Raw genomic sequence first — 72,089 nt, forward strand, 5'->3', positions numbered from 1 at the left:
TAGTCAAAGTATAAGACACAAGTTTCAGTTAAGCGAAGTGTCGCTATTCCAGGACTATTTGCAAACAGAGAGCGATAAACGGACACAGAAAAGGATAGCGTGCAGGCCGCAGATAGCTAGAACAGACCCAAATTGTAAATGTTGATAAAAAGTCTCGCACAAAAAACCTTTACGGGCTGCGCGAAGAAGTTTTACGGGCCGCGCAAAGATGTTTTTGTCTCGCACAAAGGTCAGTAGCAGTTTTTAATTTCGCGCGAGAATGTTTTCTGGATTGCGCGAAGATGCGCAATAGAATTTTAATTTCGTGCGAGAACAAAATGTCTTCGTGCGAGAGGCAAATGATTTCACATGAAAGGACAGAACAATTTCACAACAGCGACTGATTTTGAAAAAAAATTTGATCGTTCCAATAACTAGGCAGATAAACAGGCACGTAAAACAGCAAGCAAGTGATTTCAAGCACATCTGAAAACAATGAGCAAGGGCAAAAGCAACCTTGCGCATGAACAATCAAGTGACTTAGTTTGTGCTAATCCCTAAGAGAGTTATTTGTGTACGTTTTCAAAAGGTTTTGCAATCATTGCACACATTCCTCAAAAATAAAAGTTGGCTTCTCTAAGGTATTTAGTAATGGTTTGACTTTGCAACTTTTATGACTCATAGGGGTGACCTCCAATCCCGGCGCACCGAGGTTTTGACATAGTCTAAGAACTTAATCTTCAAGAGCTGCTAGGGAGATCTGACAACCCACAATGAACCACACCCGTGGAGATTTCTTCCATAAGGACATTTATATAGCGGTTGTCACTACCATGGCAAAAATGGTTATTACCGCTTGAGGTTCTGTCATCACAGTTTTCCCTGTAGAGGGATTGTCTGCTACGGTTAACTCTCTCTAAAGGTGACCGACTCACAATAGTATACCACAAGGGGACTTAGCTTCCAGATTCAAGGTTTTGACACCTTTTCACCTTTAGCCCAATCAAAACAAATAGATTAATCCGACACGCTAGACTAAGATTATCTCTTAAAGATCTATGATATCATCTTCCTGTGATCTATCAACCTCTCTGGAGAAAGGATGCCTTAATCAACAAGTCAGAGATTCATCTACCTATGAGACGCTCAAAGTATCCTCCCCACCCATAAGGAATCTGTCTTAGAGAGGAGTTTCACTAGGAACCCACTCCCTCAAGATCCACAAATAGTGTTCATGGGGGCTTAATTACTATGTGTGTACAAATGTTAATTCCTGAAAACAAATCTATCTAAAAGCAGTCAAAAAGCACAAGGTGGTACACTTAACGCTTTAACTAATGTGAGGTGAGTCCAAAGATGTGGAACATTTAACCCCTCACACAAGCCAAAACGAGTCCAAAACTCAGAAATTAGTGAGTTCTAGAAAGCACAAAAGAGTTGCCTTGTGGAACATTTAATGCTTATGTCCTGTAGACCCCTCCCCTATCTAACGTGGTGCTGAGCTTGCAATCACAGGGTGGAACGATGGGCTGACAGATTAGCGAGTCCAATAACCCAAGATAGCCAATTAGACCTATCACTAAAGACTAAGCCTGCTAAATGAATACTAATAGAGATCACACCCTAGTATCGATTTATGCATGTGTTGTAAAATGAAAAATACAGAAGGAAACACACAAGCTCAACACAAAAGATGTTTGTTTTAGATCCAAATGAAGTGTTATCAGCTGAGGAAGATTACCTGGTGATCCTCTGCAACGTGCTTAGTAGGATTTTACCTGTTTCTGGCAACTTTAGCACGCTTTTCCCATTGTTCCACAAATCGTTGCTACGTTGTTCAAAAAAAATCAGAAAACACAGAAACACTAGAAATCGCGAATAGTCAGCAGAAAAATCAGAAAACACGCAAATTAATGCAAAAAAAATGCCTCTGTTAGAAGAGTTTCGCGTGAAATTAAATTCATCTCGCGCAAAGAAGTTTTATGGCCCGCACGAAATAGAATTTCGCTCGCGCGAAATCAAATTCGGCTTGTGTGAAATCAAATTCGGCTCGCGTGAAATCAAATTCGGCTCGCGCGAAATGAAAATCAGCGCGCGCGAAGAAACAGGTCTCTCGCGAAGTTTCGTGCGTCAAAGAACTTTCTCGCGCGATGCGGAAAGAATATTCGCGCGAAGATTCTATATCCTCGCACGAAAATGAACAATTTTTCGCGAAGATTCTCAAATCTATACGGAACAGTACTGAAAGAGAACAAAAAAAAGACTTAAAAAATACAGAGAGGCCAGAAAAATTGATTTTCGGGCTCCACAGTGGGTGCTAGAAATGTATATGTGAAAATGCGGCCTATGCTAACACACACACTTCAACACGGTCATTGCATGCGGATTCATCTCGGAATGAACATTGGATTGTTCATCCAAAATTTGCCCTGCAAAGCGACCTGTTGCCTTCTATCTAAAGGGATTTTGCCTGTTAATATCCTCAAAATCAAGGTGCAGGCAACCAAACCCTCTAAGAACGAAGGATTTGACAATGAAATTAAGCTAAGAACGAGAATGCAAATTAATCTAAAATGAAAGATGCAATGTAATCTAAGAACAAATAAAGCAAACTAGATTAAGCATATGCATGATTAAACTAAAATGAGATTAAACTAAGAATGAGAATGTATGCAAGAAATGTAAGCAAGCGTGAGCATGAATTTCAACAGCGATTTGATGCAAATTCTCCAAATTCATCCTCCAAAATGAGGAGATGAGGGTCTCTTAAATAGACTCTCCTGAAATCCATCAATGGTTGAGATCGATTCAGATCAACGGTCAGGATTGAAGATGAGGTTCAGTCATAAAAGGAGATTCTCAAATTAAAGGGAGTTAACAGACTTAATTTGAGTAAAATAAGGAGTTAACTGTTTTAATTTGAGTAGAAAAAAGAGTTAACTCATTTAACTCATTTTTTATCAATAATGAACTGGAAATTTCCCTTTTTGAACTAAAGAGAGATTTTGTTGAGATATTTAATTTCATAAAATGAGATATGCTCTCATAATTACTTTTTCTATTTAATTAAATAATCTTTAATTAATTAGAGACACTTTTATTTAATTAAATAACTTCATTTAATTAATTAGGAATGGCTTCCCATTTAATTAAATAACTTTGTTTAATTATTTAGAAGTAAGTACTCCATTTAATTAAATAATTTCTTTTAATTAATTAGAATTACCTTTCTCATTTAATTAAATAATTACATTTAATTAATTAAAATAGGCATATTTATTAAATTAAATAAATTTAATTCCATAGTACATTAGCCTTAGGATATAATTTAATTTAATTAAAGTATAAATACTTAATAATTAAATTAAATATTAATCAATAGGTTTAATGTGACTAATATGAGTAAATACTATAGGAATTGAATAATAAGTATGATGAATGTAGATTTAAGTTTTCTACATCTAACAATTAAGTCAAGTAGCGAATAGTTGAATGAGAATTGCCTATTAGAATAGGACTTTAAGATTGATCAGAAATAGACCAAAATTGGTTGAGATGGCAATGAGCCAATTTTGGGGTATTACATAGGGTACCCTAAAATTCAGCTGTAGGAAGCTTGATGTATGTTATGGTATGTACAAGGCCAAATACTGCACATGCAGTGGGAGTTGTTAGTAGGTATATAAGTCATCCTGGAATTTAACATTTTAATGCAATTAAATAGATTCTTAGATATTTGAGAAGAACATCTAGTAAGTGTTTACACTTTGGGGGCTCTACGACTACTTTATAGGGTTATTTTGACTTTGATTTGGCAGGCGATATTGATACTAGGGTGGACTACTATAAGTTATTTATTTACTATTGGTGGGGCAACAATGAGCTGGGTTTCTAGGTTATAGAAGGTTAATGCTTTATCCACTACAAAGTTAGAGTATGTTTCTGCTAGAGATTCAACCAAGGAGATGATGTAGCTTCAATTCTTCTTGGAAGAATTGGAACACCATCATAGGGATAATTATTTGTTTACAGATAGTTAGAGTGCCTTTCATCTTGCAAAGAATTCTAGTTTACATTTAAAGATAAAACACATATAGTTGTTGCACCATTTTATTCGATCAGTTTTGGATGATGGACAATTAAAGCTGGCTAAGATACATACATATAACAATCTAGTGGATATGTCTACAAAGGTAGTGACAAGGGAGAAGTTGAATTCCTCTTCAGTTTTAGTTGGTCTTCTAGACTGAATAGGAATAAAAGAACAAAAAAGTCCAGGGTGGTTTGATCTAGTGGGAACCCCATGTGGTAGCAGTATTGCTACAGGATCAATCTCCAAGTGGGAGATTTTTGTCTAGTGCAGAGTCTGATTAGTCCCCAAGTGGGAGATTGTTAGTTTGTTGTGACTGATCAGGAAAGTACTGTACACATACACCATAAATTATTTGGGATTTTTTTTGGGCTATTATTTGCCAGTGGCTAATATTAGCCAATTGGCTATTATTTATTTGCCAATTTATGGCCAACATGTTGTAACTAATTTTAACCCTAAAGCAACAAAAATACTTGTTTAAAAGGGATTAGGGTTAGGGATTGTTTCATAAGGTGTGATGCAAAAATTGGTTCTTGCAATGATATTGAGCTATAAGGGATTACATATGGTAATTAGGTTGTAATCATTGGATCATAATAATATTAGACTTGCTATTTGGTGGATGTAGCCCAGGGATTGGGTGAACCACATTAAATCTTGGTGTCTTGTGTTCTTTTCTATGTGACTTATTATGTTTTGATATTGTTTATATTTGCATGTAATTGTTATTTTTGTTTGTGGTAAATCCTAACACCGGGTAATTAGCTCCATACGTTGTGTGAATGCACTCTTGTCATGAAAAATCAAAATAGTAAAGACCTCAACCAGCTTGTCCCAAACATTGAACTCACTCCTTTTGGGTATGCAGAGATCATTGTCAATATTCCCTAAGACATCATCTAGTTTGTAGAGAAAAGGAGCCTTAAACATAGACATACAAAATTCCTTGAGAGCCATAAGGTCCCTATCCACATGCAGGATGGTAGCTATGAACATAACTACAATGTCAGAGTTATGTTTAGGCCTATCAGTGAGAACAAAAAATTCCTCACCTAGAATGATCTTTATGACATGATGGACTAGTGGGTCCTTAGATTTGACTATCTTGTTAATCCAAAGGATGGATATATCCCCCCAAAATTCCATTTCTTTGAGATCAAGTTTCATCCTGATTGACATGTCCATCCTAAAACTAAAGCATAAAAACACACAAAGACCACAAAAAATGTCTAACAACACACTAAACTTTAAGTAATGAGTTCGTAGAGAACCCTATACAATACTTAAATAGGCAAAACCTCATCGTGAAATGATACCTGCTCTTAGGGAGTTTGTGCCTGAAGTTCTAGAAAATCTTGACACAAGATTTCCTTAATTAATCCCTACATCAAAGCTACCTTTACCAAATGTGTTGTCCATCATCCAAGAGCTCACAGAAGATGGGGTGCATAAATCTAAAAAAGTAGAAATCTAAGGAGCGTGTGAAAGGATAACGACAAATTATGAATAGGAAGCTGCAAATTTCCATGATTAAGTGCTTCCTAACTTAAATGCCAAGAAGTCTGAATTGGTGATTATAATGTATTAATAGTGTTTATCCTAACTAGTCAATTCATCTGCATTAATCCTATCTAATAGATTTTAAGAATGTCATGCCCAAAAATTCTACGAGGCAAAAACAAAACTATTTTTTTTTTTGAATTGTAGGAACAGAAGGCAAAACTACATTAAGATGTTAAGGATGTGAACCCTTAATCTTCTGCACCCAATATGAGACACCCTGATATGCAAGTGAGATTCAATTTGTGTTATTGTAGTGCTAAAAGTTCTAAGGCTGTAATGAGAAGGTGCTTTATCAGATAATCATTTTATTTCTATTAATATTAGGATTACCTTTATTTTTAATATTTTCATTATTATTATAAATTTTTTTTTGAAAACATCTATACCTTCTAATTTAATATACATCTTTTATTTTTGTTGCTAACATTATTATTGTTTAATACTAAACTAAAATTATTACATTTACAAATAATGCCCGATTAATTATCAGGTAAAAACTACCATCTAATCCTATACTATCTTTACCAATAATCTAAATAATCTATATATATATATATATATATATATATATATATATATATATATATATATATATATATATATATATATATATATATATATATATATAATCCTTTTAAATTTAACTAATATACTATAATCAAGATATAATTAAACAACTATGATCATGATTATACAAATCCCTAAATTTGAATTATAATGAATCTAAACCGAAATATATACAAATCCCTTTTTATATTTTATTTTATTTTTATTTTAAAACAAATAAAATACACTAACCTTTACACTTAAAACAAAATAAATTACACAAATCCTAATTAAGAATTCCATTGGATTATTAAAACTTACTAAATCATTTTCAACACCTTTCTACCAACCTAATCCTCTAACCCCTATGTCTCTCTAGTCTAACATCTACCTCACCACACATTTAATTCCTAGTGGGCATAATACTTTCCATACCATGCATGGGACGCCGAGGAGGGTCTAGTTTGACTTCCTTGTCAGGCGTGAGCACTGGAATTAGTTTCCAATCAGTTTTAATTGAAAGGGAGTTGGTAGGGTCTAAACTATCTTGTGCTTTAATGCCTTTATTTAATCACAAAACAAATTCAAAACTCCACCCTCTAGTGCCTAGGAAGGAGAGTTCCACTTGGGATGGAGGCAAATTATTCCATAGCTCCTGATCCAAGGAGGAAATCAACATGGAGTTTTGGAGCTGCTTTTTTTTAATGATGTTTTTTATTAATGATGTTTGACTTTTAAATAGGACTTTCCCTTCCTTTTGTAATTCAATAGGTAGGGGGTGGGTAAGGATGTGACCCATCCCCTACTCACAATATAATGTATTTGTTTAAAAAAAACATGAAACCTGTTAGCAATTAAATGCCTTGGTTGCCTTCTTATGGAAGGGTATTATAATATATATTATTTGTTACTCCTTAAGGTTTCTATCATAAACATGATAGTGACTTATGCATATTATATTGCATTTGAAGAAATAAGGTTATTCTATATTGATTTTTAAAAATATTTTAATGACTATATCTTGGAAGAGATTTTTTTTTGTTTGCTCATACATTTACTAGAGGATTTTTATGCTTCTATAGGTCTCTTTTTTTTTAAGCTTAACTTCTTGCCTAGATCTTTTCATGTAATCTCTAAAGTTGTTTAGATTTGAGTTGATGACCATTTAACATTGCATCATGCATCATAATTTATATTCTATTTAGCAAATCTAATGTAAAAAAACAACTATCATATTACTAACAAAAGCTATTTGCAAGATACACCAACATGGGACTTAAATAAAATTCTTGATTCTAATTTCACGAACATCAAATATTCCATATGCATTATTGACATACAATTTCATAATTTAAACTATCTGCAAATCTATCAGCTATCATTTGCATGCTCTACAACTAAATGAGAAACATTACTGAACATCAATGTAATAAAATTATTTTTATGAAATCTTGAGGAGATAAGAATAACAAATGATAATATCCTATCCATTCTTCCAATGTATATCATAATACAAATTTCTTTTCTTTGACACATTCTAATTTCAAGTAATGATAAAGCAACATCAAAACAATGAAATTTTTCCTTCAAGTTCCTCTCAAAATTTGCTTTCAACACAATATCAAGCAAGCATTAGGGTGGTGAAATCATCATATCCAGATACACAAGGGAAGGACCTTTACAAGCAAGATAATTCACAATCTCTCTAATGGCATATGTATGAAAACAATAACATCATTTCTTCAATACAATAAGTTCACATAACAAAAATGCTATTGTCCTCCATTGCAATACAATAGAAATAGTGTTCTCTTCTTCTATGCAAAGGTAAGACTTCTCAACTTCCAAATGTCCAAGAATTCAAGCACATACTTGCAACCAAAAGACAAAATGAAGAGCTATGGAGGCTCACCTCCCAACCTAGGCCTCAAGGAGGCCACCCACCAAGCTTGGGGAAACAAAGCACAAATGGTTGCATGCTACACATTCAAACAAGATTATACACAATACATTACAAGACAACCCAACCCAAGGCTTACACAAAGATTCCACAATTGAATCAAGTTATAGGGTGAAGGTGGGCTCTCTCCATGAGGAGGAATTCCAAACTATGATTCAAAAATATGCACATATTCTCATTATCAACTTGCCCTTTCAAGGCTTACAATAACTTCCCTCTTCACACACCTCCTTATACCTCCCAAAATGCAAGTAAACAAGAAGTTCCATATTCCATTGAACACATAAAAATCATCTCCACACATGGGAGAGTTCCTCAACTACATGAGTGAGCCCAACTAACCCCTTCACCCAAGCATCTCTTCCCTCCCAAGGGTGAATGATGCTTCACACCCATTACACAACCACACAACATGAAACAAAACAAGATCCAAGAAAGATATCACATAAACTTCTCACATGAAACACTCAAAACAAAAATATCTTCTTTCACAAACCACATCTACAATACAAAAGAAGACCACCATGGATTATGGGTACCAACCTCACTCCAAGCAATGGCAATGAAAATTTATAGTAGAGCTCCTTATCCTCTTCCTCCAAACCCTAGTTGTCTCTAAAGATAGAGAGTGGACAAGTGAATTTCCAATTTGGCCATGCCTCTATATATCACTCTCATTTTCGGATCCAATAAAAAATGCATTCTTTTTTGGGTCTTCTAGGTCTTCTAGGCACCCTAGTGGTCATTATTAACCCCCTAACTTAAAGTATTAACATGGGTAGGGTTTATTTTTATCACAAATTCACCTTAGAGCTACTTTATGACCCTCATAAGGCTAGGTACGTTCAAATTCCAAATTTTCTATGGTGGTAACCTTGTCTTCTTTACTAATTTAAGGCAATAAGTCAAATTTCTCAATTACGATATTTAACTCGGGATAAGGTGGCCACATGATCCAACATCAAAGAACATGTCATTTTTACATAACGAGTACAAGTGTCAAGTGACACACACAAAATTCACTATACATTACACATGACATGTTCATAATCTACACATGAAACACATACTTTACACATACATCTCACATTTACAAAATAAACACTTCACAACAAGATTTATGAATCTTTTAAAGATTCACCTTGGTAGAGTCATATTAACATGTGTTTATACCTTGTTTCCCCATTATGTTTCCATGGTTCCTTTCCTACACACTAAACTCAAGCATTAGTAGTCCAATGAAAAGCCACATATAAAATACATATGAAAGTAAAAGTACATGATAACTTTGTTATTCTACAATTTGCATATAACACATTTCATAATCAACTCTCTATTTCTATCATTTACATATAATCATTTAATCATTAGCCTTCAAGAACTATACTTTACTAACTTCCTTAACACGATCACATTAAGCATTAGAATCGCATTAAAACTCATTTCTAACATGATAATAAAGTACTGAATAAATATCCATTAATTCATCCACTATGTCAATTACATCCTAATGCATACCATAATGAAAGATCACAAGGTAAATATCATCGGATGAGTAGCAAAATTTATTGTCCATCAAGTATCAAAAAATATATATGCCAAGATATCCAGTCCTAAGTAACAAAATGGAAATACAATATCTATGCTATGATGGGTTGGGGTGAGGCCTCACATCCTCCCCCCCTAGGCATGAACTTCCTCTTGGAGTTCATAAAAAAGATAGGGGTACTATGCTCTCATCTATGTTGCATCCTCCCATGACGTCGTGACCTCATCATAACACTATCACTAGACTCTAACTTGGTACAACTCTCTGCCCCAAAGTGAGAGGGTCCGTCGAGCTAATATACAAATAGGCTCCAAGGCTATCTGTTCGTCTGACTCCACCTATAATGCATCCCAATCTATGAGGTGAGACTCATCATAAATATACTTCCTCAATACAGAAACATCAAATACATCATGGATACATGACAGGCTAGGTGGTAGGGCTAGACGATAGGTGACTAGTCCTATCTGCTCCAAAATCTTGAAGGGTCCAACAAAATGAGGTGCTAACTTAGAGCCCTTCCCATAACAGATTGGACTCTAATGTGGTCGCACTCTTAGGAATACTCTATCACCCGCCATATACTCTCTATCTGCCCTCTTGGCATCTACATACTTCTTATATCTATCTTGGGCCTCTCTTAGTTGTTGCCTAATCTATGTCACTTGTTGTTCCATGTCTTTGACCAACTGTGGTCCAATGGATACTCTATCCTTCATCCTATCCCAACTCAAGGGTGTCTTGCAAGTTCTACCATACAAGGCTTGGTAAGGTGGCATACCAATGGAGGAATGATGCCCATTATTGTAGGCAAACTCGGCAAGATGCAAGTATTCCTCCCACTTAGCCTGGTTATCCATCACATACATCTACAACATATGCTCCAAAATCTGATTAACCCTCTCTATCTGCCCATCTATCTGAGGATGATAAGTGGTGTTGAAGTTGAGTTTAGTGCCTAATGCTATCTATAATTCCCTCCAAAAGGATGATGTAAACAAGGAATCTCTATTTGAGATGATCTTATGAGGAATGCCATGAAGTCTGACAATGTCTTGCAAGAACATTTGTACAATTGCAAGGGCAGTGAAGCTAGTCTAAACTAGTGAAAAATAGGCAACTTTGGTCAAGGTGTCAACCGTCACCATGATGGCATCGTGGCGACGAGAAGACATCAGAAGATCAACAATGAAATCCATGGAAATAGTGTCCCACTTCCACTTCGGTATCTCATGGGGCTGCAAGAGTCCACCTGGATGTCCATGTTCTAATTCAAATTTCAAATTTCCTCTGGCGGTAACCTTTTCCTCTTTACTAATTTAAGGCAATAAGTCAAAATTTTCAATTAAGGTATTTAACTTAGGATAAGGTGGCCACATGATCCAACATCAAAAAACATGTTATTTTCACATAACGAGTACAAGTGTCAAGTGACACGCACAAAATTCACTATACATTACACATGACACATTTAGAATCTACACATGAAACACTTACTTCACACATGCATCTCACATTTACAAAATAAAAACTTCACAATGAGGTTTACGAATCTTTTAAAGATTCACCTTGGTAGAGTCATATTAACATATGTTTATACCTTGTTTCCCCATTATATTTCCATGGTTCCTTTCTTACACACTAAACTCAGGCATCAGTAGTCAAATGAAAAGCCACATATAAAATACATATGAAATTAAAAGTACATGATAACTTTGTTATTCTAAAATTTGCATATAACACATTTCATAATCAACTCTCTATTTCTATCATTTACATATAATCATTTAATCATTAGCCTTCAAGAACTATACTTTACTAACTTCCTTGACAAGATCACATTAAGCATTAGAATCACATTAAAACTCATTTCTAACATGATAATGGAGTATTGAATAAATATCCATTAATTCATGCACTATGTCAATTATGTCCTGATGCATACCATAATGAAAGATCACAAGGTAAATATCATCAAATGAGTGACAAATTTAATATCCATCAAGTATCAAAAAATATATATGCTGAGATATCCAGTCCTAAGTAACAAAATGGAAATACAATATCTATGCTATGATGGGTCGGGGTGAGGCCTCACAAAGAACTGAGTGAGATTGCACAAGTTCAGTTAAGGCACAGGTGGTGAATCTATAAAATTATAAATCGTGTAATTTTGCATATTAGCACCTGAGTTTGTTAAATGATTTACTATATTATTGCCTTCCCTATATATGTATGTCTATGTGTACACACACACACACACACACACATTGAAATCTAGTCTCTTCAAATTTGTCTACCATGTTTAAGACTATTTCAAGTTTTGAGTTTAGACAATAATTTGGAGTACCTCTTTTTTTATACAAAATTAATAATGATTTTTGAATCTCCTTCTATTATTAGTTTGGTAATTCCTAATTCTAAGGTAAGTCTATGCTCTTTTGAGAGTGCTTCCAATTCAGGTAGGTTATTAGTTAATCTCCCTAGTGCTTTAGCCCATTTAAGGATCCACTTGTGTGAGACGGTGATGTAGCAACCTAGGCTAGCAATCCTTGGATTGCCCCTAAACACACCATCAAAATTTACCTTAACCTAGCCTGTTGGTGGGGGAAGCCATTCACACTTCTCTTGGGCTAGTTTGCTAGTTTTGGTATAAACCTTGGTGGGGTTGATTGGATTTTTCCAATTCCTTTTCATAAGTGCATCCCATTTTGAGAACACTCCTTCTTCCTTGATGTCATTTCTTAGGTAATTATTCATAACTTTTGTGATACTAGATTCTACTTTGTTTAGGAAAGAGTTAAGCTACATATCCTCATTATTGAAGGTTCTCTTATTTCTTTCCTTCCAGATCTCCCATAAGAGAATATATGGTGAGGCTTTCTAGAAGTTGTTATATATTTTAGATTGTCCATCTTTTGGCCAACCTGTCATGTGTTCCTAGAGGTTGGATTGGGGAGCAAAGCACTAATTAAGTTTCTTGGAAAGCCAGTTCCAACATGATTTAGCAAAGCTACATTGATAGAGAAGATGATCTACCATCTTTGAAGCATTTTTCTAGAGGAGGCATCTTGAGGGTCCTTCAAAACCCATTTTGGTGAACTGATCTGCTGTGAGGATTTTGTTTTGGTATGTTTCCCACAAGAATATTCCTGCTTTGGGAAGGCATGTGAGATCCCAGCAGAGAGCAAGAGGGATTTCTATTTGTTTCCATCTTTGTGAATTTATGATCAGCTCATAACCTAGCTTAACCTTGTATGTTCCTTCCTTCGAGGCCCCCCATATTAACTTATTGCAATGATCTATGTGTTTGACCGATCTTTGATCAATATACTATTTAACTATATTTTTTCTTGATTCGTAAGTTTAGTATTTTCCACTATCTTCCACTTCCATATTTCTGTTTGATTAATAATTTCTCTGTATTTGTAGTCTTTAACAAACTTTCTCCGCTGATTAATCAATTTAAGTTTAATGATCTTAGGGAGAGTGTCAAAGCTGAGCTTGAGAACTCCTTCCCAAGAATCTTCCTAGAATAATGCTTCTTCCCCTCTACTAGTATCCCATGTTAAGAAATCATTGATAAGAGGTCTACATCGTGACATGAAGTTCCAAGTGTTTGATCCTTGCGGTGGATTGATTATGGGAAAAAGAAATGTGGGGTTGTTGGTGTTGAGATATTTATTATATACATTTTTTGCCCATTTATCATCCTTATTTGTGTACATTCTCCATATTATTTTGGCTCTAAAAGCTTCATTCTACCAACTACAATTTTTCATTCCTAAGCCTCCTAGATTCTTAGGTTTACATATATTGTCCCATTTGATTAATGCTTGTTTTTTCTTTTCTTCTATCCCTTTCCACAAAAAATCTATAAATTTCTTATCTATTTTATTCTTAACACCATTCAGAAGTGGGAGACATGAAATTTGGTATCAAGGAATTGCTGATAATAGAGATTCGATCTTGGTTACCTGTCCAATTTTAGTGAGCCCTTTACTTTTCTAGTTATTAGTTTTCTTATCAAGTTTTTCTAAAATAGACTCCCAGGTTTTCCCATTCCGAGATCCTTTATCTATCGATATTCCTAAATATTTGCAAGGGAAGTTGCCTTTCTTATATCCCATTGTATAGGAAATGCTATTTTATGTACTTGTTTTAGTGTTTAAGAAGAAAATTTCAGATTTGTCCTTATTTACCTTTTGTCCTGAGGCTCTCATATATGTAGCTATGATTTCATTATACTTTCTAGCTTCATCTAGGGTACTAACCCCTGTTGTTATTGTATCATCAACGAATTGTTGGTGTGTTACATTGTTGACCTCTTCTATAATGGATATTCCTGAAATCTCATTTTCTATTTGGGCCTTTTTTTTTTATGGCCCTTACAAAGGATTTTGCCATAATGATGAATAGAAAAGGTGAAATGGGGTCCCCTTGTCCTATTCGTCTAGATGAACTGAAGAATCCCTCTGGGGTTCCTTTGATTAAAATATAAAATTTTGGTGTTGATATGTAGTTACTGATTAGATTAATCATTGCAAAGAGAAACCAAAGGCTTCTAATGTTTTGCATAGGAATCTCCAGTCTACTTTATCATAGGCTTTCTATATGTCTAGCTTCATGAGCATGAAAGCCGATTTACGGGTTTGAACTAAGTGTATTAATTCTTCAATGATAATAATTCTGTCCAAAATGGATCTATTAGGGATAAATCTAGATTTCTCCTCACTAATTAATTTTGGAAGTACTAGCTTAATCCTATATTTTAAAGTTTTGGATAGAATTTTGCAGATGGTATTACATAAAGTGATAGGGAAGAAGTCTCCAAGTTCCAAATGTTTAGATTTCTTGGGATAAGTGTAATAAAAGTGTTATTAATCTCTGACAATAGCAAGCCTGAGTTTCTAGTTGATTCTATGGTAGCATATAAGTCCTCTCCTAATACATGCTAGAATTTTTGATAAAAGAATGCTTGAAAGCTGTTAGGTCCGGGGGACTTATCATGATTCATACTGAATAATGCATTTTTTATTACTTATTTTCTAAATTCTTTGTTTAACATCTTATTGTCCTCTTTAGTAATCAGTTTTGGTATTGATTCTAACGATACCTTTTGAGCTATGAGATTTGAGTGTTCATAGTTGTTTAAAATGTCTGTGTAGTAATTTACAAATTTTTCCGCTATTTGTGATGGTTCTTCAATTATAGTTCCTATATTATTCTTGCATTCCAGTATTTTGTTGACAATTCTATTACCTAATGTACTATAATGGAAGAATTTTGTGTTATGATCTCCTTCTTGAAGCCATGTTTCTCAAGATTTTTGTCTCCAAAATATTTCTTATTATTAAGAATGTCTTCATGTTTATGTGTTATTACTTTTTATTTTTCAAATTTATCATTATCCATTCCTTGTTGGATGACATCTTTATTTAGATTTTCTAATTCTTCTTCTATTTATAATTTTTCTTTAAATATATTTTTGAAGTGTTTATTGTTCCATTTTAGGATATATTGTTTAAGAATTTAAAGTTTGGAGAGAAAACATAACATTTTAGATCCTTCTGCTTCTATTTCCAACCACCATTTTTTAATGTTTTCCATGAAATTTTCATCTTTGAACCACATTTTTCACATTTGAATGGATTTCTATTTGGTTTATTGGGTTTAGAGATTTCAAGACTCACAAGAAAGTGATTAGAGCCGACATAGGATAGAATTGAAAATTGAATTGCAAAGTTGAAGGTCTGAATGTTTCCTTTAAATATAAATCTATCTAGTCTTTCAGTTATTTGACAAAAAGTGTTTTCTCCTGTTAAACCAAGTGAATTGACTATTCGTAGAGGGGATGCCTATGCGATTATCTTGTTGAATCCATTCTTTGAAAACCACCATAGTTTGTGTTATTTATTGTGAGCCTCCTCTTTTTTCTTTTAAGTCTAAAATGACATTGAAATCTCCTCCTACCCATATATTCTCTTCTTAATTGTGGTTGATGAAGTTACTGATTTCATTCCATAGCAATTTTTTCTTTGTCATTTACACTGGCCCATAAAAATTTATGATTATGAATTGAATGTCCACTTTATGGATTTTGACTCTTCCCCCAATCCAATTTTTGTTTATTGACATATCTTCCACTTCTATCTTCCGCGGATCCCAAATCAAACCTATTCCCCCTAAGGCTCCCTCTGATTCTTTGAGTAGAGTCTTCCAGGAGTTAAGTTTTTTATTTAGTTTTTTGCCTCTTGTTTGTTCAATTTGGTTTCTTGTATCAATATTAGTTCTAAATTCAATAAGGTGAGATTATGCTTTACTAAGCACTTCTTGTTAGGGGTATTTAGTCCCCTAACATTCCACATTGTTATCTTTATTATTCATAGGGAAGGGTCTTCCTCTTCTCGCCTTTCAATGTGTCCTGTATTTTTCTCTAATTTTCTGCTTTCCCAATTTTTTCCCTTAACTCTGCTAGTGATTTTTTCCTTTTTTTTTTCTTGGTCCCCACATCTTGGTTCAGAGATCCCATCTATAGTTTGGGCTATCCCTAGTTTTCCTTTATTTATTTTTACTTGTAAACTTGCATGTTCACCCATTTCTTCCTTGTTTTCTAGCTCTTCCATTCTAACTTCTTCTCGTAATCCTTCATGAATAACTCTCACCTCTTCTTCCATTGTTGATTCTTCCTCAGTCATTTTCGTATTCCCATTTTCTATTTTAGAATTTTGTCCTTTTAATTGATCCAATACTTTGAATTCTTCCCAAAATTCATTTGTAAATATATCTGAGTTTTTTGTATTTCCAAAGTTGTCCATCCACACCTCGTTTAGCAAGGTTGCTACTTCTCCAGGTACCTTATTAAGTCTCTTTTGCTAAATGTTTACTGAAACACTTTCTGACTTAGTAGTTATTGTGCCTAGCAGCAAAGAGAACTTAGAGCTTGATGCGACTAGTGTAGTTAGAAGATTTTTCCATGTTGTTGAAAATATGTTCCATCCATTCTTCAGAGTCTTCCATAATTTTATTTTTTTCTTGTTGTGATTACTGAGTTTCTCTTTTATATATTTTTCGCTTGTCTGCAATGTGTTTATCCTTTTTGATTCTTTGATCTCGTGTTCACTATTAATTTTCTAATCTATGGATGTTTTTCCTTCCATAGTGTATGGTTTCTTATTTACCACCAAAGTGGGGGCTCTGATGATTGGACTTTTGAATGTCTCATTCTTCTTGATGTGTATTAACTAATCTTTGCTAGTTTCCATGACAATTTCGTTACTTGTTTCTTTCTTTTGGTTCCCGTTCATTGTTCTTTCTTGGAGTATGCACAAAGGCTATCAATTATTTTGAGATAAATGGTTGTTACAGTTTACTCATTCCTTTGTTTTATCCCCTTTTAATTTTTTTCCTTTTTCCAAATCTTCCCTATTAACTTCTTGATGAAGTGTGTGTGCCTATTCCCAGATTTTTGTCCGGTCCACAATATCATTGTGAGTCAAGATGAAATCATTTATAAGCTGATTGTATATTCGTAGGTTCTCTCTTATGTCATCAATTGATATGTTATGTTTTGCACACTTATCACAAATCTGAATCTTTTTGAAATCTTCCTCGTGCTTATGGCCTATAAGCCTTAATCTCATCTCCAAATTTGGATCCATAACTTCAGCTCTACTGTCAACATTGTCTTTAATTCCTTTTCCTTGGTTCCGTGTGTTAAGAGTGTTTGTGGAAAGCTCTAATTTCCTGATTTTTTTCACTATCTTGAATTTCTCCTTCTTCTATGTGCTCACTATCTAAATCTTGAATGATCATACTTTGTATTCTGGATTCCTTTCTAATGCATTGGCCCAAATGATCAACTTCCATGTGATGGCTTTGAGAACTTTCTTAGCATTTGCTGCACTCTACTTGTTGATTAATTTGTAAAGATTTGTAGTTCTTTATATGGATTTCAATTCAAGATTTGATGGATATGTTGATGATGAATTATTGACTAGCTATATGTCTCTGATTGGTCCTTCATATTCTTCATATTGTAAGTTATAAATAGATCTGTTTGTTATAATTTTAAAGCTTCCCTTTACTTCATTTTTTGAATTTAACTTAACTAGTATTTTTCTTCTACTATAGTTTTTTTGTCCACCTCTATTCCTATGAGATTTCCTAGATTCAATCCTATTCTACTTAGAGTTTGAGAATCTAATATTTCTATTGGAATGTTTTTAATGATTAAACATTTCAGAAATTTGAACTGCTCAATTGATTCCTTAGTAATATTAGGTAACCATTTGATACAATTAAGCAAAAAGCCTTTAAAAATACATAGTGCAATAGACAAAATTTCTCTTCTAATTACTTCAGACTTACAATGGATGTAAATTAATCTGTCAGAAAGAGGAAATATACTTACCTATTCCAGATTGAACGATTAAAACCAGTCCACTAGACTTTCTCCTATGTCTCCTAGGGTATCCAAAAATGCATATAACCATTTCAATTGGCTTTCATGCCATTTTACTAATAGGGTTTCATTATGAGTATTAATTGTGGATTTTCAATTCTAGTTTGTTTGCACTATAAGTTTGATGGCTTGGGTTAAGGTGGGTTAGGGGAAAAAAATTTCTATGTGGGGGACAAATATGACTTAGGGGATGTATGTGGGGGTTTAAGCTGGTTTGAGGTTACCACGCCATTGGGTTTTTGACAAAAACTGGTGTTCTGGTGGAAATTAGGTGATGCTATCCTTGTAGCAAACTTCTGATATGGAGGAGGCAGTTTAGGGTTTCCTATGGCTGTGCTATTGGCAACTGAAATAACTATTGGTTTTAAGTGTTCCGAATTAGGCTTCCCATTAGATCTATTTCCTAGATAATTTTCCTGATCTTTGGATAAGAATGAGGAAAACCTAGTTTGTACATGGTTCTTATTACCTTGATTAACCTAGGTTGGATTCTTTGGACCAGATCCGCTTTTCCTTAGCTGTATTTGTGTCCTATTTCTACCAGCTCTGTTCCAATGCTTCTGTCAAAATTTTTCTCTATTTGAGATCTTCGAGTTTCGACTCTTGTCTAGCCTACGCTTCTTATTTTTCACCGTTTTCCATCCAATGTTCTGTTCTCTAGTTGTATTGGTAGTGGATTCTCTTGAATTTTGCCTTAAAATTTCCTTGCTCCTTTCCTCATGCAGTTTAAGAAATGTGGAAAATCTGTTGGTGTTCTCTTTTGGGACTGGTTTGAATGGTTTTATTTCTGGCCGATAATCAACGATTTGGGTGTTTCGTAATACATCAAGACAATTTGCGGTGTGAATTGAAAATTGGGGTTTAGAAGACAAATGATTAATTTCTACTTGTTTGCAATATCTAATTTTTTAAGTAAAGCCATTTTTAATATTTTTTTTAATATGAGGAGTTACTATTTTTTAATATATATTTCTCAAATTAATATAATTTTTCATAATAGATTTTTTAATGAAGATTTAATTTTTATTTTATTTTATTCATATATATTTAAGTCGATAAAATTTAAATTAGTTTAGTTCTTAGTTTTTAAATTTGTTTTTTGCAGAAGCCAAGATTCATTATTATTATGTGTTGTGATTAATTCTTATTATTTATTGAGCTTGTGTAGAGTCAAATCGAAGACCTCTTGAATAAAAGGCTCACAATTTACCTTTGTGTTGTAGGCTCTTACCTCTATTTTAGTTTTTTTTTGCTCTTTATTGTATAATTCTATTTTTTTCATATTATTTTCCTATATATATATTTTTTTTTATTAAAAAATTATAATAAAATTTTACTTAAATTAAAGACTAATTTTAATTTAATTAAATTTATGCACTTCAAATTATAGTTTTAAAAACATTTTTCAACACTATCGATTGGTGATTGGAAGCACAAAAGCTTACTATTGCTATTTTTAAGTGTTTTTAAAGTGTGTTAACTTTCAATAAGATGAAGAAAAAAGAGTGATGAGAAGTCACTTAGTAGTTCTTTATAAAAAAAAATTAAAAATTTAATTGTATGAAATAAAAAAGTTGGAAGAAGGTGGAGATCAAAAATCCCACAAAATAAAGTCATTTCGCTATTGACATAAATATAACTAGTACAGATATCTTAAATAAATCTATTTAAAGAAATGCAGATAGATATCCACTACAAAATAATTATAATTTATATTACTACATTTAAAATTATTTATATTTCTTTTATCTCCATTTATTTAGTTTTTTACTAATTTAAGCTTTTAATTTTAATTTCTTAAAAAATAGATGATTTATATTTGCAAATATTATTTTAAACAGATATTTTATATTCTATTTATTAAATTATTTTTAAAAGTATATTTTATTTATAATAAGATTTAAACTTTTGACATGTAGATAGTTGTGAAATTTAACCTAGAAGAATGAAAGTTAACATTAACACATTCACACCGTCCCACTCCCCCAATGCCTATCAGCATTAAATATAAATATTAATATTAAAACAATAATAACTAGAAAATGAGAACAATGCTTATTAAAAATAAAATAAAACATATATATAACCTCAGTCCTCGGAAATTGCACCGTATCTCATAAATCTTTTGTAGTTTACTTTTCTATGTTAGCTCCTGTTTTAAGAGTAGGGAGGAGGAGTCGATTCAAAATCAATAACATACAAAACTTTGGAAGCATTGGTGCTGAAAACAATGGAGGCAAAATTTATTCGTGGATTGGAAGCAGAGAGAATGCAGTGGGGCCTGTCTGAAATGCCTCGGCATTTAAAGAATTATATATTTGCAAAGCTTCCAATGCATTCAGCCGTCGTCTCTCGTCTTGTTTGCAAAGAATGGAATTCTATTTTGTCCTCTGGGAGTTTGGTGTCCTCATTGTCTAAATCTAATCCATGGCTCCTTCTCTGTGCTACAGACTATTGTATGGCTTATTGCTTTTTCACAAACAAATGGATGAAGTTATCTCTCTCTTTCCTCCCAACTCCTGTTGCAAAGAATTTTAGTGTTTACAGGTATTCAAGTGCAGAGCTAGGGCTTCTTTTACTAAAAAACCCAGATTTCAAGTTCTGTGTTTGCAATCCGCTTACGAAAGGTTATCTGCAGATAGGAAGTGTTGTGAAAGGGGCGGTGATCGGGATTGTACAAGGAGAAAGCCGCGATGAGCCCTATTTAATAACCAGGTTGGGGTCTGTTTATGATTCTCAATATTTCTCCATACGAGTATATAGTTTTTTTCAAGATTCGTGGAAGATGAAGTTTGAGTATGGAGTGAGAGAGGATTTTGAAATATATCCACTTACAATGGTTGCATGCAATGGCGTTCTTTTCTTTGGGGCACAAGAGTCCATAACTATTGTGGGGTACAACACTCGAGGTGCTTCCGTTCTACCTGTGAGAATTGATACATTACCCCGCCACATTCTTGAAAATGATAATGTGTATAAGATATTCATGGGCGCATATGGGCTGTCAGTTCTACTGGTGGTAATGATGAAGGGTTCGTCAAAGGGTATGATTATATTGCAGTTTTTTCAGGATGACGAAGATCCGTTGTTTTGGAGGTGGAGAGAGTTTGCAACGTCTGTACCTCGCTGTTATGAGATAAGTGCTGATGATAACTTTGTTGTTGTGGGAGATTATTTGAGTTTTATCAGGCGAAATGGCAAAGTTCTAGGAGGAATAGCATATAATTTAAAGGAAGAATTTTGGCAATTTCTTACTTCATGTACGGATATAAAGTTTTTCGGGATTATGTCATTTCATCCTAAACCTTTGGCGAAAACGTGGCAGTCAAGCCTCTGCTTCAATTTTAATTAATGTTGTTTGATGTATTTTTCAAATGGCATAAGATTTTTAATTGAAAGAAACGGATGGATTACTGTAATGATAAAACACATTGAATATATACGTTTGTATGTTTTTGAAAAAATCTATAAACTGCATCTGAGCTGCTATATATGTATTAGTCTATGATAAAGTTTACAATCTGGATACTTGATCTTTTGTCTTTGATCTATAAACTGCATTGCTATTATTGTATTAAATTATTAATACATGATGACTTCTTAAAACGAGTAGGTAAGACAAACAGTTACAGCATGTCAGCACAAAAAATAATGTGAAGAGATATTCAAGCAAAAACTAACAATTATAAAAGCTAGATGATTAGGTCTTCGGGGGAAGGCTGCTCCTCTTCATACTGTTCCTTCGCCACCAGATGCATAAGACATTCATCCACTCGGGTGGGTTTAATCTTGGTAGTTTTCTACAGAAGGAAGCATCCTTCAGCCATTGATTGACGGTGTTGGAACAAGGTGGATGGGCTTGAAGCTGGCCAAAAATGTGAACCAAATCACCGTTTCTCCATTATGGAGAGAACAGGGGATGTCAAAATTATTTGGGAATACCCACTTCTAAATGAGTAGCGGCTACCGCCTTCTTTAAATCCCCAAGGAACTATCTTTACCATTTCATGTGCCAGTACCAACACAACGGTCTCCGACTCACCCAGGTCCAGCAATAAGGCAACAAATCTCAACAATATATTTGGGTTAATGCAGTAACACTTTCTCACAGTCATGAGTTTCTTCCTTAGCACCATCTTGTTAGTTTTAACCATTAAGCCATCGGAAGTTGGAAACACCACTTTGAGGTACTGATGACTGATGAGACAGGGAAAGTCATAACCATAGTTACACCAGCCTGGGGGATGGGGGGACAACTTTCCGGTATAGGGGGATAGAGGGGCCTCAATTTGGGGACGATAGGGGGATGGCGATGGGGAACGGGAGGGGGTGACAGGGTTTATATTGTATATACTATACATATGATACTTAAAATGCTAATTATGAAAAGATGTGTAACAATATAAGACATAAATATGAAGTATAAGTTCATCAAGACCGCTATTGCTAGTTTAGTTTTAGACTTCTAGTATTTACATTACATTGAATATTAAAAAATGAACAATGAAAGAGATCTAAGTTCTAAGTTATAACTTCTATCAAATAACTTAGATTAAAATAATCAAAGATTGAAGATTCAAATGGCATCAAAGTATGAGTATCATTATCTCATCAATCATTCAATGACATCATAAACTTAATTTCATTAAATAGCAACAACCATGATATGATCACAATGTTCAATGTTCAATGTTTCAAACTTCAAATGACAAATATAATATCATAATAACCAAGTCTCAAGTACAAACTACAAAAATCAAAAGACCAAATGTCAAGTACTAAAGACCCAAGGGCCGCCAAAATGCAGTAGAGGCTGCTTAGAGGCCTCTAATCATCCATGTCAACCTGAGGCTCAGGCTCAACAAGCTCATCCTCCGAATCTCGGCCTCTTCAAAGGTAAGAGCCGTGAGAGGAATACCAATCAAGCCCGCATCAGAAGTATTTGCATCCCCATCAACCTGTGAGGGCTCATCTGGCTCTACATCCCATCATGTTGCAAGGCTCTCCTTGTACACACATGTTTTGCGATCTTTAATACGCAAGGCACAATGTACAACCATTAGCTTCTCTGTTTTCTCAAAGGTAAGTCCATTCCTCTTAAGAGAGTGGATGAAGCTATAAGTAGACCAGTTCCTCTTAGAAGCTGAAGAACACCTAAGATAACATCATAACAATCAAATGACTAGTATGAGAATCAGAAAATTGAAATTGGAATTCATGACTAAAAAGCTAAAGTAAAAGTGAAATTGGAATTTGAAAGTGAAATGTAAAGGTGTTAAAGTAGGAGAACATGAAACCTGAGATAGGAGACGGATGGCTAGTGTGGTAATTGTTGATTTGGGTCCATGACAATTCCACCACCAAATAGGATCCTCTTGTACCATTGTTTTATGTCAGCCTTTGCTCTAGCTGGATAGCCCCTAAGAGTAGCACATTTGGTCCACTCTAGGCAAACCTTCCTTGCTGTCTCAATGTCATACATCCTATCAATGCACTTGAAGAATCCTTCCTTCACCTTAATTTCAAATTTTAAAATTATTAAATTAACAAATTAAATATTTGTATTTTAAAATTAGTAAATTAACAAATTAAATATTCGTAAGTGCAAGTGTGCTAAATTCGAAATTGATAATAGATTACCTCATCACTAGTCAATGGTGTAACTCTCCCAGGCCTAGGCACATACCATTTCGGATTGAATGCATAAGCAGCCATATGTAAGGGATTGTTGAGGCTGTCACATCTATGCTGAATAATAGGCCAAATGTGCTCAGTGTAAAATGCTAAACTCGGGTCCCTCTCTCGCACAATTGCCCTCATCTAGCCAAGCATAGCATCAATGCACTCGTACACCTCTCCAAGAGTAGCTGCATCCGCATCCCCATATTTGATGACCCATCCCACCTATTCCACTCATCATCATAACCATGAGTTGCAATGGTTCCTGCAACTCAATCATTCTCTCCAAAAAAATGAAGTAGGGTACGTATCGGGTCTCAACTGGTTTCATGAACTCCTTCCTTGAGAAGCTCTTGAAAAGGGCATGTGATGTGTGGTGATTGCAGATAAACATTTGCACATCTCTAGCATCGCTCACTACTCTCTTAATCTAGGGAATCTTCCCCATGTCTTTTAGTGCATTGTTCATGGCATGCACACAACATGGAGTCCTATGTCTGTAAGTTGTTTCAACGAGTCTCCCTGTAGCTCTACACATAGGTGCCCCATCTATCACTACTTGGACCATATTTTGTGGCCCAACCTCCTCAATAGCATCCCAAAGTATATGAAACTGAAAATCAGCATCCTTTCGATGCCCTGAACAATCAATAGCCTTGAGGAAAAAATTGCCCCTTTGTGCATGTAATGATTGATGAGTGGACAGTTCCTAATGTCCATCCACCCATCCATGATGATGTTGCAATCATACTCCTCCCAAACAGGCCTCAAGTTCTCCTTCTCTAAAGCAATCTTGGTGTACTCTTTATCCAAGATTGTAGTCCGCAATTTGTGCTCACTTGGTGCCACAAATGATGGTCCTCCTCCCCTTGCCACCAGCTGCATCATCTCCTTATAATAAGGAGATCGGGTCACATAAAGAGGTATGCCATTGGAAAAAAGAAATCTACCAATGCCCTCCCCTATCTCATCTCTCAAGCAAGCATTAAATAAATCAGCAATGGGGTTACTTTCAGATGACTCCTTTCTTTTCCCCTTGTTGGACTGTGCTTTAGGCATAGCACTAGATGAAGAAGAAGGACCCGAGGTTGCCCCTGCAAATGATGTAGCTGTATGTCTTTGTTGTGGTCTACCCCTAGGACTAGGAGTAGAATAACGTGGCTGCCTCTGCTCATAAGCTTGCTGAAGGCTCTGAACTTGTTGCCTACCACTTAAGGTGGTAGGTACCTCAACTCCCAAGTCATCTGGAACACCTCAAAGATTGGTAAACTCAATTCTGTATTTTTTGATTTTGTCAAAAACTTGCATGGACCCACACCTTTTCCTGTCCAACAGAGGAAATCTGCATTCACTCTAGTGATGCTCCCAAACCATTTAGTCTTACAAATGCTACATTTCCACTTCCTTGTACCACCATCTATAAATCTCCGTACAATTATTCTTGTTGCAAATAGTCTGAGAGGAGATTTAGGGTCAGAACTACCCCTAGCCCACTTTGCCAAAAGAGTGGAGGGGGAATCTGTAGCTGGGGACCAGGTGGACAATTATCTGTTGATTCTAAATCAGTTTCTTCATTCTCTTCATCATGCCCAGCCTCAGGGTTATAATATACTTGGCTGCTATCACTATGAGAATGGGCCTCTAAATGCATCTCATCATCACTGTGATTTGACACACTTGAGTCATGACTGTGGGAGCTCATTTTGACACTGTATTTCACAAAATAAAAAATTATAAAATAAATACATGCTTTCAGCCTATACCCTTCTTCAAAATCATAATTTTTTGAAGTAAAATTAAAGCAACAAAAATTTGGAAATGAAACAAGAAACATGTACTAAAATCTAGAAATGAAACTCAACTAAGAACTAAAAGCTACAAACTAGAAACAAAAAACAATGACCTTGACTTGCACAATAGAAAAAATTAAAAGCCAAGAAAAACCCTACCTTTTGCTTGACAAATCTCTCGAACAAGCTGAAAAATCTTGCATCTCCTTTTTTTCTTGCTCCTTCTTACTCCTCTTTGCTTTCCACACACTCTCTTCACTCAAATAATCGCCCTACTATGAGCTCTTCACTCTTCTTCTTCCTGCTGTTGCAAAAATTAGAAAACCATGAAATGAATAAAAATGAGAAAACATAGAGATTTAATGAGGCTTTCAACTTCTAAATGGGCCCCACATACCCTAGGGTTAGCAACAACAAAAAACAAAATATAAAATCCTTTTAAAAGTTTTTTTTTTTGCATTTTTCAAAGTGTCATAAAGGGGGATGGCTGGCTGTCCTCTACTTGGTCGAGGGACGTGTCCCCATCCCCATGTTCCCAAATGGGGATGCGGGGACATCCCCCTCCCGGCAGCGAGTTGGTGGCGCCGCTGGAGACGCGGGAACACTGTCCCACTGTCCTAGGTGCGTCCCCATCTCGGTGTCGTGCCCAACGACAATGGTGATGTGTCCCCGTGTTACTATGGTCATAACATTTGGCTTACAGGACTCACAAACCAAATCAGGGTGCGCAAACTTTTTGATGCCACGACACTTTTGGCACAGGTCATTTATAATCGAATTCGCCTGCATTTTTCATGTGCAGAGCAAGCTAGGCATACTTGACAGAGTGAGAATTAATGAAAACCATTGCTGAAGCATGCTGTTATATTGAGGCTGTACATGCTTTATACAGATTTTAAAACCTTTTTCATGTAGTGAGATTGCTATGATGGAAGATTTACAAATACAGGAGTTGATTTGTAGGGCAACTTCCTCTTCCACGTGGCTATTCTGGGCAACCACTGCTCTGAAAATGGATATGCCAACCTGAGGCAAGATAGGGATTGATTTGAATGTGTCTTGAAAGGAGTGTACACCCTCCCATGGGTGGTGTAATCTAGATATTTTGTAGCCCTCACTATCATTAAGGACTGCCTTTGCACAAGTACTGTGCCAGCTTTACCTGCCACCTCAATGAGGCCTTGTCAGAAGACTACACTCCATCAGTAGCTATATCTGATAGAACATCGGCCTCCGCATTAGCTTCTTGATACATGTGTTGGTGATAGTATTAGGTATTCCCTCTAGGATTTTAATGCTTTGTAAAGTAGGGCTTGGAGCCACCAACTAGGAGTAGATTTTTGTCAAATTGCATTGATAACTATCAAGGTGTCCCCACCTATTTCCATATTAGATAGATACCTTACTTGGCTGAGTTTTAGTTGACACACGAGAGCCTGGAGTTTGGCTTCATTATTAGTTTCATTCTCCAGAGTGAGAGAGGATTTGAAGAGAGTTTGCCCTTGTGAATTGCACAAGATACTGATAACTCCTGAACAGTATGTATTGTCACCGGAGGATTAAAATTCAGTTTTATGTCATCTAGTTTGGGAAGGTTGCCAGGTTACCAGAGAATGCTGAAGTTGGGAATCAACTCCTACTGCTCCACTTATGGGGTGGAAAAAAGTGTCAAACCAATCTCCAGCGAATGAGATTAAAGTTTAAACTTGGTAGAAGACATGAAAAATCCTCTATTCTCAAAACTTGAATATTGATAGCCATCTTCCATCGTCTTGAGCTTGACCATTCTTAGTTTATCCTTTTTCCTTTTCTTTTAACACAATGCATAGTTTTACAACAAAAACTAGTAATAAATACAAAATAATGGAAGGGAATGCAAACATGGGGAAGATATTGTATGCCTTCATTGTATGGTGGTATTGCCCTGTTCAGTCTGCACAGAGATTCAATTGGAAACACAGTTAAAGCAAATGATATATAATAAATATAAATAATGCACTTTTGCATTGTGATATTGAACATAGGGTGGGTTATCTAAAGGGCCTGTTGCTTGTAATGGCCTTTTCAGCACTGCAAGGTATATTAATTTATTTTACTAAATGCAAAAGATATTGTAAATTAGTAACTAATGGAAGGAATTGTATTTAGGGACAAGAATACTGCATACCTGTATTGTACCATAGATTGCAACAAGTTCAGACATAATTTACTCATTTAAGATGTAACGAATAAAGACTAAGGAATCTTTGAAATTTGGAATTGAATGTTGAACAATAGTAGTTTACAAGACCCATTGTGTTGCAAATTGCTCTCACGTTTCATCTCATTTGACTGGTCTTTCATTGAATGGTATATTACCATCGATCACTTATCCATGTCTATGCCTTGCTGAGTCTCATGTATAGGGTTGAACTCAGTACAATACAATCTGTTGGCATGAAAAAGCTTTAGATTTATAGGAACAACTTGATCAACGATTTCCATGCCCTAGGGGATGATCTACCACAAGAACATTGCTAAGTTGTATTGCTACTTCACCAATGGCAACTCATATATGCTTTTTCTATGAGAATATTTGCTACTCTTGTGTATCTTAATTAATGGTAATAGAATTTTGAACTCTTCAATGAATAGCTTAATCATTATAAAAATTTGAACCCTTCTGTGAATAGCTTAATCTTAATGTATATTAAACTCTTCACGACCACAGTTTACAATGAATCCAGTTACAATTTGGGCCTCAAGCCCAAATGTGTTCAACTCAGTCATGGAAAGCCTTCATGAAATTGCATGTATTAAAAATAATGTAGCTCACAGTATTTCGATGATCATATTTTCAGTTGAGTCTAAAATTAGACCTGAACCCCTACTTTTCATCAGCTGAGTTCTAGTGCCTATCCACAATTTGCTTGTCAATTCATATTGCCAAACACTTTTAGGCCGTTTTTCATGTGTGCGTTGGTAATTTCATTGATGTTTGAGGATATTGATGTATGACATTACATTGTGATTTGATATATATCACAAGTCATTAGATAGTGTGTGATATCTTGTATCAGTGTATGAGATGATGTTTATGTACTTTGACTATTATCTCACACACAACGACTTGTGCAGTGGATGTGGAGTCTTTAAATATTTGGATATTGTTTCAGTTGTATTTGGTTCCTCATATGTGATGATATTCTTGATCATTCATTTACATTATGTGGAGTTTTATATTATGGTTGTAATTAGTGGATTTATTATTGTACGTGCTTCTACGTTATGGAACCCTTGTGAGTTGAAATCTATGTTTGGAGGTTTATACATGTGCATGTGTTATCTTATGTTACATTGCTTCAGTATCATTGATACATTATTGTTTAGAAATTCATAAGGAAAAAAATATTTTGTAAGATTGGTAGCATGTTTTAGGTTATTTTCTCTTGGGTTCCCTAGCGGGGCGTTACACTTGATGTCAGAGCACTGGCTCTACACTAGGTACTTTGGGATTATTGTATGCCCACTAGATGTCTTCAGAGCACTGGCTCTACACTAGGTACTTTGGGATTATTGTATGCCCACTAGATGTCTAAACAGTTAAACTTGAAAACACAACTTAGACATTTAAAACTTCTGTATTTCAGACATTGTTTTATGACTATGCATGATGGTTTTAAAAAAATTTCTCACTGGTTTTGATATATTGTTTTGCATCCTTTTCTTCCTATTGGAAGAATGCCTTCTGAGACTAGATATAGGTCGTGGTAGAAGATGTGGAAGGGTTAGGCAACCCAGCCCTTCTGCGGGTCATATGAATAAGAGTGTGCATGTGGAAAACAAGGAAGAGCGTGGTGTGGAGCAGGAAGCTGAGTTAGAAGAGCCTTCTACTAGACAAGTAATACAGGCCCTTCTAGACGATTGACCTAAGTGTAATAGGGGTGGACAAGATTAAGATTAGACCCATTATTTTGATAGTTAGGAGAGACAAAGGGACAGTGGTACCAAAACGATGGACATTGCAGCACATCCAAGAACCTCTATGGCAAATCAGATTAGAGGCCTCATCAGGACACAACCTATTCCTTTTGATGATCTTGGTATTGGTTTCGAGGCAGAGCCATGGCTCACTGCATTGGATTGATGTTATGATATGTAGTAGTTTGATGCCGACATCAAGGTGAGGTGTGCAATTGTGCACCTTGAAAGTTTTGCAGGTACGTGGTGGAAAATTGAGGAGCAAAAAACACGAGCTTAGCATGGAGGACTAGAGATGTTTCTCGAGAACTTTCAGAAATGGTTTTTATCTGATCAATGGCAACAACAATGCGTAGATGATTTTCACTGGTCTTTGTCCTCAATTAATTCTTCAATTGCATTTAACCGATCCTTCAATTCTATATTCTTCATAAAGAAAGATACACCAGGCTCTCCTTTAGCCATCTTAGTATGTAGAAGTTGATGTCTCAAAGCTAGAGCTCTGCTAGTGTTGTTGAATTCATACAAGTTCTTCAGTTTCAAACATTTCTTTAGTAGAATTCAACTTTGATATGATAGGTATCAGATGATTCTTAACAGAAGCAATCAAAACTTTATTGCCATGATGTTGTTCTTCCTCCATTGAGCTTTTTTAGTGTCATCTGTTGGCTTAGCTACATTAGTAGACACATATACAGAAAGTCATTTTCTTCAAGAGCAACAAGGACCCTAAATTGCCATGAAGTAAAATTGGATGCACCATCCAGCCTGGCTTCGAGTCCATTCACCATTCTTGGAAGCTGAAAGCAAACAACTGAAATTAGAGCAAAGAATAATTCAAAGCTCAAAATTTTGGTTCTGGATCATTTCCTTAGATCCGCTCTGATATCATGCTAAACTTAAAGAACCAGAATAACATAGCAGATCACAGATAAATTAAGAACACAAATACACCAGAGATTACCATAGATTGCAGTGTTAAGACTGCAAACAAGTTCAGACATAATTTAAGCATTTATGATGTAATGAATAAAGACGAAGGAATCTTTGAAATTTGGAATTGAATGTTGAACAATAGTAGTTTACAAGACCCATTTTGTTGCAAATTGCTCTCACGTTTCGTCTCATTTGACCGGTCTTTCATTGAATGGTATATTGCCATTGATCACTTATCCATGTCTATGCCTTGTTGAGTCTCATGTATAGGGTTGAGCTCAGTACAATACAATCTGTTGGCATGAAAAAGCTTTATATTTATAGGAACAACTTGATCAACAATTTCCATGGCCTAGGGGATGATCTACCACAAGAACATTGCTAAGTATTATTCCTACTTCACCAATGGCAACTCAAATATGCTTTTCTATGAGGATATTTACTACTTGTATCTTAATTAATTTTAATATAATTTTAAACTCTTCAATGAATAGCTTAATCTTTATAGAAATTTGAACCCTTCTGTGAATAGCTTAATCTTAATGTATATTAAACTCTTCACAACCACAGTTTAAAATGAATCCAATTACAATGTTCAACTCAGTCATGGAAAGCCATCATGAAATTCATGTATTAAAAATAATGTAGCTCATAGAATTTTGATGATCATATTTTCAGTTGAGTCCAAATTGGACCTGAACCCCTATTTTTCATCAGCTCAGTTGTAGTGCCTATCCACAATTTGCTTTTCAATTCATATTGCCAAACACTTTTAGGCCGCTTTTCATGTGTGTGTTGGTAATTTCAGTGATGTTTGAGGATATTGATGTCTGCCATTACATTGTGATTTGATATATATCACGAGTCATTGGATATTGTGTGATATCTTGTATCAGTGTATTGGTTATGATGTCCCTATGAGATGTTGTTTATGTAATTTGTCCTTTGATTATTATCTCATACACCGCTTTTTGTGCAGTGGATGTGGAGTCTTTAAATATTTGGATATTGTTTCAGTTGTATTTGGTTCATCATATGTGATGATATTCTTGATCATTCATTTACATTTTGTGGAGTTTTGTATTATGGTTGTACTTAGTGGATTTATTATTGTACGTGCTTCTACGTTATGGAGCCCTTGTGAGTTGAAATCTATGTTTGGAGGTTTATACATGTGCACATGTTATCTTATGTTACATTGCTTCAGTATTGTTGATACATTATTGTTTAGAAACTCATAAGGAAAAAAATATTTTGTAAGCTTGGTAGCATTTTTTAGGTTAATTTCTCTTGGGTTCCCTAAGGGGGCATCGCACTTGATGTCAGAGCACTGGCTCTACACTAGATACTTTGGGAGTATTGTATGCCCACTAGATGTCTAAACAGTTAATCCTGAAAACACAACTTAGACATTTAAAAGTTCTTATTTCAGACATTGTTTTATGACTATGCATGAAGTTTTTTAAATATTTCTGACTGGTTTTGATTTATTGTTTTGGATCGTTTTCTTCTTGTAGGAAGAATGCCTTCTAAGACTAGATGTAGGTCGTGGTAGAAGATGTGGAAGGGTTAGGCAACCCAGCCCTTCTGCGGTTAATATAAATAAGAGTCTGCATGTGGAAAACAAGGAAGAGCGTGGTGTGGAGCAGGAAGCTGAGTTAGAAGAGCCTTGTACTAGACAAGTAATCCAGGGCCTTCTAGACGGTTTACCTAAGTGTAATAGGGTTGGACAAGATTAGACCCATTATTTTGATAGTTAGGAGAGACAAAGGGACAGTAGTACCAAAACGATGGACATTGCAGCACATCCAAGAACCTCTATGGCAAATCAGATTAGAGGCCTCATCAGGACACAACCCACTCCTTTTGATGATCTTGGTATTGGTTTTGAGGCAGTGACATGGCTCGCTGCATTGGATCGATGTTATGCTATGTAGTAGTTTGATGCCAACATAAGGGCGAGGTGTGCCATTATGCACCTTGAAAGTTTTGCAGCTACTTGGTGGAACATTGATTAGCAAAAAACATGAGCTTAGCATGGAGACTAGAGATGTTTCTCGAGAACTTTCAAAAATGCTTTTTATCTGATCAATGGCAACAACAATGCGTAGATGATTTCACTGGTCTTTGTCCTCAATTGATTCTTCAATTGCATTTAGCTGATCCGTCAATTCTATATACTTCATAAAAAAAGATACACCAGGTTCTCCTTTAGCCATCTTAGTATGTAGAAGTTGACGTCTCAAAGCTAGAGTTCTGCTAGTGTTGTTGAATTCATACAAGTCCTTCAGTCTCAACATTTCTTTAGTAGAATTCAACTTTGATATGATAGGTACCAGATGATTCTTAACAGAAGCAATCAAAACTTTCTTGCCATGATGTTGTTCTTCCTCCATTGAGCTTTTTTAGTGTCACCTGTTGGCTTAGGTACATTAGTAGACACATAATACAGAAAGTCATTTTCTTCAAGAGCAACAAAGACCCTAAATTGCCATGAAGTAAAATTGGATGCATCATCCAGCCTGGCTTCGATTCCATTCACCATTCGTGGAAGCTGAAAGCAAACAACTGAAATTAGAGCAAAGAATAAATCAGAGCTCAAAAATTTGGTTCTCGATCATTTCCTTAGACCCGCTCTGATATCATGCTAAACTTAAAGAACCAGAATAACATAGCAGATCACAGATAAATTAAGAACACAAATATACCAGAGATTACCATGGGAAACCCTCGATCTGAGGGTGAAAAAAACCCAGCCTTACAAAAATAGATCCTTTATTGAGTGCTCATATCGTACACAATATTCTGATGCTTAAGATTGTTAACTTATACAAATCAATCAATAAGCCTTGATCACTTTTTGTATGCAATTGCAGGATATGTAAACTACAAGTATCTCGTAGATACTTTTAGTAGAGATAATGTCCTACAAACAAAATTCAATAATTCATTGATCGAACATAAAATGATCCTCACACTGAAATGATCATACACAGATCACATGCAGAATAGATCTGTTGCAGACATAGAGTTTGTTATCATAGACATGCTATCCTTTAACAGTCACAGAATCTACAATTTTTCACCTTAGCCGAAGAGACACACAATTTGTCTTAAGAAAAATCATACAGGTCACATCTATGATTGAAGAATAGGCACATGCACTCAGAATATCTTCAGAAGTTCAGCTGCGTGACACATGATACATATCTCAAATTACTTTCATCATAACTTGCATGAATATTTCATTAGCTGAAACAAAGGCCTGGTGAATGACCAAAATCGACATCAGTTACCATTGTCATTTTCAATTCCATCTCAAAATGAAGAGTCACACGGTGTTTGAAATAGAATTATTTATTGACTAACCACATCAGAATAACCAAACACGTATTCTTGCAAATTCCAATACCCATGAGTCTTAATGCCAGCATGTGAATACTGACAAAAATGAACTAATAGCCTTTTCCCAAGAATACATGGTGGCAACTGAAGTTACTTAATGAACCAATGACAGTTTAGGATGACAGACACAATGAATCATCCATGTGGTCACGATGCTATGCAGTCATGATGGCACACAATCACAAAGCCATGAGGTCCACACGGATTAATGATTACAACTGAGTACATTGATTGATATTACTTGCATACTAAGTCTGGGTGGTGACCGTTGAGGAGGCGAAGTTGATTCATCTTCACAACATTCAAAGAGTTACGTATATTGACCAAGAGATGAATCACGAACGTATTGAGCTGCCAGTGATGAGCAAGCTAGGCTCCACAATAGACCAATGAAGACAGCATGTCCATCGCAGGTAGAAATGATTTTTCCTGCAGCTATAAAAGATTAACAGATGGCCTCTTGAGCAATGATTTTGCTGCATCTAGGATTAGCTTGTTGGGGACAAGTCTAGTTTGTTCCTCTGGAATAATGGATGTCAGAAGCCAGTTGGCCATTACTTTAGCCATGATCTTATATAGCGTGTTGCAAAGAGAGACTGGCCAAAATTCATCCAGCAAACTCAATACAGCAATATTGAAATTTCTTTCTTGAGAATCAAAGCGATGAATGCATTGTTGACCTCTTGAAGAAGGGTTGATTCTTCCTACAATTCTCAATAGGAGAAACAACATCCTACCCAATACATATAAATCTATTCAGTTTTTCTGGAATGTTAATAATTTTTTAACCTTCTATTGGTCCAAGTATTGATGCCATTTTTCAGCTGAAGGTCTGAATCAACATAATAAAATTGAGCTCCTAAACGATAATGAGAATAAATATGGTATTAGATATGTCTATTTTCAAAACTTAGTTTTGATAGCTATCTTCCATCTTCTTGAGCTTGACCATTCTTAGTTCATCCTTTTTCCTTTACTTCGAACACAGTGCATAGTTTTACAAAAAGAAGCAAGAAATACAAAATAATGGAAGGAAATGCATCCATAGGGATATTATTGTATGCCTCCATCCTATGGTAGAATTGACCTGTTCAGTCTGCAAAAGACTCAATAGAAAACACAATCATAGCAAATGATATATAATAAATATAAATAGTAAACTTTTACATTTTGATATCAAACATTGGATAGGTGATCTAGTGGGCTTGTGGCTGTGATGGCCTTTTCGGTGCTGCAAAGTAGATTATATATTTTACTAATTGCAAAAGATATGGAAAATTAGTAACTAATGGAATAAATTGTATATAGGGACAAGAAAGCTACATGCCTCTCTTTTATCATGGTATTACCTATTCAAACTGCAAGCAAGTGCAGACATAATTCAAGCATTTAGGATGTAATGAATAAAGATTGAGGAATCTTTGAACTTTGTAACTGAATGTTGAACAATAGTAGTTTACAAGACCCTTTGTGTTGCAAATCGCTTTCACATTTCTTCTCATTTGACTGGTCTTTCATTGAATGATGTATTGACATCAATCACTTATGCATGCCTATGCCTTGCTGAGTCTCATGTATAGGATTGAGCTCCGTAACATACAATGTGTGGGTCTTCTAGAGGGCGTGTGGCTTGTGATGGCCTTTTCAGTGCTGCAAAGTAGATGATTTATTTTACTAAATGCAAAAGATATGGAAAATTAGTGACTAATGGAAGAAATTGTATATAGGGACAAGAATGCTGCATGCCTCTCTTGTACCATGGTATTGGCTATTCAGACTACAAACAAGTGCAGACATAATTTAAGCATTTAAGATGTAATGAATAAAGATTGAGGAATCTTTGAACTTTAAAACTGGAACGTTGAACAATAGTAGTTTACAAGATCCCTTGTTGCAATTTCCTCTCACATTTCTTCTCATTTGACTGTTATTTCATTGAATGGTGTATTGCTATTAATCACTTATCCATGCCCATGCCTCGCTGAGTCTCATGCACAGGATTGAGCTCACTAACATACAATCTGTTGGCATGAAAAAGCCTTAGAGTTGCAAGAACAACCCAGTTGACGATTTCCACCACCTAGGGGATAATTCACCACAAGAACATTGCCCAGCTGTATTGCTACAGTCTACTTCAGCAATGGCAACTCCAACATGTTTTTCAACCAGGATATTTGCTTCCACTTTCTAGCTTAATGTTAACATTTTTGAACTGTCCAATGAATAGCTTAATCTTAATGGAATTTTGAACCCTTATGTGAATAGCTTAATCTTAATATACATTTGAACTCTTCGTGACCATAAATTGAGATTAATCCAATTTCAATTTGGGCGTGATCCCCAAATTGTGTTCAGCTCAGTCATGGAAAGCCTTCATGAATACACATGTAAAACAAATAACAATGTCGTATCTTATGGAATTGTAATGGTCATATTTTCCATTGAGTCCAAAATTGGGTCCGAACCCCAAGCTTTCATCAGCTTGGTCATGGTAAGTCTTCGTGAATACGTATTTATTAAAATTAATAATGCCATAACTCATTGACTTTCAATGATCATATTTTAAATATGAAATAACTAGCTGATGTTAGATCTCAATACTTTCTCAGATTGGCCTTCTAAGCCTGGTTTTATATCTTATACAACTTAACATTCAACTTTGGGCTCTATGTTTTATTAGCTTTTAGATCTCTGGAGGTTAAAATGAAACACAATTATCTATTTGTTAGTGAACGGATTCATCTTTCCACAAATTCAACCAAATGACCCTGGAGTGCCCAAAACGTAAGACGAGACTTGTGACCAATAGTTGGGTAAGTGTTTATCAATCACTTCCCTCTGAATTTTTTAGAGATACAACTCCCTCAAAAGATATTCAAGGAACAAGATTAATGATATGCCTTTGATCGGAAGGCACCAAGGTGAGCCACCATCTATCCATAGGTATGGGATATATGAGTGAGTTTACTAATGAGTAAATGCAAACAGAAACTCAAAGGTTCTCAGTCAAACATTCACAATCAATAGTGTGAGGGGAAAGATCAAAATAATCTATTTTAGTCTGTAATACATGCGACTCAAAGTTGGACACAATTTCATGAATGGAAGAGTTTATCAGAGATAATCAAATTGATGCTAAGATCAACAATATCTCAAATGAATATATTTAAACACACAAAGATATAAAATATATTGCATTTGTCACCTGATAACATGTAACAATACAAAAACTATTATTCTTGTCCATATAGAGAATGTAATCTAAAAGTAAAAAATAAAATATATTCCCCTCTCTAACATTATTACAAAACTAAACAAGAACCTCCCCTTTTCCTGTAACCCACTGACCTCTGAAGAAGTAGCAGAATTGGAACCCCTTGTCTGTCAAGCATTTTACAATATATAATTTCATATAGATCCTATTCGGTTTTCATAAACAACTCTTGAAATTCTTTGTAATCTTTTCTTTTACTTTCTTATCTCTCAATGATATTTCAAGGTTTACAAAGATTTTGTTTTAAGATTGAAACAATATAAACCTCTGATGTTTACAATCACATTTAGATAGGTGGTGGCATTCCTATTTCTTCAAGATAATGCTTTGTTACCTTGGCAAGCTTTCATCTCTGTAGATGGTTTATAAAATTGAAGATACCTATATATCCCCAAAATCATTTTTTATCATGTGTAGGGAGGTGGCATTTGAAATAGTGCCATGTGTCACCATACGCACTTCCAAGTGTCACTTCACCCAATGCAACTTTAGGATTTGAACAATTGCATGATTTTTGCTTGCAAATCATAGATCTTTACCTAGATCACCATCAAATTGATATGAACAGTCGTCTTGGAGTTCGTGGGTTCTCCCCCTTTGTCAACATCCAATCAAGCCTAGGTCTTGATATCTACACAATGTTGAAGTATCTGTCTTCAAATTATTGTCTTTAAAGGTGATTTCGAAGCATGGACTCGATCATGGTGATCATTCACGCATTATGTCAGACACCTCAACTTATGCAATCCATCTTGGATCTATTACAATCCATCTTGGATCTATTATCGTTGGGCGTGAGTATCCCCCACTGCTTGGTATGCATTGTATTGATTTTATCCACACAAATGTTGATTGTGAGCATGTCCTTTCCACTAGTGTATCCTACCCCATTAACATTCACAATAGGGCCCAGTCTCCTCCACCTATCTATAGCACCTCAAAGTTTGTTGACGAGGATAACATATCACTTGAGACTAGATGTATTTTGTATTGCAAAGACTTTCCATCGGGCATTGGTGTCACTGATATAAACTCTAGCATAGAATCATGCTTCGAAATATGGGCACAAGTATAGTTTTGAGCCAAAGAAGGGTACTTATACACCTTGTTCTAACCGATCCATGAAGCTCCTCCATTTATTTGTCTTGGACTCGAACCCCGCATGCTTCAATCATTTATGTGGTAAGGTTCCTCTATATGCCTATCAAGCTTGAGCATTTTATCAAACAATTTGGAACCATACCTCCCACAAACATTATTTCTGCACACGCCTCGAATGATTGATCACAATATGAGGTTGATCAAGGGCAAAGGGTTTGACTAGGTGTCACTGGCAAATATCAAACACGATCTATGCTTGATTTTGGAGTATGTTATTGGTCCCTTACATAGTAGACTGATAAGGCATGGTCTCTTTGCTGTAATCCTGCTTGATGCCATTCTTTTGTTTAGGCTAAAGGTCGATCTATATCACTATATTCTTTTCGAGCTTGAGGCAATAACTTATGAATATTTCATATGTTAGATTGAATGTTCTGCTTTTGAAGTATTAAGTATTGAAGGAGTATTGCCAAGAAGACTATAGGATCGTTCCGACGAATTGTGATTTGAAATGCCTTGGAACCACCATTGCCTTTTGTTTGCATTAGCGCACTCAAAAGAAGTCATGTATTCTCTATGGATGCACCACCATTCTTGCATAGTTCTCTATTTAAGAGGAGTCACTTCTCTAAGGGCCCGTTTGGTTGCTAGAATACTACGGGAATAGGTATTGAAAATTAGAAAATGTTTTTAATTCTTTGTTTGGTTGACAAAATTGGAATGGATAATAGGATTACATATTCCCATTATAGCCCAAAATGAGCTTTTATCTAATCCCAAAAATACTTGTAATTTGAATGCCCCTTCCTATTCTCAATCCCACTTAATCAAATTTTACTATTCTGTCGGGTCCAAGGTAGACACGGGTATGTTTTTGGGTCGACTCCCGCTCATTATTGAAGGTGCTTCCACAAGAAAAACCCATTTTTTACATGGATCAATGGTCAACACAACACCACCTAGAGCGTAATTCTCACTCAACTATAGCCACAAGGAAATAGAATATAGATTTCACATACAGGACACATGAAAAGAAGCGACAACAAAGGTGAGGAAAATCAAAATCAGACTGTCATGGCATGTGATAGCTTGTCTTGACCATTGGAAGAAACCCCCAATTCTTTTCATAAATATAATAGAGCTATAAAGAGCATCCCAAGATCTAGTCTTCTCATTCAAAGGTGTACTCTACTTTTAGAAGGAGGTTGAGGTTAGAGGTTCAAGTCCCTTTCAATCTATATCATTCACATTGCTTTGTGTTACCGAGAGCAATTTCATATAGTCCGCCATTTCTTTGTTGCTCGGTAATGATTTCCCGCTGGTACATGGTCAATCTTTTTGTTTTTCCTATTCAATCTGCGGTTGTTAATCTTTGCCTTATTATCTCTACCCTATTCTCAAACAAATTCCAGGTGAACTAAACGAGATTGGAATACATATTTTCCATTCCCTTTCCTATACCCATTCTCATTTTTAATTCTAAAACTCAATTTCTGTGCTTGCAACCAAACGTGCCCTTATAGCTTTTGCAAAAACCAGATTTGGAAAATTTTATGTTTTCCCAAAATTTCAAAATAGAATTAGAAATATAGAAATCTAATTTTACCTCAAAATCAAGATATCAGACTTCTCACTAGCTACTAGGAATTGAATATAAAAACTTGGTTACACTTTTTTGAGGAGTGTAAAAAATCACATTTTAATAATTTTCCATGTCCTTTTAGAGTTTTCAAACTGGCAACATCAAAGTTTTATAATTGATTTTCCTTTTCCTTGATTTAGGAAGGACGAGTTTGGGATTCAACTTGAGTCTACTGTATTTCAGCTCTGTAAAAGCACCATTGCACTGAGCACCTAAACAAAGGATAAAGGGATAAAAAATGATGGAAGTCGTCGTAGTGTTGCCGAAGGATATCTAGATGCCATAACACGAAGTGTGGCTCTCGTCAATACTAGGACAAAGGTGGAATGACACAAACAAAATGAGAGCTGGAGATCACACAATCTCTGCAATACATGGTGATATGGATTAGAAAACCAGAGAAATCATTATGAAAATTCAGATCTAGTTCTTCTAGAGTTCTGATTATAACCAACATTTTGATTCAAGTTATAGATGTTCAACAAGTTTGTCTTGTTATCAATTATGACTTTCCAACACAATGAGAAATTTATCCCCTTCGTATATGTCTTATAGGCAATTTGGTAGGAATGGTGTGGCTATTAACTTTGCTTACCAGGATGATGAGATAATGCATTTGGATATCCTTCAACAGTTTTGCACTTCTATTTTATTTTTCTATGTGCACCAAGTTGCTCTTTGCATGGAGAAATCAAACTGTCTGGTACCATAGTAGTTGGTTCCTCTACCTGGTGCAAAATCAAAATCTTAATTCCAATTCTAATTTGAAGAACCAAACACATAAATAGAATTTTCAGACTCATCTTCCAGGTGAACCAAACGGTACTACTAAAATTGCAAAAATAATTTTCAAGATTTGCAAAATCTTGATTTGGCTAAATTGAGATTTGTAGAAATCTCAATTTTTACAATTCCACGAAACCAAAAGACCCTAAACATTTTTCGCAAATGGAGAGAATGCGTTGTTCGAAACAATGCTTCACATTGTTTCACAATAGCATGGGCTGTAAGTTTTAGAGTACTCCTTAGGCTCATGATCCTATATGCATCAATGATATCATTATTGTGTGATTTGTGCTTATATTAGAGGTTATGTTGGGTGAGTGTATGCTCCTGATCTCTCGAGGCACTTTCTATCTTTGAATCTATATATTTGTTAATTGATCAACACAACAACCATATTTGACATTCTATTTGAAATAGTCCATATGCATCCCTCGTTTCTTAGTATGTACGATGTTCTCAAAAGTTTCTCATTTGACCTTATTGCAAAGATCTCATTTAACTCTTCTTGCATCACAAAGAGTTGTTGAGATAAAAGTCCCTTAGCCGACTCACAAAGTGGCCAATGACTTGGTTAATATGCATTTGGTCAAACCATTTGCCTGGGCTGAAAGAGCTTCCTTTTGATACAGAGAGTTTTGAGCCATGAGGATTACCATCAATAATCTCTCTCTCTCTCTCTCTCTCTCTCAATAAATTGTAAAATTGAATGTGGTACATTTTTTAAAATGAAGATTAAATTGTACATTTTTACCCCATTTCTTTTTTATTTACTATTAGAAGGTAAAAATGAGTAAACTTTTTAATTAATTATTAATATATTTTAATACAACTATATAAAAATATGTATTCAAAATCAAAAATTTTTGATTTTAAAATTTATCATAATTTTTATCAAATAGATTATTAGTCGAAGTATAACATTTTGTTTGTATGATTGTTTGTATTTCCTTTCCTTTCATTATTTTTTGTGAGAATATTTGAATTACCGTGACAAATTTCTTAAACAAATGTTATTTACCTTATGTACTTCACCTCAACATCATTAATTCAGTAACATTCACTTTTAGCAAACAAAATTCTTTATCATTCGAGTTTCAGTCTATGACTGGTTGATTAGTTTCACCATTTTGAACCCTATTCTCTTTTCGTAAAAACAATCATAATATTATCAATAATAATTTATCGTTTATTCAAATACCAATCTTACTCTTTGTAGACTCTCCATTTGAACCCAAAAGAAACTCAATCAAATTTAGGACAACCAAATTTGAATTCCTTAAAAAACAATATTAAAATATGAAAATAGTCTGCTTGCAACATTTTTCAGCTTCCCAAGTTGTTAGATTTTACTTATATTCAGTTTTTATTCTCACAAGAAAATAGCCAATAATTCATTTCCAAAGCGGGCTTTCATTCATAGACTCAATACCATACGATTTGGAAATTTAAGAATAAAACAAATAAATAAAATCTTGGTCTATACAACCAATAACTATTATTAAAAATTATGCTGAGTTTCTATAAACTATTATCAATCTTCAAATGCAGAAATTCAATTTCTCATACAAAAGACCAAACCCATTATTGAAGACATGCGATTCCATTTTGAATCTACTTTATAGATTCATCACTGAGTTGGTTCCAACTTCGTAACAACAATTCAAGTCAAGCATTAGATAGACACATGGAATCACTATGATAGCCAATGACTTTAAACCATAATGTACTTCAGAGATTCATCACAAAATTGGTTCCACAGGCACTAGATAAACACATGGAATCACTATGATTAACCAATGACTTTAAATCATAATATAAAAATTTGGATAAATTTTGTGATTACGGTTTCTTGGTTGAGATTCCAATATGAATAATAACAAAAACTTATTAAAATCTTTCCTACATTAGGATTGCATGCTTAACATTGAGTCTCCGTCTATAAAATCTATAATAAATGTCTTGACAAAATACTTAAGCAAAAATGAAATAGAATAGAATCGGTTCTATAACCGACATTGATCAGTCTCCATAAAAGCAGAAGATTCTACACTTGAAAATCAGAAATCAAGAAGAATATTTTTCATTCTTGTATTCACATAAAACTGTACAAGTACATGTATAGCTATGTTCCATATGCATAAAGCTACAGGAAAGGAAAGAATCAATTTAGGAAAGAATAGTTTAGGAAAGAATCAATGCAATATAAGAAACAATCCAATATTAGTTTAGGAAATAATCAGTCCAATATTAGAAACATTCCAATATTGCAACACTCCCCCTCAAGTTGGTGCATAGATATCCCACATGCCCAACTTGCCCAAAAAATTCAAGAACACTCAACTTGAAATTGCTTTGGTAAGAATATTAGCCAGCTGATCCTCTGATCAAATCTTAGGCAACTCCACACTATTCTCATCCAACTTCTCCTTAATAAAGAATATGTCTACCTCCACATGCTTTGTACGATCATGTTGAACTGGATTATGAGCAATATCACATGACTTTATTGTCACAATATAGTTGAATTGGCTGCCTAGGCGAACAACCCAAATCTCTCAAGAGAAGTCTTAGCCACAATGCTTCACATACTCCAAGTGCCATACCTCTAAATTTTGCTTCCGCATTTGATTGTGGAACAACATTCTAGTTTTTGCTTCTCCATGTAACGAGATTAGCTCCTACAAAGGTGAAATAACCTAAAGTAGAACCCCTGTCATCTATTGCTCCAACCGAGTCAGCATCAGTATATGCATCCATACTTTGATAATCCTCATTTTTAGTGAATAAAATTCCTTTTCTAGGAGAAGACTTTAGATACCTTGAAATGCACATAACTACATTCATATGTTGCTCTCTAGGATTATGCATAAATTGGCTAACAATACTTAATGCATAGGCAAGGTTTGGCCTTGTGTCTGCTATGTACATCATTCTTCCTACAAGTCTCTGGTATCTTCCTTTATCAACTGGTACCTATTTAGACTCAATACATAACTTCAATCCTTCTTCCACTGGTGTATCAATGGGTTGACATGTTGACATATTGGTTTCCCATAACAAGTCTAAGGCATACTTTCTTTGAGACAGAAAGATCCCTTTATCAGATCGAAACATTTCGATCCCAAGGAAATATTTCAAGGGATTGAGGTCTTTCATTTTGAATTCTCTGAACAAGTAATCCTATAGAGCCCTCCTTTCTTCAAGATCATTTCTTGGAACTATCATGTCACCCATATACACAATAAGTGCAGTGATATTACCTTGCTGATTCTTTTGAATAAAGTGTGGTCTGAATTGCTCTGATGGTAACCAAAGGCTTTCATTGACTTTGTGAATCTTCTGAACCATGCCCTCGAAGATTCTTTCAACCCATATAGTGACTTCTTTAATCTGCACACCTTTAGACTATGTATTTTTGGTATCATGCAGCCGGGTGGGAGTTCCATGTAGACTTTGGATAACTCTCCACGTAGAAAGGCATTCTTCACATGAAACTATTGTAATGGCCAACCCAAGTTCGCAGCTAGAGACAACAAGACTTGTACTATATTGATTTTAGCCACAGGTGCAAATGTCTCTGTATAATCTATCCCATAGGTTTGAGTGTACCCTTTTGCCACCAGTCTCGCCTTAAAGCGTTCAATTGTACAATCCACTTTGTACTTAACAATATAAACCCATTGACATCCAACTGGTTTCTTTCCTGGTGGACGGTCAACAAGTTCCCAAGTATTATTTTCTTGTAATGATTTCATCTTTTCATTCATAGCAGCTTTCCACCTTGGATCAGCTAAGGCTTCCTGCACATTGTTAGGCATAGATACAATAGATAATTGATTTACAAATGATTAATTTGATTCTGACAAACAATGGTTAGACACATAATGACTCATAGGATATTTAACTTTACTAGAAAGTTCGAGTTCATATGTGGATTTAGGGATACCTCTGGTGAGATGCTGAAGTAGCTATTTTCTAGATGGTTTAGGAACATTCTTGGTAAGCGATTGGTGTGGTGTGATGGACTTGGATGGAGGTGGACCCACACCTTCAGTTTCTGGGTGTTCATTACTACTTTGATCCAAAGTTTCACCTACTTCTTGATTAACAGGTTTAGAGAGTTCCCCTTCTTCCGAGATGTCCAAGCTACTCACATCTTCAGAGATGTCCAATTTATCTACATCTTCAAAGATGTGAACATCATAGTCTAGAGTTTGAATTTCCTTCTAGTACTCCACACCATAGTCTAGAGTCTAAATTTCCTTTTGGTACTCCCCTTGAAGTTCAGGCTTAGAAGAAAAATACATTGAGTCTTCATAAAAAATTACATCCAATGTAATAAACATTCGTTGGGTTGGAGGATGATAGCGTTAGTATCCCTTTTGATAAGCAACATATCCTAGAAAGACACATCGCAATGCTCGAGGAGATAACTTGTTGCGCTGATGCTTATGGAGGAGTATGAAAGCTACACAACCAAAGACATGAGGAGGTAAATTTGGGACAGCTGGAACAACAACCACCTTAGCGAGAGCCTGGGATGGCATCTGGAAATCAATAGTGCTAGAGAGTACTTGGTTGATCAAATATGCTATAGAGGTAAACTGTGCTTCGCCCCAATAAGATAATGACACATGGGCTTCTATCAGAGAAGCACAAAAAACATCCAACAAGTGACGATTTTTCCTCTCGGCTACCCCATTCTGCTTAGGAGTATTGGAACAAGTAGTTTGATGAATAGTTCAGTGTGCTTCCAGATACTGCTAAAATTCAGAACTCAAATATTTGCCTCCATTGTCACTATGAAGAACTTGAACTTGTGCATTGTATTGAGTACAAATAGTGTTATAATTTTTTTGAAATAACAAGTTCACATCACTTTTAGACTTCATTAAGCATACCCAAGTCATCCTAGTACAATCATCAATAAAAGTAACAAACCAACGTGATCCACCCAAGGTAGTGACTTTGGACAAACCCCAAACATTAGAATGTATGATCATAAATGGAACTGGATTTTTATTCAAAGTTAATGGAAAAGAAGCACAATGGCTTTTTGCAAGTTCACAAACTTCACACCGGAAGCTAGAAACATCAAATTTTGCAAATAAACTAGGAAATAATTTATTCAGGTAACCAAAGGAAGCATGTCCCAGATGTCGATGCCATAACCAGATTTCAGATTTCTGCTTGTCGCCCTCAGAGCCATCCATCACTAGAGCTTGATGCAGCTTGTCCAAACTCTTTGACACCAAGTCTAAGTAATACAACTTCCCTCGCCTAATGCCACAACCAATCGTTTGCCTCATTTGGATTTCCTTAAACACACAAAAATTAGGCCAAAAAATTTCAACACAAAGTCAAGTAGTGGTGGTTTGGGAAACTAACAACAAATTGTAATCCAAAGACGGAACCACTAAAATAGAATCTAGATTCAAAGTATTAGTGAGAGTTAAGGATCCTTCTCCAATAACTAGGGTCAGAGAGCCATTGGCAGTGGAAAAAATTTTTTGTGAGGACAATTTAAGGGATGAGACGTGTCTAGAATCAAACATCATATGATCTGTAGCACCCGAATCAATTATCCATGGACTATTAAAAACAAGTGTAGACATATTTAAAGACTTACTACCATTACTTGCCACTATTGCTAATGCCAAGACCTGTGTAGCAACATTATCCTCTGTCTTTGTTTCAACAAATGCTGCACTGGAGGTCTTCTTGGAATTCTTGTTCCATGAATCGTGACTATGATCCCACCATTCTGGATACCCAACAAGTTCAAAGCAGTAACTTTTTGTATGATTAGTTTGATTGCAATGGGTGTATTTGTAGGTGGATTTATCAGCACCATTAGTGATCTTAGGTGAGTTTTGAGGAGGCCCATTTTGATAAGATCAATTTTGAGTTACCATGGTCTTCTCTGGTTCTCCAATCATTGTTGTGCATTAAACAGATTCATAGCGGACCAATGCATAACATGCTTCTAATTCAAGAATAGGGTCCTTTCTCAAAATTTGACCATGAACTTGTTCAAAGTCACCATCTAATCAAGCAAGAAATATGCACCCTTTGTCACTGAACTGATTTTTGATAAGATTCAACATTGTTCTCACTTTCCATAATCACTTTATCACGATGATCCAACTCACCAAAATTTTTGGTTAATTCTCCATTATACACAGAGAGTGTTCTGCCATTTTGTTTGGCGGAGAAAGCCTTTCGATTCAAGACAAACACCTGCAATTCATTTGCTCCATCATAAGAAGCCTTAAAAAGAGCTTTCCAAATATCTCGAGCAGTGGGTAAGTGAATGTATCGCTTCATAATTTTTGGGGATAGATATCAACAACCATCTTTTGACCTTTTGATTGTCTACATACCACTTCTCATAGCCATCATCCTTCTCGGTAGGTGGTTGTGAGTTACCATGAATGAAAGAGAGTTTCTCCTTCCCAACAATATGCATCTCCATGATTTGAGACCACAAATCATAGTTTGTTTCATCGAGTGTAATCCGTGCCTTGAACGATGAACCTTCGGATTGAATAATAATGGGAGCAGATTTGCTCTCAGATACTTCCAAATCTAAATTAGCCATGGTTCAATGAAGGGATACAAAGGATTCAAGCTTCAAAGCTCTGATACCAACTTGATACCAATGTGAATTCTTGTATTCACATAAAACTGTACAGGTACATATATAGCTGTGCACCATATGCATATAACTAAAGGAAAGGAAAGAATCAATTTAGGAAAGAATAGATTAGGAAAGAATCAGTCCAATATTAGAAACAATCCAATATCAATTTAGGAAAGAATTAGTCAAATATTAGAAACATTTCAATATTGCAATATCTACCAAACCCGATACACATTAAGTCATAAAAATAGTAAGTGAAAAACTATTATTATGTTGGGAAATATGGACTGAATCATTTTCAATATTTTGAAAAGAAACTATGAAATCCAATGTTAAATCAGCTTTAATTTTTAATTTTTTAATGTTAAGATCGATTTCAAATCACAATAGGAAGTTGATACTCAAGAATTCAAAAAGATATTTTAATGAAAAAATAAATAAAATTTTAATGCTTAAATGTACTGTTAGTACCCGATATGGTCACAGTTTTAAAACTTCAAGTTCTAAATTTTTGAACCACTTCGAACCGAAGTTCTAAGTAGTTCAAAGTGTTTCGATGGTTCAGATGTCCAAGTTGGTTCATTGGTTCAACATGCAGATTCAGGTTCAGGCTTAAGGTTGTCAAGTTCAATGATTCAGTGCAAGAGTTCAGAAGCCATAGTTCAGAGACACTCCTCAAATAGAGAATAAAATATCATCATAACGGAGCTTTAGAGTTCTTTCCAGTGGTTCAGAGTTCGTTCAACTTGATTGAAGTTACAGGTTCAAGTTTATACTTCAAGGGTTTATTAAGATCAAAGCTTCAAAATCCAAGGTGTAGAAGATTGCTTGGCAAGTATGGAGAACATGGGTAAACAGCTTGTACCGAAGATATAAACTCAAATTTGGTCACCTCTAAATATCCACGAACCCTGGTTTAAATATGGAATTGTATGCTTGGATTAATGATAAGCACAGTGGAATATGCCAATTCTCAAATCAATCACTGTGGGTTTGGAAATAAAACTACTCACTGATGGACAAAACAAAGAAAAGGTGAATCCAAAAACAAAGCGATAGTTCCAAAAGAGATGATTGAGAATGCGCCATGCATACAAGCGGCTTAGGTAAAGAAGTCCACGAGTTGGGAGTGAAGTCATTATTAAAAAGATGAATGCCCTCTAAAGTGTTTGATCTGCTATGTGAATCATTCAATGGGATAACCGAACTGATTGGTTTGCGATGAAACTACAATGCTTGCTCGCGTTCAACATTGAAAATCAAGTGGAGTTTATTGGGATCTGCATAGAGCCTATCGTGGTGGTAGTCACAGAGACTCGAGGCCTTGTCATAGCTTGAGTGATTCACATCAATAATCATGGGAATGACACTAGTAATAGTAGGGATAAATACTCCAAATGAGCCCCTTCTAGAACTCTACCCCAATAAAAAGATCAACTCCAGCACAAGCAGGCTGCGGGCAGAGCAATTGGGTTGTTTGATAGAATGCTAAGATGATAAAAGGTTGAACACATTGATAGTAGGCGGCGGTTCTATAGAGCATGCTTTTTCTCAATACCCTCAAGGATGGAACCCACACTCTAATATTGAAAGCCGTGAGTCTCCCATGGAAAGCCACGAGCCAGTCATCTGATATCAATATGGAGATATAATCGAAGGAAAATTTTCAGCATTAATATATGATATGCTATCGGGTGAAGACATCAAGTTAAAGAGAAATTGAAATTTAACGATCTAAGGTAATGGGGTCTACATGAATAAGACTCGGGCTCGAGCTCGGCCTTGTTGAAGAACAACGCAATATGATCATGGATGAAGATTTTTCAAACAAAGCTGCAGACAATGACATTAACACCCGAGCCTATCTCTCCAAGTAAATGACAAGCAGTGACGACCAAGGTTTCATTCTAGCGGCTAAGTAAAGGTGAACTTTCGAGCAATATTAGAGGCCAAGCCCGATTTCCTTCTCATATATGAATACTCTGCGTCTTGGAAGCAAAGCTTCATGTTTCTATTAAGATAACCACATGGCAACATAAAATTTGGAAAACTCTTTATGTAGAGCCGTATGGTCCAAGGCAATGAAGACAGTTGGAATTCTCATGAACCCGCAACATTTAGATTTAAGGCCACGACTTTAGTTATGGAGACAACTGTCCATTCCATATAAAGGAAGTTAATGCAACGCCAAAGGAAGGATAATAAAATGTTCATTATAAATAAAACAGGAGGCACATATTAAAGGACAGAAAGTAAAGAGATGAGTTTTCTTGAAAGAATCAGTTATAAGAACTAAATAGGGATCGACAATAGAGGAGAATAAATAAGATAGCATCAACAAGAAAGCTCTGGACTTCTTTTCTGTAGGGGTTCCACTTTCTGCTGGGTTTGTAGACTTTGGGCTGTAGAACAGAGGAGTTGGATTGAAAGTTTCATTTGCTAGGAGAGAAAGAGTAGAGTTTTGTTTAATTTTCCAGATTGTGAGCTAGAAAACAGGGGATATTTTGATTTTGAATGTATGCAGGGAGAGGGAATTCAGGTTTCCTTTTCAGTTAGTGATTTAGATGTATGATGTAATAAGAACTTTTTTGTTTCAGCATTTTTAGAGGAGGGAGACTCGGAAGATAATTGCATACCAAAACTTTGAGTCTGGGCAATTTTCTTCCCACTGAGTGTTATCTTTGTATGACTTTCAGTTTTCTCTAAATGTATTTATGTCATGAATTCCGGAATATATTTGATTTCAAAGTGTTCTAAAAGCTCTGTCCCTTTACTTTCTCAGATTTCATCCTATTTGTAGCGCTGCATGCAAATGAACTTTGTGTCATTTGTTAATACTTTCTTGCTGTAGTTTAGATTTCCACATCTACGCTGTATTTACAAGTAGATGTTTGATATCCTTTTATGCTTTCTGGTAAAAGCATTCACATTTGATTCATTGAACATTTCATACGGGGAGCTATACCCAATAAAATTCAGAGGAAGGTTATTAATCTAATAATGACCTATCCAACTGTTGGTGTTGATCTGTCCTTCCACTTGGGCATTCAAGGTTAGATTGGCATACATTTCTTCAAAGGACAATCCGTTCACTAACATGTACATAAAAAAATAGTCCAAACCACTTACATTTGTGTTCCACATTCTTCTTTTATCTCTATGTAGTCCTATCCCTGCATGTGACAACAAGAGGGCGTTTATTTTTCCACATTTGTTTCTCTCTTTGTTGTGTCTAATTTAGACATTCCATCCCATTTTATAACTAATTTGGGTAGTTGCTAAATTGTTTAACCAAACAACTTGCTGAACATATTTGGTACTATTTTAATCTATGGTAAATATTCAATACAAATGAACAAATGAATGGTGAAGATGAAAATGTTTACAGGAATGACGTGACACTCTTCATTTTTAGGAATGACGTGACACTCTTCAACCCTGCCTGTGATTGTAGGAAGCCTCTCGGCTTAGTTACAAAATATCAGAAGAAGTAATCTAAAACTAATTTTTTAATGCTAGTGTAATGGTAAATCATCCAAAACATTTAAAATAATGTTGATTACCATGGTCTCGCACAAGGTTCAAGGTTCAGGTTGAAACTTTCCTCATCCAGGCATAGCGAAATGCATTCCCAAAACCTTTCTTTCAATGCAGTTGGGAGGAAAGAGAGATTGATGGTGATCCATCTGTGGGATGAGAAACAGTATGCCATGCACCTGAATAGCAGCCACAAATTTCTTTTAGGCAATGAATTTATAAAATTGGGCAAGTTTGAAATTGAATTCCAGTCTTTGCAAACAAGGCAAGAGATGGCAATTGATTGCAATGGAAGCTTTTCAAAGATGCATTCCTTCATATCCATAGGCAACTTAGAGAGACTCAATTGCTCTTCCTCTCTTTCTTTTTCCATTTGTTTTAGAGCTTGCACTTTGAAAGTAGTGTGTTGTGTATTCTTAATTCTCCACATGCCATTACATCCTCTTCTATATCTGTCCACAGAGGAGAGCTCTGGTTAGAGTTAGACCAGCTGACATTGAGAAAGAATAAATAATTTAAAATTTTAAAAATAATAATACTTAGTAAGGCTGGGGTCCCATGGGCACCTGCTTGCTTAAAAATAGAGCGGGTGCTGCTGAGCCTTTTTAGGAACATTTAAAGGGGAGCGGTCTCATGGCATTACATATAACTCTGCTTAAAAAAATTAGCTCCTAAATTGAAGGAAATATTAAAAATATAAATTGTTGTTTTTAGAATTTTTGGCAGGATGATTTCAATTTGGAGGGAAAATGAAGGGTAGGTTCTTGCCAAGTTGCATAATTCTTCCCTAAACAGTAGGGGCTATTTCCAGCCCCCCATCCCCCCCCTCCTTTTGCATTCGCTCAACTAAAAAGTAGGGGCTCCTAGTTAATAGGAAAAGATTCCAAATTAAGCTTTAGTCCCCGCAAAATATTATGATGGGACCTCCTGCTCCTTAAATATAGAGCCCAAGCCCCCCCATGAGACCCCAGTGTAAGGCCTATTTGATAGTGTAAGGAAATTTTACAATAAGGTAAATCTACATGTATTTTAATAAGATTGCACTATCCATTTAAATATTTGTCGGGTGTAACTTCTTTCAATTATTTCATTTATATTTGTATTTTAATTCATATTTAAAACTATTCTTAAAGTCAAAGATGTTGAATTTCAAAATGTTATTCAAAAATGTAATAGATCCAGGAGACATTTAAACTGGTCATTTATAGTCAAAATATGTAAAATTTTTTGTCATAGATTCTAGGATTTCAAATCCTTTATCTTTTGTTCTCTCAAGTATTTAACAATCTCTGCATTGGTCATCCTTGAAGATAACCCTCCTTCATCTTCTCCTTCCACAGTGTTGTCAAAATATATTAGGTTTCTCTAATACCACTTGATTTATAGATCTCCCTTAAACAAGAAATTAATCCATGGTGTGGCCTTGAAATGCTTCAAATACCCCAAAATGGATTCAAGAGAGGGCTCTACACTTTTTAACAAAGTCACACAAAAACATAGCCTAGGCACCCAAAAGAGCACAACTAGGTCTTAAGTATAAAATCTCCAAATACTAGGTTTATGCCTTGAATGGGAACCTATGAGTTTATAGGGGAGTGGAAAGATTCCAAAATACTTGTCCAACTCAAACTGGTTGGTTTGATTTGCCTATCTTGTTCCAAGGATCATAGATAGTAAAATAACCTTTTGGGCCTAATTGCTAGGTTTTTTAAAGGGAGAACAAAATTGATGATTTACCAAGTGAAACCACCAACTAGGAAACATGTAGGGATCTACTAGATATCATTATCCACCCTCAAATTGGTTTCATCTGTCCCCCGAGTGCCTGTAGCACATCAATACTGTTGTCCTGCACCAAACACATAGAGACGTGTGGCCTAGGGCTTGCTAGAAAAAGTGATAAGGCGCTTTTCATATCCCATTCTTAAGGGACCATATTGTACATCCTCCTAACTTGTATTTTTCTATGTGGTATGAATATTCCACAGTAGGAATGCAAGTTAGGGCATTATTCCTAAAACTAGTCACTGGTTTTGGTGCACCTAAGAAAGAACTTTAAATAACTTTAGTTACATAGCACTTCAAACCCTCAAACCAATTTCATTCTTCAACTATGATATTTAGAATTCAAAATCAATCACTTATTTACATGTGCCAATCTATACCAGTCACTACGCTATGAAAAGACAACATTTTACAAGAAAAATGGGATCTTGTCATTTATTCAAATGTAAAATTACATATTATGTGTCTGTCTTCCACCTGCCCGAAAGGGATATTTGAAGACCTTTCCAAACTAATGCAACCAATTTTCAAAGGTTGTGACCGTAGGGAGTGATTAGGTGAAATTTTGTAAATGTAACGAAAAACTGTTAGCCTTGTTGAGCAGTCAGTATTAGCTTAGCCTACTTGGTCATTAAAGACAATTCACTCAAGGTGTTGAGAATTTCAGTTTTAACCGAGTTCAGAGATCGTGTCAACCAATTTGGGTTAGTTAATGAAGGAAATTCAACGTAACCTCTATACCAATCAATTCTCAAGCACTGCCGAGCTACCAGACCATTCTGAGCTCCAAGACCATGCCAAGTTAGGTCGGTTAACAAAGGATTCCCAATGTTAGCTGAGTACACACTTTTAGAATCCCAAGACCATACCTATCTTATCCAAGGAATAAGATGTGCCTAATGACCATAGTAAAAAACCCATGGTTTACAATACACCAATGATGATTGGGCCTTACAAGTAGGCATGCATTATTAGATAACTATTTCTACCTATTACAAATGTCTCTTAGGCACAAATGCCTTTGAGTAGAACTCATGAAGAGTTAGAATGATAGATGCTATGGATAATGGAAGGTTAGGTGCTTCTGCACCAAAAGTGGACTTCACATCCATTTGATATACCTTCCATTTGTATTGGGCTGTAATTGCTAAGATAGCACTCACGGTTTCCATTCTTGCAACTAGGGCATAAGTATCATCATAATCTCTACCATATTTCTACTTGTACCCTTTGACTGCTAATTGTGCCTTATCCATATCTATTTTTGCTTCAGCATTGCACTTGGTCTTATAAACCTATTTAACTCCAATAACTTGTTTCTTGGGAGGCAGATCAGTTAACTCCCATATTTCATTTATTTCTATAGCATCTATTTCATCGTCCATGACATTACACCATTTCTTCTCTTTCATAGATTTTTCAAAATAGATTGGATCACTATGAGAAAATAATGCAAAATTAACACTCTTATCATAATCTTTATCATACCTTTCATCTTGGTATATCTCCCTTAGACTCCAAGTCTTTCTTGGCAATAGGGAGGCAAGAGTGGGATCTGAATTTTCAATAGTGTTGCTGCTACTATTATGCATGCCAACTCGGAGTTGTCTTGAACTGCTAGGAGCTGAAACTCTGCATGTTTGAGGCTGCTTTCCTTTTTGCCTCTGTCTAAAGTCATCTATATCTGCTACTCCTTCATTTTGTCACATGATCACTAATTTCATCTTCTTCATCAATAGTTTTCACTTTACTTGAAGTGCTTGAAGATTCATCCACTAAGCCATCCCATGACTATTTTTTAAAAAACTCCATATCTTTTGAAATGATGATCTTCTTGGTGATTGGATCATACAACCTATAACGCTTTGATTCTGAACTATAGCCTGTGAAGATGCACTTCACACCTTTGTCATCCAACTTTTCCTTTGTTCCTTTAGCACATGTGTATATGCTACACACCTAAACACTCTTAAGTGCACAAATGTCCATCTATGTCTTGACCATGCCTCAAGAGGAATCTTTTCATGAGTTGCCATTGTAGGACACCTATTTATCAAGTATATTTGTAAGGAAACTTGAAAGAAAGAATATAACTATTTCCATATAACTCATAATAGATCTAAAATAATTATGCAATTAAAATCCACATGCAAGAGAATAGACAACATACCTACAAAAAAATGTGACACAAAATATACCCTGGGAAACTATCATTGAGGGAAAAACCAGCCTCCAAAAGCATCCATCATCATGTATTATTCAACAAAAATACCATTTGAATACAACCATGGAAGCCTTCAAAGCCATAGCCACTACCAAGCAATCCATGTGAACAAGTATGAATCCACACATCCCATGCCATACTTCCAACCTTCACAAATGCTCCCTTGGCTAACCTATCAAGCCTTGTCCCAGTTGACTCTTTCCCTTTTTCCCTTCTATCTTATCTCTACAACAACTACCCTTGTGGCTGCTTATATAGTAGCAAGTCCCACAAAACCACCAAGTGGTATTACATAAACCATGTACTAAAACTATGTGCTACCTAACCCATTGACCCCACACTTAATATTAGAAATTTAATTCTTTTTCTCAATATTAAATAATTACATGAAATATTATCACAATGTTACAATACAACTCATCAAGTATATCCCATGGGAATCTTTCCATGTTGCACATCCATATAAGTACAACATTACATAATAAAATAAAACAATACAAGATAACAATATTATGCAATGTGTGCAACACACATAAACTCAAGAATACTGTTGTAGCTACAACTTCACCCCAAATTCAGTTGGTAGTCCCTTTGATTAATCATGCTCCTTGCCATCTCAACAATGGTCCTATTCTTCCTCTCAGCCACTCCATTTTTTTGTGTAGTATAACTAGTTGTAAGCTCGTTCTTGATGCCATTTTTCTTGTAAAAATTTACAAAAGAATTGGAGGTATACTCCCCTCCTCTATCCAACCTTAGGAATTTTACATAATGTCAACATTCTGTCAGGTCCCCTTTTCAAATAATTAAAAATAATAATCTTTGCTAAGGCAGGCAAGCTCAAAAAGGTGAAGTTTCAGAAAAAGGGGCTAATCTTTGGAAACCAATAGACTAATAAATAAAAATTATTATTAAAATATATTTTATTAACCCCTCTTGGATGTGAGTTAGGTTTATGCCCTCTTTTAAGGGATTTGGAGGCATTTTAGGCTCATTTCAGAACTTGATTTTTGCTCATTGCTTTGTTGTTCTTCAGAGGTTGCCAAACTTGTGGAGAAGGAGACCCAAGGACAAGAGTTTTCAGGTTTCTAGGAAGGCTAAGGATGCGAGTTTAAATTCATTCCATGTGCAAGCTCATGCAGAGTTTTCCCTTGTGCTGAACAGTGCAAATTTGTGGATTTTCGGGTGTGTTTTTGTAAGAGTTTGGTGTCTCCAGTTGAGTATTTCATATTAGTTTGGGTTGCTGCTGTATTTCAGAAATTAAGATGTTAAAATAGATCTAAATACATGTATTTGGTTGTGGTTATAATTCTGTGATATATTATTAGTGTTTTTGTGGTGTTTCTGGGCTATTTTGTGTTATTTTCGGGAGCTCGATGAGCATTGTTTTTGTCCTTCATTTGGGAGCTTTTGTGTAAATGCTATACAGATATGGAAATGCCATTTTGTAAGCTCTTATGATGGTGAATTTTTTTTAAAAATTCCCACTTTCAGATTTATTAATAATATGTGAAGCTGTGAAGTTTTTGGCACTATTTCGAGCATACCTAATTTGGGTTTTATTGAGAAACTGGCAGATCTTTGAAATATTGGTTTTTTGATTTTAAAAACATAATTAGAGGCTTTAAATATCATATAAAATTAGAAAGGGGACATTTCAGTGGTATCAAATCTATGATCTTGCCAGCCTGAGGGTTTGTAGAAGTTTGCATACAACTAAGTGAAAGAGAAAAGAGATATTCACAATAAGAAAAGAATAATTTTTTTTTGATCGAACCTCCAGTTAAAAGTAAAAGTACAAAATCCAAGGAAGGAAAAAGTATGGCTGACGCAGATGAGATGGCAAAGAAATTCTTCCAAGACATCCAGAATACTTAGAAGCAAACAGTGGATAGTTTGGCAGAAACTAGAGAGGCTTTGCGAATATTGACAGAAAAATTGCAACGAGTTGCATCTACTAATGAGAAATGGAGCACTTCAGAGGAGCCAAGAAATCTGAAACCCACACCCTCTAAATCAAGAAAAACCATTTTCCTGCCTGTAGATGAGCCACCAGTACCAAATCCAACCCTTAATCCTGTGGAAGAGGTTACAGGTAACTTGATTGCATTAAGAGCTACTTACAATGGCTTAGATGATGACTTTCATAGTTCAGTTCCTTTAAGAGAGTATGTGGATATGATGAACACTTTGATGCCCAAGAAAGAGTATAGGAGGGAGCATGACATAAGTGGAAGAGAGCTCAAAAATAAAATAAGCAAGTTTACAACACCTACTTTTGATGGAACAAATAAAATTACAGCTAGAGCATCACTACAAAAAATTACAGACCTTCTTCACACTTAACCCCATGAAGGAGAGTGATGCTATTCAATTTGCAAGTCTACACTTGGAAGATGCAGCCTATGATTGGTGGTATCATGGAATGATTACTCAAGGTCATGATCAGGTAACTACATTTGATGATTTCAGTCAAAGAGTGATAGATAGATTTGACCTCAAGGATGATGAAGAGTATTTTAAAGAATTGTCAAAGTTGAAGCAAACCAAATCAGTTAATGAGTATATAGAAGAGTTTTAAAAAGTGGTTGTTATGGTACCTGATATGAGTGAAAAGAGGATTGTTTATCTTTTTCTTGATGGTTTGGAAGATTCTATTAAGGGTTTGGTTAAGGCTTTCTCACCCTCAACCTTACAGGAAGCTATCAAAAGAAGCTTGCAACTTGAAACTTGCGTGCCTATGAAACCAGTCACTAATAAAAAACCCCCAAATCTTTGGCAACATAAGGAGAATTTTTAGAAAAATACTTTTCCAACACTACCAACAAAAGTTGTGATAAATGTGGCAAAAAAGAAGGTAGATGAAGAGACGAGTGAATTACGAAGGAAAAAACTTTGTTTCACTTGTAGAGAACCATGGGTTCCAGGACACAGATGTTTGGGGAAAGGTCAAGTGCACTATATTGAAGTTGCTTTAGAATCTGCTTCAGATGAGCATGAGGAATTTCATGACACTAAGGAGGAGGAAGAAGAAGAGAAAGAAAAAGAAATCAGCAAGGATGGCACTTTAGCAGTATTATTAGGAGTCCCAAGATACCATCCCTTTCGAATTCAAGGGGTACTAGCAGGGAAAAGGTTGATAGTGCTTCTTGATAGTGGGGCAACTCACAATTTTATTGATGAGGGATTTGTCATGAAAAGAGGGCTTAAAGCAGAAGATTTTGAGGGATTCAATGTTACTGTAGCTGATGGATTCACTATGCCTTGCACACGGGTGGTGAAACAACTCAAGATGACTTTAGGAGATTATGAGTTATCTGATGACTTCTATGTTGTTGGCATTGGGGAGATAGATCTTGTATTGGGTGTTCAATGGTTGCACTCTATTGGAGGCTATTACATGAACCATCAAACTATGGAGTTTAAATTTCATTCCAATGGGAAAGAAGTCTTATTGAGAGGCTTATCGAATGGAGCACCTAAGGTGGTCTTTGAAAAGAGGATGGATAACTCTTTTCGAAGAGGACAAGTAGCATGGGGAGTAGCAGTCATAATCCATCCAACAAGCTCTCAAAAGAATCAAGGTAATTTCCATTTTGAAATTCAAAATATTCTTGATAAGCATAGTAGTTTTCAATGACTTGCCTTCAGGATTACCACCAGATAGAGGTTTTGAGCATGTTATAGAGTTAGAACAGGGTGCCAAACCAGTTATAACAACCCCATACTACCATCTAAGAGGTTATAAGGAAGAAATCGAAAAAAACTATTAAGGAACTCCTGGATATGGGATTCATAAGGCCTAGCTCTAGTCCATTTGCATCATCTGTGGTACTTGTCAAGAAAAAGGATAGTACAATGAGAATGTGTATAGACTATAGGGCTCTAAACAAGAAGACCATAAAAAATAGGTATCCCATACCACACATAGATGAACTCATTGATGAGTTACATGGTGTTGTATACTTCTCAAAAATTGACTTAAGATCAGGTTACCATCAAATCCGAACGAGGAGTGAAGATGTGAAAAATATTGCTTTCAGATGTCACTATGGGCACTTTGAATTTCTTGTTATGCCATTTGGCCTCACTAATGCACCTGCAACATTCCAATCTTGTATGAATAAGGTATTCAGCTAGCATCTTCAAAAATTTGTTTTGGTATTTTTTGATGATATCTTGATTTACAGTAAAACATGGGAAGAGCATCTAAAGCACATAGACACTATTTTGGGAATCTTGGAGCAACAATCCTTCTATGCTAAGCTATCTAAATGTGAGTTTGGTTTGATAGAGATCCTATATTTGGGACATATTATAAGTTTTAAAGGAGTAGAGGTTGATAAAAAAAAAATCTAGGCAATTTTGGATTAGCCTCCACCCACTAATCTTACACAGTTGAGAGGTTTCTTCGGGTTGTGTAGCTACTATAGGAGATTTTCCAAGGGATTTTCTCAGCTTGCTGCCCCCTTGACTGATTTGAAAAAGAAAGGAGCTTTTTTTGGACAGAAGAGGCACAAAAAACTTTTGATAAGCTTAAGGAGATAATGAGTTCATGCCCTGTGCTTGCAATTCCAGATTTCTCTTTACCTTTTGTTGTTGAATGTGATGCTTTTAGAGAAGGTATAGGGACTGTCCTAACTCAAAGGGGACATCAAATAGCATTTCAGAGTAGAAAACTAAATCAATCAGAGAAAGGTTACTCCATCTATGATAAGGAAATGTTGGCAATCATGCATGCACTTCATAAGTTTAGACAATATTTGATATGTGGGAGTTTCATTGTAAAGACAGACCATAATAGCCTCAGGTTCTTCTTGAACCAAAGGGATTTGAATGATCGCCAACAAAAATGGGTAAGCAAATTTCAAGCTTATGATTTTGATATTGAATACATGAAAGGAAAGAATAATGTGGTTGCTGATGCTCTCTCAAGAAAGCCCACTCTGTCTTCCTTAGCATCTATCTCTGCTGATTGGAGAGTCTCCATAATTTCAGAGTATGCTAAAGATTCCTTTGCCACCAAGATTTTGGATAAGTTAGTGGATGATAACAGGTACAAGGTTGTTGATGAATTGATTTATTACAAGAATAGGATCTTCTTAGTGCCAGGATAAACAACTAAGGAGAGGATATTAAGGGCCTTTCATGACACACCTTTGGCTGGTCATCAAGGATACTTCGAGACATACAGGAAAATTTGAGAGTGGTTTTCATGGAAGGGTATGAAGGAGGATTTCTTTAAACACATTAAGGAATCTATGGTATGCCAACAAAGCAAGAGTGAGCAAAATTTTCCTACAGGGTTGTTGCAGCCACTTCCTATTCCTGAACAAAAATGGGAAAGTATTTCCATGGACTTCATCACTGGGTTGCCCAAGGTTCAAGGTAAGGATTGCATATATGTGGTGGTAGATAGACTAACTAAGTATGCACATTTCTTTCCTCTCACATTTGATTTCAAGGCATCACAAGTGGTCGAATTGTTCTTCAAGGAAATTTTTAGATTACATGGCTTGCCTAGAAACATTGTCAGTGATCAGGACAATAGATTCTTTAGCTCTTTTTGGAAGGAGCTCTTTCATTTGGAAAGAACTAAACTCACTCTTTGTACTAGCTATCACCCTCAAACAGATGGACAAACAGAGATAGTTAATAAATGGATAGAGGGATATTTGAGGAACTATGTTTCAAATCAACAACATGCTTGGGTGAAATGGTTGCACCTAGGGGAGTACTATTACAATACATCTCATCACATTTCTATTGGTATGCCTCCTCTTCATGCTCTTTATGGTTATGATGCCCTTTCCTTTGTTGATCTAGTACTTTCAGATAGCAGAGTACCTGTAGCAAGTGATTTTGTCAAGCAAAGCCAAGACATAATAAGGTCCCTCAAGGATAGTCTACAACATGCACAGAACCAACAGAAGTTGTATGCTGATAGGAAAAGGACTGAAAGATCTTTTGACTTGGGAGATTTGGTATTTGTCAAGTTGTAGCGATATAAGAAAAGCACCTTGAAGAGGAGTGGCGCAGAGAAACTTAATCCAAGGTTCTATGGGCCTTATAAGATCATCAAGAAGGTAGGAGAGGTAGCTTATGAATTGGAGCTCCCACCAAACAACAAAATACATAATGTTTTCTATGTATCTTGCTTGAAGAAGGTTCTAGGTTAGAAAACCATAGCATCTACATAATTACCACCTTTTGATGATGAAGGGAAATTAGTTTTGATACCAGAAGAGATTTTGGATACAAAAGAGAAAAGATTGAGAAATAGGAGCATCATAGAGCTTTTGGTCAAATGGAAAGGATTACCACTGGAGGATGCAACTTGGGAAGGAGCACATATTCTTGTGCATTCCAATTTTCATTGCTTGAGGACAAGCAATATTTGGGAGGGGAGGACTTGTCATGTCCCCTTTTCAAATAATTAAAAATAATAATCTTTGCTAAGGTAGGCAGGCTCAAAAAGGTGAAGTTTCGGAAAAAGGGGCTAATATTTGGAAACCAATGGACTAATAAATGAAAATTATTATTGAAATATGTTTTATTAACCCCTCTTGAATGTGAGTTAGGGTTATGCCCTCTTTTAAGGGATTTGGAGGCATTTTGGGCTCATTCCAGAACTTGATTTTTGCTCATTGCTTTGTTGTTCTTCAGAGGCTACCAAACTTGTGGAGAAGGAGACCAAAGGATGGGAGTTTGAAGGTTTCTAAGAATGCTAAGGATGAGAGTTTAAATCCATTCCATGTGCAAGCTCATGCAGTGTTTTCCCTTGTGCTGAATAGTGCAAATTTGTGAGTTTTTGGGTGTGTTTTTGTAAGAGTTTGGTGTTTCCAGTTGAGTATTTCATATCAATTTGAGTTGATGGTATATTTTAGATATTAAGACGTTAAAATAGAGCTAAATATATGTATTTGGTTGTGGTTATACTTCTGTAATATATTATTAGTCTTTTTGTGGTGTTTCTGGGCTATTTTATGTTATTTTCGGGATTCGATGAGCATTGTTTTTGTCCTCCGTTTGGGAACTATTGTGTAAATGCTATATAGATCTAGAAATGTCATTTTGTAGGCTATTATTCTGGTGAAATTTTTTTAAAAATGCTCACTTTCAGATTTATTAATAATATGTGAAGCTGTGAAGTTTTTGGCACCATTTCAGGCATACCTGATTTGGGTTTTATTGAGAAACTGGTGGATCTTTGAAATATTGGTTGTTTGATTTTAAAAACCTGTTTAGAGGCTTTAAATATCATATAAAATCAGAAAGGGGACATTTTAGATTCTTTTTTAGCTAGGGCTTTAAATTCAGTAAACTAATCAAATGCTTCAGATTTTTTTTTCAAAAAATATACCCATGTCCTATGACTGAAATCATCTATGAATGTCATAAAATAAGTACTCCCCCCAATAGAAGTGGTTTTCATAAGGCCAACTAAATCAAAATGCACCAACTTTAATGGTGACCTTTCCCTTCTAGAATTACTAGAATTAAAGAGAATCCTATGTTTCTTATCCAAAATACAAGCCTCATACTTGTCACATGAACTTATAATATTAGGAAAACCTTATACCATTCTTTTCTTAGACAATAAATTTAAACCAAAAAAGCCAAGATGTGTATACTTGAGATGCCATAGCTTGGAGGGGTCTTCAGTTACACTCTTTAAGGTTGATTGCTGATGTACTATTGTACATGCATGCTTGGGAGGTGCAACAATGACTTGAGAAGAGAAGCATGTCTCTATCTCCAATGGGAACATCAAGTTATTTATCATTTGGACTGCTGCAAGTATCTTCTTACTCTCAACCTTTTGATAAATGACACACTTGTCAATTCCCATCAACACCTTATAACCATTTTAAATGAGATATCCAACACTCATCAAATTGTGCTTCATACCCAAGGAAAAATAAATAATTTGTATCTCTTTCTTCTCACCTTGCTTAGTGCAGACCACGATAGATCCTTTGCCCACAATGGGAATGGTTCCATTGTTTCCCATTTTAATTTTAGACTTGAAATTCTTATCAATGAATGAAAATAAAATTTCATGTTACTATAGTCACTGAGGTCTACACCCTTGTCCAAAGCCTATGCATGAGGATAACTTAGTGAAACATGGAAAAAACTTCCAAGCTATGGGACTTGAACTATGATGTTGAGTCTCCGGAGAAGGCCGACTTCCTCTTACTATCACGATGCACCTATCTACTCTTGGAGAGGAAAAGGGAGAAGGAGGGCATGAAAGCAGGTCTACCTAATCTAATCTAAAGAGGTGATGCACCAAAATAGAGTGTTCAGACCAATCTCTGCCCATATATGCACTATTGAACCAGAACGAAACTAAGGATATACACATTTAGACTTGCTTTAATCTAATAATCACATGTAGATCAGAAGACTAAGATGAATGACACAAGGAAAGAGAGATTCACTTATATTATTATTCATAGGGCAAGGAGGTACAGTCATGTAGATCATAGATCTCTACAAAACACCAGTAAGAGGCAAAGAGTTCTTGCACTTTCATACCAATGGCTCAAAGAGATAAGGCAGAAAATTATGTAGTTCAGAGGCATAGGAGAATTTACATTGAGAATCTGGAGAGTAATAACAGAGGAAAAAGAGAAAGGTCGACCCCTACAAAATTCATAAAATTTTGCCTTTATAGCTCAGGCATAATTGGGATGTCCTCCAACTGTAATTACTTAGCAACAACCTGCCATTATGTCTTGCAGAGAACAATCATGGAGAAAATTTGATCTGGACATGGATCTAGATGTAATGATATCTAATCTTCTGTGTCAAATAATGCCTTGAGAGGACAGAAATGGTGCCATTAAGCCATTCTAACTAGGTAGATGGATCAAAAAATGGATAGTGGAGTGTCTTTCTCATTCTGTACTCATTCTGGGTTGGTCAGATTCACAAGATAGCCCTAGTTTTCCATCATTTTGGCTCGTGAATCAGCAAGTCAATGAGTCAAACTAAAATTGCAAGCAGGATGAGCCACATGGGCAAATAATTTCTTTCTTTTCTGCCACCTCGCAAGGCCTTCCTGAGTTGACCACCTCTTTCATTACTAACCACGCCATCTTCTTTAAAAAATGTTGACCGCAACGTTGTACTAACCACCGACCACTAACCATCAATGCCTTAATTGCTATTTATACCTTGGCTAGACCTTGTGATCCTAACTGGCACCAACTGAAGATTTCATAATACTTGGCCCCACCCTACCATGCATCGTCGAGGCACTATGTCGCTATGCGTATCCTTCGAGCAATTTCCCATAGCGAGATAGCACCCACTGTGGATCTAGACTGATCTAACAATCATGAAGACTCGTCGTATTACTGTGCTATCTCCCTTAAAAAAACTTGAAAACCTAGGCCCACGAACCACGTGGCACAATGGCGCTATGTCGCTATGGGTAATATCCTCGCAGCTTTCCATAGAGAGATAGCGCCCACCGTTGATTTTCCTTAGATCTATGGTGAGCAAGAAAATTGCATGACTGCACATCGAGTTGGCTAAGTGGACCAAAAAAATACCGCCATTGTACTATGACCCACCTAACAACTGCCATCGAGGACGAGCCATAATATTACTTTGGAGAAGGGCAGGCCCATGATGTCATCTGTGCCATGCATCACCGAGGCGCTCTGTCACTATGGGTAATATCCTCGCAGCTTTCCATAGTGAGATAGCACCCACCGTTGATTTTTTGAGATCTAGCAGCGAGCAAGATGGATCTGACCTATCAGTATACCAACCAATAAGAAACTGGCCACGTGCTAACCTGTCTGACAAATCCTTGTTTGCGGCCCACCAAGTGAAGTAGGACCCACATTCCACATAGTCATACCTTAGCCAATGAAAAAATTGACCAATTACCAATGTGTACCAAAATTCATCACTGATATCCAACAGGGCATACTTGGGACCCACCTTCCTTCTGATGTTGCCACAATATCACTTTTTGTCTGGGCGCTATGTCACTGATGGCGAGGAACACAAATTTTTTGATAGCGCCATAGTGCCCTCCGGGGACCTATCAAAACTCGACGTCAAAGAAACGACAAGAAAAAGGGAGAACCCACTAGCCATGCAGCCAAAAGGCACTATGTCGCTATGGAAAAACAATGTGCAACTTCCCATAGCGAGATAGCGCCGATTGTGGATATTTCTTGATCTGACAATGGGGACTTGCGAGCTTGCAGAAACATTAAAATGCGCAGGGAAAGAAATATACAAGGTTGAGTGTAAAGTATTTTGTGCCCCTTTTGAATATTTGAATATTTAAAACTTGTGAGCGTTACTACGTTGAATTCAAATGTGGTGATTTTGGAGGGAAGGCAAAAATGACCAACAGTTACCACTCATGTGGTTGCTACAACCATTGTCCAAGCACCATAATTCAGGGCTTCCTTCTTCACCAATGTTGCATATGATAAAGGCTATGGGATTGTTTACATTTCCCATATTCACATCAGCCACATTTACACTCTACCTTGACTAATCACCTTGCTTCTTCCAACATTCACTTGAATAATGCCCAAATTTATTACAGTAATAACATTACTCTTGCTTGAGTTGTACTTCTTCTTACCTCCTCTAGAGTTATTTTGAGGGTTGCTTGCTCCGTCTTTATTGCTTGCTCATCTTGAGCTTTCTCCTCTAGAATTTCTCTAACCATTTCTTCCATGACCTCTACCTATTGAGCCATTGCCATAGACATTTCTCCCTCTCCCCCTACCTCTTGAATTTTCTTGAGCTTTGAAAGCTTGCACTTGGGAAGATGTAGTTGACTTGTTAATCCAATGCTCATGGGTTTGATGAGTACCCATCAACTCATCCATTATCAATGTGGTGAGGTCCTTTGCTTCCTCAATGGTCATCACAAGATTGTCATACTTTTGAGGTAAACTCCTCAATATCTTTTCCACTATCCTTTGCTCTTCATACTCTTCTCCATTTGATTTGATCTGGTTTATCAAACTAGAGATTCTTGAGCTAAAATCTACAATAGGTTCATCATCCTTCATTTTAAGGTTCTTAATATCCCTTCTAATCATCTATAGTTTCACTACTCAAACTTTATTAGTTCCTTTGAAGTTTTTCTCAAGGTTATCCCTCACTTCCTTTGAATAGTTAGTTGTTGCTATCTTAGGGAAAGTTGTTTCTATCATGGTTGCCTCAATCAAGCTCAATGCTTTTGCATCCCTTCTTCTTGACTCCTTCTACTGAGTCTTCTAATGGTTGGTGAGAGCATCATACTATGTTGGGTCGGTTACATCATTAAACCCATTCACCACAAACTCCCAAAAGTCATTTTCAACCACAATGGTTCTCATTTTATTTTCCCAAGAGTCATAATTTTTTCCATTAAAGGAAGGTGGTTACTGCCATGTCTTTCCTACATCTGCTTCCATGTTAGACAGCCAAAAAATAATGCACAAAGTCACAAGGATGTGGGGCCTTATAGCTCTGATACCATGTAAAAACTTTCAACTATTTTGTCAACTTTAGGAGATGAACAACCAATAGGAGAAATCATTCATCAGAAGAAAGGAGGCAAGTGACATTAGGGAGTGTTGAGTTAGATCTTGGCACCTATATTGATTGAGTATCTCAATCAACTTTGGGGCTAAATTTGTACACAAAACTCAATCGACACTAAGATAACCTTACTTGATTAACAAAGGAAACTGAGTGAGCTTAGAGAACTTAGTCATGTAAGGACTAAGTCAGCTCAGTTGAAATAGTGACCAAGTGAACTTGATAAATACTTCCAAGATGAAGGATGCTCGGTTAGCACACAAACATAATAAGGACTGAGCTAGGAGGAAAGGAATCAGTTAACAAGGGACCGAGCATGATGATAACTGACTAATAGTCTAGTCTATCCACCATTAAAATAAAGAGACAATAGCAAAGACTTTTAACTCTATTTTTCTCAACTACCAAACATAATGTGGAATAGATAGAAATGAAGACAATAACAAGCCAAATAACTGGAGATTGACTAATATGCTTGCTTACATACTTTTTATTCAAAAATTGATTCAACTATTACAAATTTGTTTGGGCATATGGCTTCAAACTAGAACCAAAATACATTAACCTACTACTTCTATTGATAATATGAACATGCAACACTAGATGGTTACATACAATAAAGCCTAGAGCAATCACTTCTTTGACAGGATAACCAAAATGAACTTACAAAGAATAAAGAGATGTAATCCTATGCTACTGCACACTCTAATCTTCATCCTGGTTTCCTGAACCTTCCTTCTACTCTTTAAATATGCTACTATCTTCAACTAATCTCGTACACTTGGAATGAATGAATATTCCTCCCTTTTTTCTTGTCTCAAAAAAATTTCTTCTCATTTCAAATTTGAACTCACCTACCATGTTGTATTAGTATTAGTGATGGAAAGAGTCAGAATTCAACCAAGTTGTCTTTCCTTCTTACCCTTTTTCTTCTAGTTGTTAGATTCCAAAGGATCCTCCCATCAGGTTGACAAAGAGGGTCTATCATGAGAGGGTCCTTTGGCATTTGGAACTAGCAGAAAAAGGGTGAAGCATTGAAATAATCTTATTACCAATTTTCTCATTACTGATACAAATAAATGAAAAGAAAAGTCTAGAGGAACCAAAAGAAAGAAAGCTTAGGGATGTCCAAATCACAACCAATGTTATATTTATATCATATTGCAATGCTAATCATTTGACATGTGGGTTTCTCATCACTAATAGTACTAACTGATAAAGTTAGAGGAGTATTGATATTATTTATATACTTAGCATGTATTTGATCAATGGTGGGGATTAGATGCAAAATCAATCATTCAGAAATTTTCAAGGAATAAGAGGCAAAATCAACTACTGAGAAATATCAATCAAGCCATTGAGAAATGTTAAGAGTTCAATTGCTAAGTTGGAGTGATAAGATGACTTATAAATGCATGGGAAAAATAAATTATTAGCTCCAATTAAATTTTAGAAGCATGAAGTATAAATACATCATGAGAAGATAAGTATTAAATTTATATATTCAAGTTAGGGCATTAGTTTTGAGACATAGTGAGATTATTAAAAAATATATTTAAACACTATAAAATAATTGTTTAATTATACATACATACATATATAGATACATGCATATAATTTAGCAGAGATTGAGAAGAATAGCATTAACCATGATACAATAAAACTGACAAGATGCAAAAGAAAAGATGCTAAAAAAAATACTAACATTTGATTTCTTAGTGCATTAATAAATTGAAATAAAAGATGTGAAAAAGATGAAAAATTCAATTAGGGATTAGTTAGTGATAAATAGGTAAAATATGGGTAAAAATAAGCGAGAGATCAATAGGAGAAAAAAAAGGGAAGATGATTTTTCTAGATATGTATCTATTTTGAGCACAATAGACAAGTGGGAGCACAAGGTGTTTGTGAGGAAGCTAAGATTTCTTGCACTGAGGGGACCAACAATGGTGGTGGTGAGGATTTTGAAGATGATGATCCATATAGTTAGAGTGTCCTCCTATGCTCATGAATCCTTGGTTCCACCAAGATCCCAGGGTAGTGTTTGTTGCAGAGATGGGGAGTTGGTTTTTTTTTTTCATGGGGATATTTTTTCCTAGGGGATGATCGCTTCTCATAGATGTGTTTTAGAAAATAGAGGCTTTACATTGGAGTTGTTGGTCATCACTTTGATTAGAGGGGGACCTTCCCTCACAATTTTTTTTAATTTGGGAAGCTATATTTTTGCCCCTACTTGTTACATCTAGGGTTTTTCTACTTTTGGGTTTGTTAGATTTGGGGGCTCTTTGGTGTTTTAATGGTTAGTAGTGATGGATCTCTCCATTCTTCATTATTATTAATCTTTGGTAAAATTTTCATGATTTTTCAGGTGTATATTGTGATGGGACTCAAAAATGCATCCCGATTTTGAGTGCCATTCTAATGCTTTGTGTCAAATTTGAGCCCCTATAAGCGCTTTTCTTCCTTGCATACCCAGTTGTCATTTTGAGGCCTATGAGGTGTTTTATGTTTCGAACACATTTCATTAAAAATTTTCATTCATCTCATGATGATAAATTTTCATTTCAAGTCATTTTATGAAGCGTCATTTTGAGCATTGTTCAAATCTGCATTTTGCTAAAGTGTCAAACAATGATAGGGAGCCTAGTTTGGAATTGAATATCTTGCACCCAGTAAAGTTTCATGAATCACTAATTTGGGAGTATTTAGTATCCATATAAAGGAACCTATGTTTCATATTTCAAGTCATTTTGATATTTTTTGACTAGGATTTCAATCCCTCAAAGTTGGTTGTTTACTATTGTCACGCTGATTCAAATTGTTCAAAATTCTGGGAGGCCCTATTTGAGTAGTTATATCTTTGACCGAGTAGATCAAAATGAGAAGTTTCATTGTGCATTGTATTCTAGGGGTCAGATACTTCCTATGTTTTATATTTGAGCCTATGAGAAATCTATTTGACTAGTTTTCAAACATGCCAAATGCAATTTATAAAGTTTTTACTAGTGTCTAAAAGTGTAGATTGATCGGTAGCCCTATTTGGGATGTCATAACTCTGAATCCATGATAGATGAGACCAAATGGACTATAAACCTATGCTCTACTCTAAAAATTAATTAAGTGTGCTAGTTTTCAAGTCTTGACCAATCTATCTACACACTTTCCTAGGTCCATTCTGTTTGTAAAAATCACTATTCTGTGAGTGTTCCCAGTTTTGTAATTCTGAGTAACCCACTTTTCATGCTTTCCAAATGGGCCTAGTTATTGATCATGGGAGAAAATCATAGATTTATACTATCCCCATGATAGTAAACTAATGCCCATTTTTTTGTGCCCCAAAGTGTCTGTCTGACCTATTTTCAAAGCTAACACCAAACACATTTTATTATTTTCTAATGTGTTTGTTTGTAGGTAGTTCAGAGAATAAAACTTTGATGGTCAATATCTTTTGACCTAGGTGCCATGATGACACCAAATCTGATAGAGTACATGAATGTGAAATAAAGAATTAACATATTTATTTTTAGGGCTTAATCAACTATTTTGGTTAGTTTTTAAAGCAGGCTCAGAGGCCTCCCTGGCAGAAAATCATAGTTTGAAAGAAAGAGGTGAAATAAGTTTTAAATGATGATTCAATGGTTGAATTTTATTTTAATCAGTGTCTATTTTTCATTGGATCAAGTTTGAGATATCACGTGTTTTGATTAGATTTTGTTTAGCCAAACCCACATTGGGGCCCGACTAGCTACACGAGAACCACTAAGTAGGTTTGTGCTATCAAATTCAGTGAGTATGAAGGAATTGAGCCCTATAAAAAACAACACAATATGGTACTCAATTTAAATATGACATATCAATATATTAGCTTACCTTGTGAATGGTATAATACGATGCCCAAAAATATATATTCAGTGGCCTCAAATAAATCAAAGAACTTAGAGAGAAAAGAAGAAAGATAACTAGATCCCATTGCATTTTGGCAGGCAGAAAGGGAAGAAAAATGGGAGGCCATCTTGTCAAAGAGGGTGTCATCACAAGTCGAAGCCCACATGAGAGCAATAACACTCTTGTAATGCCCCACAAAGTTCCCTCCTAGCTCCACCATATCTTTCTCCCATCCTCTGTATGGCTTCCAAGGGATGACCAACCTCATAGTTTTCCTGAAGCTCCATACGAAATTATCCACATCCAACATCATCAGATACTTCAAATTTGTCTGCTATGCAATCCCATACATAGAATCAGGGTCAACATGAATGCTATGGAAGGGAACCTCTTGCAAAAACCCTTGGCCATGATTCATCGGTACATGACTAATATTGTTGTTATTGTTGGGAACCTCTCTCAATTTTTTGTACATCATTTTCCACTTGAAATCTGCATACGTGTCTTCCAAATTTTGCTTGTGAATGTGAGGTTTGAGAGAGCTCCAGAAGTACTCATCATTTGGAGTGAGATTTTGTAGTGGCTTAAATGGGTGACCCTCTTTTTGTGCTTTGGATATCCACTTCATGTCATTGCCAAAGCTTAAACATGATAGTTATTGCAGGTTTTTCACATTGATTAGACTAGTTTTGTTAAGCTAAAAATCAGTTTTGTGTCAACTTCATGGTATACAAGGAGAGGCATGCATCAATCATAGCATTAAATTAGGAATTTTTCTTAAGAAATTTGTTGTGCTAATGCATAGTTTTAAAATCAACATCATTTTCTATTTTAGGCCTTAAGAAGGAAAGGGGGAAAACTCACCTTCCTTAATCCCACATTGCTTATGTCAGGAGCCTTTTATGTATTTATATACCCAAACACACCATTTCTAAGTATATTAAGATACATGCCTCTTTTGTGGCAAGGGTCAAGCATGAGGGACCCACCCATGGACAAATGACCAACTGTCAACAAAGACAAACAAGTTTTGATGCAATACACATGCGAAAGGATGACAATGTTAGCAACATGGCCCCAAGTGGATGAATGAGTAGCCACCACATGGCCTAGATTTTGATGTGGGCCCAAATCACGTGATTACAACTACTAGAGTAGAGTTAGGAGATAACCATGTGATGGTGAAAAAACTAAAGTTAACCGCATCATAGTTTCAGGGCATTTAATGCCAGGTTAAGGAAAATGGTGGCAATGGTGCGAAAATAGGAAATCACATTTTTGCAAAGCTTATCTGCTCTTAACAAAAATGAGGTTTAAGGGTGTGATTAAGGTAGGAATAAGTTCGAAGTGGTTAACCTGTGATTTAGAGATAATTGTGCGATGGTGCAACAATGGTTAGTTAACCATCAGGTGCAATTTTACAGTGCTTAGTGTTAACATGAAGTTAGAGGCCCTGACCACGTGAGAAGTTGACATGTGGCAGAGCCTAGTGACAAGACAATGAGGTGGCTGATCAAACCAATTAGAGGATGCCATGTGGCACCCAAGTGGTGATGATAATCTAAAAATGGACAAATCAAATGGTGAGAGATGTCACAGGTGGTCAACCAAGTTTGACCCAGATTCAAAAAGAGGGAAAATATGAAATCATAAAAAATAATTTTTATTATTTTTCCTTTGAATGTACATGCAATATAAAATATTTAAATGATTT

The 72,089-nt window shown here is 35.6% G+C and overlaps 1 protein-coding gene across 1 annotated transcript; it reads left to right on the top strand.

Annotated features, from left to right (window-relative positions):
- The first annotated feature begins 20,269 nt into the window (after window positions 1-20,269).
- Window positions 20,270-21,645, top strand: LOC149532548 (uncharacterized). The gene has a single exon (XM_089806866.1). The coding sequence runs from the start codon at window positions 20,385-20,387 to the stop codon at window positions 21,504-21,506; it is 1,122 nt and encodes a 373-aa protein (XP_089662992.1). The 5' UTR covers window positions 20,270-20,384; the 3' UTR covers window positions 21,507-21,645.
- The last annotated feature ends 50,444 nt before the right edge of the window (window positions 21,646-72,089 follow it).

The sequence above is a fragment of the Cupressus sempervirens genome, chromosome 10 (genome assembly GCF_028749045.1).
Source record: "Cupressus sempervirens isolate cs-2001-9-10 chromosome 10, ASM2874904v1, whole genome shotgun sequence".
Classification (NCBI taxonomy): domain Eukaryota; kingdom Viridiplantae; phylum Streptophyta; class Pinopsida; order Cupressales; family Cupressaceae; genus Cupressus; species Cupressus sempervirens.

Coding starts and splice junctions, on each gene's coding strand:
- LOC149532548 (XM_089806866.1), top strand. CDS start 20,385: ATGGAGGCAAAATTTATTCGTGGATTGGAAGCAGAGAGAATGCAGTGG.